Source organism: Vombatus ursinus, unplaced genomic scaffold (assembly GCF_900497805.2).
Source record: "Vombatus ursinus unplaced genomic scaffold, bare-nosed wombat genome assembly UNPS02014884.1, whole genome shotgun sequence".
Lineage (NCBI taxonomy): Eukaryota > Metazoa > Chordata > Mammalia > Diprotodontia > Vombatidae > Vombatus > Vombatus ursinus.
This window is the reverse complement of record NW_020954662.1, coordinates 603,773-673,839: the sequence shown is the minus strand read 5'-3', so window position 1 is coordinate 673,839 and position 70,067 is coordinate 603,773. Positions and strand designations below refer to the sequence as shown.

General features: G+C 45.4%; 4 protein-coding genes across 5 annotated transcripts in view; 1 reads left to right on the top strand and 3 right to left on the bottom strand.

Moving 5' to 3' along the window:
* The window catches only part of LOC114028518 (aflatoxin B1 aldehyde reductase member 2-like), a 9,759-nt gene extending 8,954 nt beyond the window's left edge, over nucleotides 1-805 (bottom strand). Inside the window, exon 1 of the mRNA XM_027842788.1 lies at nucleotides 574-805. Coding sequence (XP_027698589.1) covers nucleotides 574-784 — 211 coding nt within the window. The 5' untranslated portion in view covers nucleotides 785-805. The remainder of the gene's footprint in view (nucleotides 1-573) is intronic.
* Nucleotides 806-10,108: 9,303 nt separating this feature from the next.
* On the bottom strand, nucleotides 10,109-24,504 carry LOC114028515 (aflatoxin B1 aldehyde reductase member 3-like). The gene is made up of 7 exons (XM_027842784.1): nucleotides 24,205-24,504; nucleotides 20,440-20,627; nucleotides 19,902-20,006; nucleotides 19,386-19,482; nucleotides 15,169-15,268; nucleotides 13,674-13,803; nucleotides 10,109-10,537 (listed from the first exon to the last, which is right to left on the bottom strand). The coding sequence occupies exons 1-7, from the start codon at nucleotides 24,419-24,421 to the stop codon at nucleotides 10,376-10,378; spliced, it is 999 nt and encodes a 332-aa protein (XP_027698585.1). The 5' UTR covers nucleotides 24,422-24,504; the 3' UTR covers nucleotides 10,109-10,375.
* A 264-nt stretch (nucleotides 24,505-24,768) lies between these two features.
* LOC114028511 (lysosomal amino acid transporter 1 homolog) lies at nucleotides 24,769-42,717 on the top strand. Of its 2 annotated transcripts, XM_027842775.1 has the most exons (9): nucleotides 24,785-24,846; nucleotides 28,040-28,133; nucleotides 35,073-35,267; nucleotides 37,685-37,814; nucleotides 38,610-38,697; nucleotides 39,279-39,421; nucleotides 39,939-40,031; nucleotides 40,609-40,794; nucleotides 42,134-42,717. In XM_027842775.1, exons 3-9 carry the CDS (start codon nucleotides 35,092-35,094, stop codon nucleotides 42,212-42,214), a joined length of 897 nt encoding a protein of 298 aa, XP_027698576.1. In that variant the 5' UTR covers nucleotides 24,785-24,846; nucleotides 28,040-28,133; nucleotides 35,073-35,091; the 3' UTR covers nucleotides 42,215-42,717. The 2 variants fall into 2 exon arrangements, with proteins under 2 accessions (XP_027698575.1, XP_027698576.1); XM_027842774.1 differs by lacking the exon at nucleotides 28,040-28,133 and having other exon boundaries at nucleotides 24,769-24,846.
* Nucleotides 42,718-63,836: 21,119 nt separating this feature from the next.
* The window catches only part of LOC114028473 (F-actin-capping protein subunit beta), a 165,400-nt gene continuing 159,169 nt past the window's right edge, over nucleotides 63,837-70,067 (bottom strand). Inside the window, exons 7-9 of the mRNA XM_027842707.1 lie at nucleotides 68,934-68,999; nucleotides 67,791-67,867; nucleotides 63,837-64,080 (exon numbers count right to left, since the gene is read on the bottom strand). Coding sequence (XP_027698508.1) covers nucleotides 63,993-64,080; nucleotides 67,791-67,867; nucleotides 68,934-68,999 — 231 coding nt within the window. The 3' untranslated portion in view covers nucleotides 63,837-63,992. The remainder of the gene's footprint in view (nucleotides 64,081-67,790; nucleotides 67,868-68,933; nucleotides 69,000-70,067) is intronic.

Below are 70,067 nucleotides of genomic sequence, written 5' to 3'. Positions count from 1 at the left end.
TCGGGGCCGACCGTCGTGGCGCTGGGGACACCTTGGGAGCAGGGGTCCTTTAAAAGAGCCAGGTAGGCGCCAGGGGAAGTCAGAGTGTTTGGGGACCAGCTGATTGTGATGAAGCCAAAGGTTACTGAGGAGAGGCGGAGAGGTCAGAGATTAATTACACTGTTCAGGTGAGGCGACAGCACGTTTTAGAGATTAGGATGCATGGCCTCCAGATGCACTGTCCAGGTGGAAGCTGGGGTTGTAAAGGTGTCAGGGAACCCAAAAAACAATGTTTTGGCGGGGTAGAGGCTGCAGGGGCGGGCATAGAGAACCCAGATCAAGGGGACTGAGGATGCAAGTACCAGAGGAGGAGTTCAGGACTGTACCGGCCTTGGAGCCCAGTGGCAGCACTCAAAGGTGCACTCCTCTGACTGCGACATCAAGGAGAGTCGAGGCTGTACGGACTCAGGACCCATCTGCCATGTCTGGGGGTGGGGTGGATTGAAGTTGCACGACGCTGGGAGGCACGGACCCCGGGGTCTGGGCAGGGGCTGGTGCACAGGGTCGGGGCAGGCAGGGCACTGGCCGGCTTACCTCCTTTGCTGCCGTCTTTTAGCCCCAGGTCCATGCTGCCCAAGAAACTCTCAGACTGGCCTTCGCCATAATAGTGGGCCGTGTCCACCTCGCGGTAGCCGCGGTCCAGGAAGGCCTGCATGGAGGCTTTGCTGGCTGCCAGGTCCATGCGCCAGCCCATCTCCATGGCGCCCAGCACGGTGGCCGGCAGAGTTCGAGCGGCCGAGGACATCGCGGCGGCTGCGTTACAAGAGCAGAGCAGACACTTGTGCACTCGAGGATCTGGGCAGGAGGAACTTTTTATGCGCGCTGCCCGCGCACGCGGGCCCCGGTCCCGTGACGTCACTCAGGAGGTGGGTAGGGAAGGGGGAGAGCGGAGAGAGCCATCTGTCTAGGTTCGTGTGCGAAGTGCGCTGCGCCACTGAGGGAGGTGGAAGCCCTGCATCCTCCCGGACCAGGTTTGGGTGCTCTTTGGGTCCGCGCGGTCCCGACGGACGGCAGCGGGACTGGCCGGTGCGTACCGCCCCGCTCCCACCCCGGACCCTTCTCCAGTATCCCGGAATCTGGAGCTGAAGCAACCTTAAGGGAACCTCTAGTCCAACACTCTCCTTTTTCAGATGAGGAAACTGAGGCTCAGGGACAGAAAGGCGTTTACCCGGGGTCTCCCTGAGCTCGGATTCCAGCCTAGGACTCTTTTATCCCGGTCCCACTCTGGAGTTCCAGCCCCCTGAGCAGGGAGGGCCGAGAAAGGACTGAAGCTTCCAGGCTGGGTTTTCATTATCCCCCTGGAAGGGACCCAGTAATCTGGCAGGGGTGGGAGAGCAGTCCTGAGGACGGAGGAGTCCTGAGCCTCGTGTCCCGTGACCCCCATTCTGCCCCTCCCTTCCATCACCCAAGCAGGGAATTAGTGAAGGTGCCTATAACAATCAGCGGAGGGAGGGATGTAATGGGAAATATAGGTGGTGTAGCAATACCTCCTATCAATCAGAAACCCGGAAAACCATGCCATTAAATCTTTTAAAAAGATTATGAACTTCAGACATCAACTAACGTGATCATATCTACATAAAAGAATAGAAAAGATTAGTATGTGTGAAACCACAAATTTCAATTACGTCAGGCTTATTTTTTCAAATATAGAATAAATTTAACAGGATAATTCCAATCCTGTTCTGTTTATATCCATTTCCATCTGCTTTCTTCTCTGTATACTGTAAATGCTGCATTATTTAGGGGAACCACTATTACTCCCTTCTCCTTCACTCATAACTTTTTCTCTCCCTCCCCCCAAAAATCTAAACAACATTCCCACTGCACCCTTCAACAATAAATATAGTCCAGGAAAAAAAAAAGATCCATCCATTGGCCTTGTCAGAAAATGTATGCCTCCTACTCTTCTGAAGTCCATCACTTCTCTATCAGAAGGTGGGAAGCATTCTCTGTCAGAGTGCTGGAATGGTGGCTGGTCATTGACTTGGTCAGAGTTCTTAAGTCCTTCAAAGTTGTTTCCCTTTACAATGTTGTCTTCGTATATATTATTTTCCTGGTTCTGCTTGCTTCAGTTTGTGTCAGTTCATTGATACAAATTTCCAGATTTCTCTGAATCTAACCCTTTCCTTTTTCCTTAGGAACAATAATATTCCATTACATTCATATATGATATTATGTTCGGCCATTCCCTTTACTAAAACAAAAAGTTACATCGTAAACATTTTTCCACATATGGGTCCTTTCCTTTTGTCTTTGATCATTTTGGGGTACAAGGTATTCACAGTTAAGTGGCTTTTGGGGTATAATTCCAAACTGCTTTCCAGAATAGTTGAAGCAATTCCCAGCTACAATAATAGTATATTAGTGTGCCTCTCTTCCCATAACTCCTCCAACAATTGTCCTTTTTTTGTCCCAATCTGATAAGTGTGAGATGGTATGACAGAGTTGTTTTAATTTGCATTTCTCTAATTTTTAGTGATTTAGAGCATTTTTGTCTTCATATGTTTATTGATAGCTTTGATTTCTTCTTCTGAAAACTGCCTAGTCATAGCTTTTGACCATTTGCCAATTGGAGAATGACTCATAATCTTCTCAGTTTAGCTCAGTTCTCCATATATTTGAGAAATGAGATTTTTATCAGCAAAACTTGCTGTTATTTTTCTCCCAGTTGTGTGCTTTCCTTTTAATTTTGGTTTTATGGTTTTGTTTATGCAAATCCTTTTTAATTTAATATAATCGAAATTGTCCTTTTCATTTCTAAGTTTTTACTTTATTTTTATTTATTTATTTTTAGCTTTCAACATTCACTTTTGTAAGATTTTGAGTTCTAAATTTTTCTCCCTTCCTTCCCTCCTGGCTCCCCAAAATGGCATGCAATCTGATATAGGCTATACTTATACAATTATATTAAACATATTTCCACATCAGTCATGTTGTGAAAGAAATATCAGAACAAAAGGGAAAAACCACAAGAAAGAAAAAACAAACAAAAAAAGAGAAAGTAGTACGCTTTGATTTGCATTTAGACTTTACAATTCTCTCTCTGATGTGGATAGAGTTTTCCATTGTGAGTCTTTTGGAATTGTCTTAGATCATTACATTGCTGAGAGGAGCTAAGTGTAATAAAGTCAATCGTCATACGATGTTGCTGTTACTATGTACAATGTTCTCTTGGTTCTGCTTACTTCCCTCAGCATTAGTTCATGTAAGTCTTGCCTGGTTTTTCTGAAATCAGCCTGTTCACTATTTTTTATGGAATAATAATATTCCATTACATTCATATACCACAAATTGTTCAGCTATTCCCCAGTGGATGGGTATACCCTCAATTTCCAATTCTTTGCCACGATAAAAAGAGCTTTTATAAATATTTTTGTACATATGAGTCCCCTTGCTTTTTCTTTGTTCTCTTTGTGATATAGACCTAGTAGTAGTATTGCTGAGTCAAAGTGTGTGCACAGTTTTATAGTCCTTTGGGCATAGTTTCAAATTGTTTTCCAGAATGGTTGGATCAGTTCCCAACTCCACCAAAAGGCATTAGTGTACCTATTTTGCCACAGCCCCTCCAACATGTGTCATTTTCCTTTTCTGTCACGGTTAGCTAATCTGATATGTGTGAGGTGGTATGTCAGAGTTGTTTTAATTTCCATTTCTCTAATTTTTAGTGATTTAGAGCATTTGACCATTTAACAATTGGAAAATTACTTATAATCCAGTTTAGCTCAGTTCTCTATATGTTTGAGAAATGAGATTTTTATCAGCAAAATTTTCTGTAACTTTTCTCCCAATTTTGTGCTTTCCTTTTAATTTTGGTTTCATTGCTTTTGTTTGTGGAAAAACTTTTTAATTTAATATAATCAAAATTCTCTTTTTTATGTCCTGTGAGTCTCTCTCTCCACAGTTTGGTCAAGAACTCTTTCCCTATCCATGATTGTATGAAAAGAATCTCCTTCTTTGTTTCTCTAATTTGTTTGTGGTATGGTATGATATGATATCTATAGTGTTGTTACAGGTTGTGTATCAAACAAGCATTTCTACATAGCATTGGTCCCATCAAGTTGCCATCTAGATGAGGCTTGACTGAAGGGTGATTCTTTATTTCAGGTACCATTGGACCTTATGGTCTTTCCTTGACTCTCAGGACAGCAGTGGTAGACTGGCTCTAAAACCTGGCATAGACTCCAGCTTGTAGACTCCAGATTCCTGGAGCCTTGGTCTCCTGACCTTTCCATACCCACAAGGTCAGAGCCTCTAGATTCATCTCCTTCACCTAAAACAGAATAAATACTGAGACAAAGCACCAAGGTCCATTTTCATGGGGACAGATATTGGCCTTGGAGGGAAGGGCCCAGAGCCTTTCCTCTTAGAACTTTGTCTCTTACCAGTCACTGTCTGTGAAGGAATCACAGTATGAGCAGAGGACCACCAAAAAGGAATGGCTGAAGCCAATTCAGGCCTTTTGAAGAACATTTTGATAGTGCTTTGAAATTTGCCAAGTACTTTACCTAAACATTATCTCCTTTGGTCCGTCCAACAACTCCAACATTATTATGTTATAATAATGTAATATTATTAATGCCATTTTACAGATGAGGAAACTGGTACTCAGAGAATTTAGGTGACATGCTTACGATCACACAGCTCCTATGTGTCTGAGGCAGAAATGCTGCAAAATACCTTACACTATGCCACACATCACAGAAGGTTAAAACATTTATCCAAGAGATGGAGATAAGCATTCTTCAATGACCTGGAAACTCACCTGATTTAAATCCCCAGTGAAAATCTATGGGTTATCTATCAACAAAGCTAGACTTGGAAAAAAAAAAAGTACTGTCCATCAAAAGTATGCTTACTATACAATGTGATAAAAGTATAGTTTCAAGATGAAAAATTAGTGTCAAAAGTCTTGTAAGCTCCAAGTTTAATCATGGAGAACAAGTGTTTGCAGCAAAAGAGGGACATAATACATATTTAAAATTTTCAAAGGTGTAAAAAATCTTTAAGTTTATTGTATGTCAACACATTTAAGTATTTTTCTTTATCTCAGTTGATTTGCACATCACTAGTAGTCCTGTGTCCATTTGTAGGTAACTATAGTATATGGTGTGATATGCTGATTTAAATTGCATTTCTGCGAACCTGCTTTCCAGTTTTCCCTGCAGTTTTGTCAAATAGCAAGTCCTTATTCCAGTCGTTTGGATACTTGGGTTTAACAATTTATCATTACTATGTTCATCTAAGTTTTATTCATGTAATATATTTCACTGATGAATTTTCTATTTCTTTCTAGCCAGTACCAATTAATTTTTTGATTATTGCTTTATAAAACAGTTTGTCTTCTGGAAATGCTATTTCTTCCTCATCCCTGCTTTTTCTAACTTCCTAGATATGAATGTAATATGATTTTTTTCCTTCAAATGAGTGTTGTTATTATTTTTTATCATTTTATAAATTAACCCATTGATTGGGATGGCACTGAATAAATTAACTTGATAATATTGTCATTTTTATTATATTGGCAGGCTGATCCACTGTATTTCTGTAAAGAATGGTTTGTTGTTATATTTTTATAATTCTCTTTCTTCCTTGGTAGGTGGACTTCTGAATATTTTTTAAATTCTGTAACCAAATAGAATGGAATCACTCTGTCTCTTTCTTATGGGTTTCGTTGATAATATACAGGAAATCTGATTATTTATGTGGATTCATTTTAGGTCCTGCTACTTTTTTGAAGTTACTATTTCAGTGAACTTTTTTTAGTTCAATCTCTAGGATTTTCTAAGTGAAACATCATATAATCTGCAGAAATCAATAACTTTAGTTCTTCTTTGTCTATGCTTATTCCCTCAATTTATTTTCATATATCATTGCTATAACTGTCACAGCCGGTATGATATAAAACATCATGGAAACAATGGACATCTTTGCTTTATTTCTTATTTTACTGGAAAGGATTCTAGTATTTCTTCATTGCTGATGAGAAGTTTAAAATTGATCTGTTCTAATTTATTTATTGACACTATTTACAAGTAATTGATTTTGTCCTGTAACTGTTTAAATCACATTTCTTTGTCTGTGAACTTGGTTAAGAATTCAACTGGCCTGCAGTAGGTTAAGATGAAAAAATCCAGCTCTCCCACTCAAGGAATTTAACTGGTTTTAGAGAATATGTGTGAACAGAAAAGGAGTTTGGACCTGATATCTTTAATTCACCCAGCTATCCTTCAAGGATGTCTGGTTTCCTGTGCAAAAAGTCTGAGCCACTATCTCACACCTGCCCTCAGACAATGAGCACCTCTTAGTCTCATGAGAGAACGGGGGTGGGGGGGGGGGGGGGGGTGTCATCACTAGCTCCCATTACCAAACTTCCAACCAATCTTGTTCCCTGAGCGCCATCTCTGTAACCAATCCTGTTGTCTTTAATCCCATGATGTCATCTACCCTGTTCTGTTCTTTGTTCTGTCCTCCCCAAAACCTATATAAGGGGAACTGTCCTTTACTGGGGTCTTTGTCATTAATAGAGGCAATACATTGACCCCATTTATTGACAGGTGGCATGCCCCTGCTAATAAATGTTATCTTGCTCAGAGATCTGCTTCAGTTTGCCCTTTTGTTAAATTCCAATCACAACACTGATAATCTTTGCTCTTGGTTTTAGATAACTACTATTTATAAGAAATAGTACATGTCTTTTATTCCTATGCTTTTTAATTTTTTTAACATCAAGTGGTATTATTTTGTCAAAAGCTTTTTCTGCATCTTGGTAATCATGTGATTTTAATTTTTTTCTTATTAATATTATCTATCATGTTTTTAGTTTTCTTAATATCAAGCCTGCATAAATGCTGTAAATCCAATAGGATCATGTTATATAATGTTTTAAATATGTTGCTGTAGACTCTTTGTTAGCACTTTATTGAATATTTTTGAATCAGTATCTGTTGAAGACATTGGTCTATAGTTGGTTTTTTCCTGTTTTTTCTCTCCCTGGTTTGGGCATCAGGACCATATTTGTCTCATGGAAGGAGTTTGGTAGGATCCTTTTTCTCCCTGTTTTTGCAAATAGTTGATACAATATTGGAATTCATTATTCTTTTAATGTTTCATTGAATTCACTTTGAAAACCATCTAGTCCTGGAGATCTTTCCTTTGGAATTTACTTTTTGATTTATTCAATTTCCTTTTTCTGAGATTGAGTAATTTGAATTTTCTGTTTCTTAGTCTGTTAATTTAGTTGTTATATATTTTTGTAAATATTCATCCATTTCATTTATCTGTTGACATATTAATGAGCAAAAAATGTTTTGATGCTTTCTTTTATTTCTCCTTTTTCATTTTTGATAGTAGCACTGATTTTTTTTAGCAATCACTTATCTATATTTATTAATTTTTTGCTAAACAAATCCCTCACTTTATTTAACAATTCAATAGTTTTTTTTAAAAAAAAATTTTGTTTCTCTTCAGTTTTCAGAATTTAATTGGCCTTCTCTAGGTTTTTGTTTTTATTGTTGCATGGCCAGTTTATGGATGTGTTCTTTTTTTTGTTGATAGAAGTGTTTCTAGATATCCCCTAAATATCTTGTTTGGCTACAACTCAAAGTTTTATTATGCTTTTTCATTATTGACATTTTGTCAAATTATGAAATTATCTTTTTTGTTCTGTAGAAGTAAATTATTTGGTCTCCATTTCAGTTTGATTTCTTACTTTAAAGTCCATGACTGTCTATGCATTTATTGTATTGTGGTCAGTGAGGGCTATATTCAATATTTTCCATTCTATTTTTTCCCCAATTACACATGAAGGCAATTTTTAACATTCCTTTTTCTTTTTTTCAAATATTGAGTTCCACAGTAACAGCAACATTGTGCAATGATCCACTGTGATAGACATAATTCTTCTCAGAAATACAGTGATCCAAGACAATTCCATGAGACTCGTGACAGAAAATGCTATCCACATCAAGAGAAACAACTAGGGAGTCTGAATGCAGATCAAAGCATACTATTTTCACTTTTTTTGTTTGTGGTTTTTCTCTTTGGTTCTGTTTCTTCTTTCATAACTTGACTAATGTGGCAATATGTTTACATGATTGTACATGTATAACCTATCAGATAGCTTGCTGTCTTGGGGAGGGGGAGTGCAAGGGAGGGAGAAAAAATTTGGAACTGAAAAATCTCATAAAAACGAATGTAGAAAACTATCTTTACATGTAATTCGAAAAAACAAAATACTATTCCAAAAAACTTTTTGAGTTCCAAATTTTCTCCTTTCCTTCCTTCCCTCCCCCCTCTAAGACAGGAAGCAATTTGACATAGGTTATACATGTGCAAACACAATCCACTTTTTTAAAGGTGCTATGAATAGGTGAGAAAGCATATTGCTTTCTATTTCCAGTACATAAATCATTCAAGAAATGCATCTAAGAAATTTTGGTGTGTTGTCTCATCACTGTCATTATCTTGCATAATTATTGTTTCTATGATTTGTTCTCTGAGCTATTTGTTATTTAGGATTCATTATTGTCCCAATTTTGCCTCAGTGTTTTTTGGTTGTGCTTCCTCAGTTGATTACTATGTTTATTGTATTATGGTCTGTAAATGTTTTTAGTATTATATCTATTTGAAATTTCTTTCTTACTTTCTTGTAAAAAAAATGCCATCTAGTGCTCAGAAATAGTGGTTCCATTTAGGAAATGTTATAAATCTTTTAGCTATAATTTGTTCATTTTATACATTATTTTTTCTTTTATTTATATTTCTTAGATTTGCACAGCTCAGAAAGGAACATCAAAGTCTCCTACTATTACTGTTATTATTAGTATCTTTTTAAAAATTCAATTAATTTTTCCTTTATGAATTTAGATGGTATGTGACTTAGTGCATATAAATTTAATATGGATAGTGGTTTGATGTCTATGTTTCCTTTAAATATAATTTAATGTCCTTGTTTGACTGTAATGATATTGTGAATATTTACTTTTGCTTTGTGGAATAGCATAATTCCAGCATTTGCTTTTTTGCTTCACCTGATGCATACTCTGTTTTGTTCCATCTTCTCATTTAGCTCCTATACAAGTCTTTGGTTTTCATTTGTTTCTGGTCAATAACAGAGTTTTGGGAAGGAAGGGTTTTCTTTTATTGTCCAGTCTGCCACCCTCTTTCTTTTTATTGGAATATTTAGTCCATTCACACTTAAAAGTTATGAGTTAGGTTTATGGTTTCTTCTATTTGTGTCTTTAGAACTGATATGTTTGTTTTAAAGATTTATGATTCTTTCCTCTTTTAAGTTAGTATTTTGTCCCCAGAATTGGTGGAATGTATATTCTACTCTAAGAATTGTTCATAATGATGGCATCTCAGTTCTGGACAGAACAACAACAATAAATGACACAAGGTCTGTCAATCCACCAATAAGCATTTATTAAGCCCCTGCTATGTACAAGGCTTGTGATAGGTGTTGACAGAGCACTGGTTCAGTAGTAGGAGTACCTGAGTTAAAATCTCACTTCCGATGTTTATTTGGGATGATTACTTTACATCTGCAGGCCTTGGCTTCCTCATTAGAAAAGTAGGGAGTTTGGATGCTTCTGAGGTCCCTTCCAGCTGTAAAGATATGATCCTGTGAAACCCCAAAGTGAGACAGTTCCTGCCCTCAAGGAGCTTATATTCTACCAGAAATGCAAGTTGAACAAAGCCCTTTATGAACATCAGCTGTTATCACTGCCATTTTTCTGTAGCATGTTAAGGGTTGTATGTTATATATAAATTGGTATTTATTCCTCTTCTGAGCAAGATAATACCTAGAGTATCCCCATTCAACAGATGAGGACATTGAGCCCCAGGGAGCTGAATAATAATTACTAATTTATAGAGCATTTTACAGGGTGTGCAGGTATGCATCTGGGGGAGCCTTGAATAAGTTGTGAAGCTACCTGAATCAGACCAATTCCTTGACTACATAGGGAAATCCTCATCTCAAGTTCTTAGACACCATCCCACCAAGGACCCAACCAACCCCAGGCCCCAGAAGAGCCCTGCTCATAATTCACTCCAGGACACTCTCTTGTGCAAAACTTGCTTTTATTCCAACAGGACAGGACAGAGCTGGTCTTGGCCCTCACCCTTCTCAACAGTAGGAGCAACAGGGCAGGCAGCCAGAGGTCTCACATCCAGGAAGGAGGCTAGAAAACCATGGATTCAGAGAACAGGGACAATTTGGAAGACAGAGCTCAGGCTACAGCAGGTTAAGGCAAAGGCTGGCTGATGGGGCCGAGAGCATGGGGATAGCCAGCATCAGTGAGGGGGCCTCTCTCCACCACCATGGCTGGAGCTAGCGGAAATAGTTGGGACATTTGTGGGTGACGAGGTTCCAGGCTTCGTCAAAGGCCTTCACCACCCCAGGCTCCAGAGGGCCCTCCTCTGCTGCTGCCAGGTTCTGCTGCAGCTGTTCCAGGCTGGTCATGCCCAGGATAATGGCATCTCCACAGGCACCCTGTCAGGAGAGGAGGGAGAAAGCAACTATGTGTGCAGGTTGCATATCCTTATGACTGGAAGAGTCACAAAGGCAAGGAACGTCTTACTGTTAGTATCTCCTCCAGACACAAAAGTCTATCATCTCATTAGCACCAATATTCTCCCATTGCTGCTCTGGGGTTACTAATGGTAGACCACAATCTATGAAGACCCTCCCCCCCTCCCCCCCGCCATTGCTGGCCTTTCCCCCTTTCCCCCCACCCCACCCACGGTAAGACACAAGGTGGGCATAAGTAGGCTTCAGCATGTAACCAAGGAGGCTTGTGCTCAAGATGATCTGACCTTATTTTCCAGACATACATCTCATTATTCCACACTTCCCACCAAACTGGATGGTTTTGTATTTCCCAACCTGATTTTCATCTCTCATCCCTCTTGCCTTTGCTTGGTCATGTAGCATGTCTGGAATAGTCTCCCTTCCACCTCCTAGCATCATCAGCTTCCTTCCAGGCTCAGCACCAATACTGCCTCCTCCTGAAAGCCTGCCCTGCTCTTCTTAACTGTTACTGCTTTCTCATGCTCACATGATCATGAGGTTACTCATCTATGCATCCTACCCTTCATTAGATGCAACTCCTGGAAGGCAGGGAATATTGTTCCCTTGTGTGTCTGAATTCTTAGGGCCTCAAGCAGTGCCTGGCATGCAGCAGGTGCCCTATCGATGCTCGCTGAATAGAACTCAAAAGTACAGCCATACAAGGAGATGGTAGAGCAACCAGTGAGTAGCAACAACCAGACAATCCCAGTGGGCCCCCCTCCATGCCCAGGGACTATTTTGCAAACCCAGAAGGAGGCAGTTTCCAGCCCATAGTGGGTGAGTCTTCTTTGTAACTTGGACAGCAAGAAATGAACCCAAAAAATGAACCAGAAGGGGAGGGAATTCACCAGGGAACATGGCAGCTCCAAAGCCATCCCCAAACATCTCCCCCAACACCACACACTTCACCTTGTTCCTACCGTAGTGGGTAGTGTCCAGAATCACACACAAACAGCTACAAAGGACCTCAGAGACCATGAAGCCCGTCCTCCTCCCTCCGTACAAGTGAACTGAGTTTGAGAGAGCTGAAGTGATTTGCCACAGGCCAGAGATGTGGAGGAGGTGGAGCCAGGGTCCGCACTGAGGTTCTCTGCACGGAAACTCAACACACTTTCTACTCTCATTTAACCTCCAAACGATGCTCGGACTGAATCATCATTTGCTGACTGCCTGCTATGTGCATGACAGTGGGTTCTGTGCTGAGGGCATGATGGCATGGTGGCACCTGGACCCCATAAAAAACCCTAAGATCATGTCTCTGGAAGCCTCCCAATTTCACAGCAGGCTCCTGCCCTGTGAGAAAATTTTCTCTTGTTGCTGAACACATTCTCTTATCAGAACAGACACAGGGGTGCCTGGCCCAAGGATTTTTGTCCCTGGCTGGCCCAAGGACTGTCCCTTGTGCCAGATCCCCAAGGTCAACGCCTCTGGCAGCTAAACCAAAAAAACTCTTTTCTCCCTCAATGCCTGATATCAACAAAGTTATCTCTGCAGACTGCCTGCATCTTCCCATCCATAGATTATAGGCGCCTGCTCCCAAAGACACCTGGACCCCTGATATATCCCTTGAAGTCCCTAGATTACCTAATTAGCATCCTTGTCCCTTTCCCATATAAGCCCCAGCACCATCCTCACTAGCTCATAGGTTCCCTAAGGACTCTTTCCCGCTTCTATTGGCATCAATAAACTTTTTGCCACTTGACTCAGAGAAGGCTTGGGTATGTGAATGCACTGCAGGAGACACCTCTTCGGTATTCTCAGCGTCCCAGCAAACCTTTCAGGAACACAGAAGGCTTACAGACCCAGTATCCCTCTTTACAGGTTTATAATCTAGTTGGATCAGAACTATAATATTATCTCACATTTATAGAGCACCTTAAGGTCTTCACAGCACTTTACCCATGGTATCTCATCTGATATGGCAACAACGCTAGGAGGTAGGGGATATTATTATCCTCATTTTAGAGAAGAGGAAACCAAGGCAGACAGAGGTGTAGTGACTTGCCCAGGGTCACACTGCTAATAAGTCTGAGGTTGGATTTAAACTCAAGTCTTCCCAACTCCCAGTCCAATGCCCTATCCTTTGTGCCAATCTAGCTGCCTCTCAGATTTATCATCAAAGCCTAAGATGGAAATGTCTAAAGTTTTGGAAGGAAAGCAATGGGGGCCAGAGGAAGAGGGACACTCCTCTGCTCTGGCCCAGAAACAGGAAAGTTAGGTCAAGGAAGGCTTTCTCTTTGCCTTGTGCCACAGAGAGCCCTGGGCTCTCCAAGTCAGCACCAGCGAGATGAACAACCTCAGACAACTCCTACCTAGCTAGAAAGGCTGCGTCCTAGGCCTGATATGGGCCTTGGACACAAGCCTTCCTGACTGTGAGGCCAGCTCTCTATCCACTCTGACCAGCCACTGTCATGGGTCATTATGGTTGAAGGAAGGTATAGATAAATAGAAAAAAATCAAAGGCATGTGGGAAGACTCTAAGGTGATTTTCAGAAGCAGTTCCATGGCCCAGAGGATAAAGTACTTGGTCTGAACTCAGGAAGACCTTATACTTAGAAGCTGTGTGACCCTGGACAAGTCACTTCACTGCTGCCTGCCTCAGTTTCCCCAAAGGTCAAATGAGGATAAGAATAGCACCAAACTCCCAGGGTTATTACAAATGAGAGAATATTTGAACAGTGCCCAGCACAGCATCTGGCACACAGTAGGTGCCTTATAAATGTTTGATTCCTTCCCCTTCAGAATGAAGAAAACTGAACCAGTAGGTCGAGAGAGAGCTTTTGTGTACAAAGTGTAAATTACAAAAGAATCCCTTATCCAAGTAGGAGTTTCAGGAAGTATGCTTTGTAGTGTCATTAACCAGTTGTGTTCAAACAATATTTATCCAATTTTGCTAAAAAGCCCATTGGATCAAGGGCCAGAAAAAGTGAACAGAGACATTTCTATGAAGGAAAGGACATGTCCTCGAAATAATGCCAAAGCTGAGAATGGGCCCAACCTCCTAAAGGGCTCAAGACCCCTGGGGACGGGTGGGTTCCTGGGGCCCCTGGGGCATTACCTGGAGCTGGGAGTGATGGTACATCCACCTGAGGGCTGCTGAGGTCATACTGGGAGGGTTGGCCCCATAACATGCCACCAGGGCTTTCTTCACAAGATCAATGGCTTTAAAGTGATGTTTCTTCCAGTAGCTGTGTTGAATGGGCAGAGAGGGAAGTTCAGTGGTCAGTGCCCCCCAGGCTGGCCTCAGCAGGGCCTGTGTGGGGGCTCACCTTGGCAGAGAACCCAGGCTCCCAATCACAGGAGCCCTGACAGAGTTAGGCAGCCCAGGCCAAGTTACAGTCCTGGCTCCACCAGCCACTACTTGCTGGGTGACCACAGGTACTGTCCACTGCAAACCTCCAAGTGGGGCTGCACCTCCCCAGTGAGGATCCCAAAGCACCCAAAGTGACCTTTGTTTATGCTCAGCTACCACCCCATGAACGATTCATGAGTGCGAGACGGAGGCCGTGGGCACACGTTATCTGAGCCCTTCATTCCTCTGGGGTCACGTATTCCCATAATCACCCATCTCATCCCATGTGGCACTCTACGAGGGCCCATTTTAGGACTGGCTGCCACATTCTGGGAAGGACACTGAGAGAGTCCAGAGGAAGGTGAGGCCCCTCCAGGCCATGGCAGACACTCAAAGAAGGGTTTAGGGAACTGGGGCTGCTTGGTCTAAACTTGGGGGCAGTTGGGAAGGCAGAAGGGCACCTGTCATACATGTGAGGGCCTGTCCTGTGGACGGTTCCAAATAGGTCAATTTTGTCTCAGTGTCAGGAAACCCTTCCTCATAATGAGAGGGGCCCAAAAGGGTAAGGGGCTGCTTGAGCTTCTCAGGGATGGTTTCAAGGGGGCTCTTGTTCATGTTCGAGTTGGACCAGATGCTCTCAAAGGTCCTTCTAACTCTGAGATATGAGATGGTTTTCTGAGAGGTGGGCCAAAGGCTCATACCCATTTTACAGATGGGGAAAGGAAGACTCAGAGATGATGCCTCATCCAAGGTCCTAGAGCTACTTAATGATGAAAACAGACCTAGATTTCCAGGTCAGCATTTTTTTTTCACCATCTGATAAGCAAGTCATCTCTAAGGCAAGATGTGAAGTTCTGATTAAGCACTAGGGACTCCTAATTCCAGGCTCAATTCCTGCAATTCTGGCCATGAAGGTGAGCTCAGAGAGGCAAGAGAGATCTCAAGGGGAGATTGGTATGGCAGAATGAACAATGCATTTGGAGCCAGAAGACTCAGGCTCACATGTGAGGGCTAGCTGCCAACTAGCTCTGTGACAGTCAGTCTCTTCATCTCTCTGTGCCTCAGTTTCTCAATATGTAAAAAGAGGGAGGTGACTTCTAAATTCTTCTCCCTACTACAATCCTATAACCAATCGCACAGAAGCCAGGACCACCGGAGTCAGGACAGTTTAAGATGGTCAAAACCCACAGGAAAGAGGACTCAAGGATCTGGGAGGGATCAGAACATTCTCCCATCTCTGACCCACTCACATGCAGCTCACCGATTCCGGTAGATCTCAGATAAATTCCTCCCAAAGAATCGACCTATTGGCTGATTTTCATCCTCATCTTCATAGTTGTATTTGCCAGTCAGGAGACCACCTGTGGAAAGGACAGATAGGGCTAAGGATACCCACATGGACTTAGAGCTCAGTAAAAGGAAAAAGGCTACATGAGGCTGGGGTCTCACTTTTCAACTTGACAACAATCCAGAAAGAAGCAGAATGAATGAAAAAGCACGTACTAAACATTATTAAACTATTGCAAAGTAGTCAAAGCTAAGTGCTATAAGTGCAGATAAAAAGGCAAAAAAAAAAAAAAAAGTCCCTGCCCAACTGTTTACATTCCTACATGGGAAGATGATACTTGTAACTCTTGAGAACTGTATATTATGACATTTAGAAGGAGTATATATAGACAGAAGGTGTGGGTATCAATTGACTTTGATGGGATGATAAAAAATCTAATTAAGTGGTGAAAAGGAATTGTACTGGGAGAAGAAGAAGAAAAGAAGAGGTAGAAAAGGGTAAATTACATCACATTAAGAGGTGCAAAGGCCTATTAGAATAGAGGGAAAGAAGGGAAGGAGATGAGCATTGTTTGGACCTTACTTTCATCAGATTTGGCTCAAAGAGGGAATAATATACTCAATTAGGTGTAGAAATGTAACTTACCTTATATAGGAAGAAGGAGGGGAAAAGAGAAAGAAAAGGGAGGGTGCTGATAGAGGGGAGGGCAGATTGAGGGAGGTGGTGGTCAAAAGCAAAATTCTAATGAGGAGGGAAAGGGAGAAAGAGAAAAAATCATAAATAGGAGGGAAAATAGGATGGAGAGAAAGACACAGATAGTAATCATAACTGTGCATGTGAATTGGATGAATTCTCCCGTAAAATGGAATTGGATAGTAGAGTAGATTAAAAACCATAATCCTATAATATGTTGCTTACAAGAAACACATTTGAAGCAGAGGGATACACATAGAGTAAAGTAAAGGTAAAAGACTGGATTAGAATATATTATGCTTCAGCTGAAGTAAAAAAAAAGCAGGATGAGCAATCCTGATCTCAGACAAAGCAAATGCAAAAGGAGATCTAATTAAAAGAGATAAGGAAGAAAACTACATCCTCCTAAAAGGTACTATATACAATGAAGTAATATCATCACTAAACATATAAAGCAAGTGGTATAGCAACCAAATTCTTAGAGTAGAAGTTAAGGAAGTTACAGGAAGAAATAGACAACAAAATTATACTAGTGGGAGACCTCAACCTTCCCCTCTCAGAACTAGATGAATCTAACCATAAAATAAACAAGAAGTTAAGGAGATGAATAGAATTTTAGAAAAGTTAGATAGGGTAGACCTCTGGAGAAAACTGAATGGAGATAGAAGGGAATATACCTATTTCTCAGCAGTACATGGCACCTACATGAAAACTGACCATGCATTAAGGCATAAAAACCTCATAAACCAATGAAGAAAGGCAGAAATATTAAATGCATCCTTTTCAGATCATGATGCAATTAAAATTACATGTAATAAAGGGTCATGGAAAGACAGACTAAAAATGAATTGGAAACTAAATAATCTAATCCTAAAGAATCAGTGGGTCAAACAACAAATCATAGAAACAATCAGTAACTTCATCCAAGAGAATGGCAATAATGAGACAACATACCAAAACTTATGAGATGCAGCAAAAGCTGTTCTTAGGGGAAGTTTTATATCTCTAAATGCTTACATGAATAAAATAGAGAAAGAGGAGATCAATGAATTAGGCATGCAACTAAAAAAGCTAGAAAAAGAACAAATTAAAAATCTCCAATTAAATATGAAATTAGAAATTCTGAAAACCAAAGGAGAAGAGATTAATAAAGTTGAAATTAAGAAAACTATTGAACTAATAAATAAAAGTAAGAGCTGGTTTTATGAAAAAAGAAAAATCAATAAAAAAGATAAACCTTTGGTCAATTTGATTAAAAAAAAAAAAGACGAAAACTAAATTACCAGCATCAAAAATGAAAAGGGTGAGGGGCAGCAAGGTGGCACAGTGGATACAGCACTGGCCCTGAAGTCAGGAGGACCTGAGTTCAAATCTGGCCTCAGATCAAACACTTGACACTTACTAGCTGTGTGACCCTGGGCAAGTCACTTAACCCCAATTGCCTAAAAAAAAAAAAAATGAAAAGGGTGAATTTACCACCAAAGAAGAGGAAATCAAAACCATAATTAGGATCTATTTTGCCCAACTATATGCCAATAAAGTGGACAATCTTAATGAAATGGATGAATATTTACAAAAATATAAATTGCCCAGATCAATAGAAGAGGAAATAAAATACTTAACCCCATTTCAGAAAAAGAAATTGAACAAGCCATCGATGAAATCCCTAAGAAAAAATCTCCAGGGCGATATGGATTCACAAGTGAATTCTATCAAAAATTTAAAGAACAACTAATTCTATACAAACTATCTGGGAAAAATAAGTGAAGAAGGAGTCCTACCAAATTCTTTTTATGATACAAATATGGTGCTGATACCTAAATTGGGAAGAGCCAAAACAGAGAAAAAAAATTATAGACCAATTTCCCTAATGAATATAGATGCAAAAATTTTAAATAAAATATTAGCTAAGTGATTACAGCAGCTTATCTCGAGGAATATACACTATGACCAGGTAAGATTTATACCAGGAATGCAGGGCTGGTTCATTGTTAGGAAAACTATCAGCATAATTGACCATATCAGCAACAAAACAGAAGTCATATAATTATCTCAATAGATGCAGAAAAAGCATTTGACAAAATACAACATTCATTCCTATTAAAAACACTAAATAAGGTCTGTATCCCAAAGAGATCATAAAAATAGGAAAAGGACTCACATGTACAAAAATACTTATGGCAGCTCTTTCTGTGGTGGCAAAGAATTGGAAACTGAGGGGATGCCCATCAATTGGGGAATGTCTGAACAAGTTGTATTATATGAATGTAACGGAATATTATTGTGCTATAAAAAATGATGAGCAAGTGGACTTCATAAAAACCTGGAAAGACATGAACTGATGCACACTGAAATGAGCAGAACCAGGAGAACACTGTACATAGTAATAGCTACATTGTGCAATGGCTGACTTTGTTGGACTTAGCTCTTCTCAGCAATGCAAAGATTTAAGACAACTCCAAATCTCATGATGGAAAATGCTATCCACATCCAGAGAAAGTACTATGGAGTCTCAGTGCAGATGGAAGCATACTATTTTCTCTTTTCTTTTGTTGTTTTGTTTTATTTCTTCTTTCTCATGGTTCCTCCCATTAGTTCTAATTCTTCTATACATCATGACTAATGTGAACATATGCTTAATATGAATGTATAAGTAAAGCCTATATCAGATTGCACACCATTTTGGGTAGGGAGAAGGAGAGGGCAGGGGAGAAAATTTAAAACTCAAAATCATAGGGAAGTGAATGTTGAAAACTAAAAATAAATTAATTAATTTAATTTTTTAAAAAGTCCCTGCTCTCAAAAAGTTTACTTTCTAACCAGAGAAACAACATGAAAGACCAGGCCTGGAAGAAGCATTTGGGTGGCAAAAGTGAATAAGAGGCTGAGTGGGGTAACAGGGGACGTCAAACCCGCCCTGGGATGATGGCCAGGGTTCATTGGTTCATAATTCCGGAACTGGGGGTGGAGTGGGGCTGAACTGGGAGGGCAGGAAGAGGAGAAAGCTAGTTCTTCTAGGGCAAAGGGGCAAAACCAGAATGAAATGTAATGAGGGAATATTTAACAAAATAAATAAAAATATAAGAAAACTACTATGTGGCCCACAAGGTTACTCATGTGTGAATTATTGTCTCCTGTTTCTAATTGATCCCACTGAGACCCCCCCACCATCCTTGGACACTGTCTCTCTCTTCCTCCACCTTCTTCAAGTTAAGCTTAGAATAGAGACTTAGTAGGTATAAGGGAAGCCACAATAAATTCAGATTTCTGGAGCAATCTTTATCTTTAAAAAAATGAGGTAACTCTATGAGGTAGTTAGTATAAATATTATTTCCCCCATTTGGCCAGAGAGGCTGAGAGAGGGTGCAATTTGCCCATGGACACACAGCTAGCAAGTATCAAAGCCCAGATTTGAACCCAGATCTCTTGACTTCATGTCTTCATTCTACTATCCTACCCCACAGACTCTGGGGTCCCTCCCCCCTCTTTCCTCATACCAGCCAAAGGATTGAAGGCATAGAACCGCAGTCCAAAGCAACGCAGGCAGGGGAACAGCTCCGTCTCCACTTGCCTGGTGATGGCATTGTACATGCCCTGTGAGGGAGGGAGGACAGCACAGATGAGGAGGCTCAGGGAAGGGAGAACCCCCCAAACCAGTCCAGGTCAGGAGAGGTCACCAGGTTGGCACATTGGCTGGAGGTCTAGTCCAACTCATTCACTTTACAGATGAGGTAACTGAAGCCCAGAGATGGCATTAGGTAGGAAGTGGCAGAGTCAGGATTTGAACCTAGGTCTTCTATCTCCAAAGCCAGCGCTCTTTCTGCCCCAAAGCACTGGGAGTCAGAGCCCAAGTCCCAGCTGGGCCATTTACTAGCAGTATCACATGGGGGCAGTCCCTCCCTCCTTTGACCTTGAGGGTAGAAAGGTTCCCTGCCCATGGGGCCGTTGAACCTAATGACCAAGAACGGCCTGCAGGATGTCCAGCAGCATCCCGGGCTCAGACAGCTGCTCACCTGGTATACCGTGGGGAGGACCCAGCCATTGTTCTTGCAGAGGGTGCAGATTTCAGCTACTTCCCAGGAGGAGTAGTTGGAGAGGCCCAGCTCTACAAACTTACCCTGCAGGGGAGAAAGAGAGAAAGAAGGAGTGGAGGGGGAGGGGGAGGGGGAGGGGGAGAGAGAAAGAAGGGAGGGAGGGAGGAAGGTAGGAAGGAGGGGGAGGAGAGAGAGGGATGGAGAGAGAGGAGGGGAGAAAGGGAAAAAGGGAGGAAGAGGGGAGAGGAAGAAGGAAAGGGTGAGAGAAAGGGAGAGGGAGGGAGATGGAGAAGGGAGGAAGAGGGGGGAAAGAGAGGGACGGAGGGAGAGAGGTAGGAAAGATAATCAGAATGTCTTTGTGAGTAGGGACTGTTTCATTATCTCCAGCTCTAGCACAATGCCTGGCACATGGTTAGTAATCTTGAATGAATGACTGATTGATTGATTCACTAAGGTCTCTCCAGATCTGACATTCTGTACCGTAATTAGTCCCCTCTTTACCATCCTCTGCTCTCACCTCCTTGTGCAGCTCATTGCAGGCCTGCAGCGTCTCCTCTACTGGGGTGTTATGGTCTGGCATATGCAGGTAGAAGAGATCTATTCTGGGGCACTGCAGCCGCTTCAGGGAGGTCTCCAACTGGGACCGGACACTGTTGGCCCCGAGGGTCTTCCCATCCAAAGGATTGGCCTTGGTAGCAATTTTCACTTGGGGAGAAAGAAGGTGGGAGGAGTGGCTGAGATTCAATTCAATTCAAGCAACAGACAGAAAATTCTACAATATAATATTTGCAAGTGCTTAACAGTCCCTGGCTCATAGTATGCACTTAATAAATTCCTGTTTGCTTCCTTCCTTCATGGACCCCTATGTCAATCTGGCAAAGCCCATGGACCCATTCTCAGAATAATGTTTTTAAATAATTGAAATTAATATCACATTTCTGTGAGAAGGTGGTGAAAAGAAAGATGAGGTTTTTGTTTTTTTTTTGTCCAATGTCACAGATCGTCTGAAAGCTATCCCAGAACCCCAGGGTTAAGAACCCCCGATCCAGCTCACATGTCTTATCTTACCTTGGATAATACCAAAATCTACCAAGGAAAAATGATTTATCCAGGTCACCTGAACATGGGCTTTCCTGAAAGGAAGAGAGAGTGGGGGTGTGTGTGTGTGTGTGTGTGTGTGTGTGTGTGTGTGTGTGTGTGTGTGTGTGTGTGTGTGTGTGTGTGTGCCTGGCATAGAGGAAAGAATTCTGGATTTGAAGTCGAGAGAGAGCTCAGCTGCAAATCCTGGCTGGGCCACTGACAACCTGTGCAGCCTCTGGCAAGTCACTTACTCACTGTGGGTCTCAATTTCCTCATCTGTCAAATAAGGGATTTTATTGCTCAGTAGCTCTGTGACCTTGGGCAAGTCACTTCACTGAATCTGTTTCCTAGCCCCTAGAAGGAGCAGGCTGGTTGGGTCAAATGATCTCTAATCTCAAATGCTACATCTGGTGTTCCTATGAATGAGGGGGAGGGGATCTGGAGACAAGGGAGTCAGGAGAAGAGGACAAAAGTCAAGTTTAAGTCCAATCAATAAGGTGTCATTTTAAATTTACTTGTCACACCTGTTACTGAGCTCCCAGACTTAAGTCACCTGCCTAGTGTGACACAAAGCATTATTAAGTACCTACTGTGTGCCAGATGCTTTACAGATATTGCCTGATTTGATCCTCACAACCACCCTAGAAGGTAGGTGCTATTGTTATCTCCATTTAACAGTTGAGGAAACTGAGGCAAGCAGAGGCTAAGTGACTTGCCTAGGGTTATAAACTAGTAAATGCTGAGGCTGGATTCCAACTCAGGTCTTCCTGATTCTTAGCTGCCCATGGAAGGCAGTCCAATCACTTAGGTGGTTTCCTCTACTTAGTTGGTTTCCTCTACTTAGTTTCATACTCTATCCTTCCTCTCTTAGCTGCCAGGAAAAAGATTGGGTCCTAGGGCAGCTAGGTGGTGCAGTGGATAGAGCACTGGCCCTGAAGTCAGGAGGACCTGAGTTCAAATTCGGTCTCAAACCAAACACTTGACACTTACTAGCTGTGTGACTCTGGGCAAGTCACTTAACCCCAATTGACCCCCCCCAAAAAAAAGTACACACACATGTAATTTATGGGGCAGACAGGTGGGGCAGTGGGTAGAGCACCAGTCCTGAAGTCAGGAGGACCTGAATTTAAATCCGACCTTAGACCAAACACTTAACACTTACTAGCTGTGTGACCCTGGGCAAGTCACTTAACCCCAAATGCCTAAAAAAACCAACCAAACAAACAAACAAAAAGAAAAAGATTGGGTTCTGCTAGGAACTTTGTTTTCAGCTACAACTACAATTTGGGGGATAGGACCCAGCCTAAGTGGTGGGCGGGGGTGGGGAAAGAGGTGGTGGAGAGGAATGGTGGTTAAAGGGCCCTGATTAGCAAGAAGCTGGAAAGATAATTCAGGGATCATGGGAACACAAGTGTAGAGCTGGAAGGCCTCTAGACATTTAGTCCAAACCTGTCGCTTTTCAGGTAAGGGGAAAATCTTTTTGGGTCTCAGTTTCCTCATCTGTAAAATGAGAGAGTTGTGATGTGATGACCTCTAAGGTTCCTTGCTTCTCTCAATTGATGATTCTATACCCAGAGAGTTCAAGTACTTTCTTAAGGTCACAATGAAAGTTCAGAGCTCGGATCTGAGAGCGTACAGATGTATAATGTGTGTGCCCAGTCGTTTCAGTCCTGTCTGAGCCTTCATGACCTCATTTGAGGTTTTCTTGGCAAAGATACTGGAGTGATTTGCCATTTCCTTCTCCAGCTTATTTGACAGATAGGGAAACTGAGGTAAACAGGGTGAAGTGACTTGCCTCGGGTCACACAGCTGCTAGTAAGTGTCTGAGGCCAGATCTGACTCAGGTTTTCCCGACTCCAGGCCTGGTACTCTACCCACTGCACCACCTGGCTGCCCTGAATTGTAATACTGAATCCCCAAACCCTCCTTCCTCCTGGACACCAAGATGAAATAAGTAATGCTCAAATGGGACAATGTGGAAGAAAGAAGCCCTGGGCTGCCAGTCCTGTCCCAACTCTGCAGTTCATTCACTGTGTGTGTTGCCTTAGAGAAGTCATTTCCATTTCTGGGCCTCAGTTTCCCTCTCTGTAAAATAGGGAGTTGAGATAAAAGTGATCTCTAAGCCCATTCAGTCCTGACATTCCACTTTCTAAGGTTTATTTGAGTTCTAACAATCTGGGTTCTAAGGTTTCTTCCAGCTCTTACATTCTATAAATTTGAGAAAGCAGCAGATCACCTACTCAGGGAGGCAGTCTGGGGTGAGATCAGGCACTGAAGGACTAAGGCCATAAATGGGGCTCATTCACTTTGCTGAAGTGTGGCAAGGGAAGACTCTACCTGAGTCTCTCCTCCAGCCCCAATGGAGGCTCTAAGTAGCATCACAACCTTGAGACAGAACAGACCTATTCCCTCTCTCCACCCCACCTCTCAAACTCCTTGGTCTCTGAGTAGTGCCAGATAAAATTGAAAAAGTCCTCTCCCTGACTTGCAGGAAACCACGTGCAAAGCTTCACCCAAGGTCAACAACGTGTCCTCCCTTTCCTTAGGCAGGAGCTTTAACTCAGCCTGGCAGGCTTCGAAGGAAGTATTCGGGGGCATGCTTGGGGGCAGGGAGCCCATAGGAAGGCTACTAGCCAAAGAGTGAGTAACTATGATGAGAATCTAGTTACTGCTCGGGCCGACCGTCATGGGGCTGGGGACACCTTGGGAACAAGCGTCCTTTAAAAGACGCCAGGTAGGCGCCAGGGGAAGTCAGAGTGTTTGGGAACCTGCTGATTGAGGGAGGCAAGGGTTAACTCTGGAGAGGCAGTAAGGCCAGAGATTAATTACACTGTTCAGGCGAGGAGGCAGCCTCTTTCGGAGATTAGAATGCACGCCTTTGGACCCACTGGCCAGGTGAAAGCTAGGGATGCAAAGGTGTCAGGGGACCCAAAACAAAATGTTTTGGCGGGGCTGCAGGGGAGGGCACTGAGAACCCAGATCAAGAGGACTGAGGATGCAAGGCCCAGATGAGGAGTTCTGGCCTGTACCGGCCTCGGAGCCGGGTCAAGCGTCCAAAGGTGCACTCCTCAGACTGCGGCATCAAGGAGAGTCGAGGCTGCACGACGTCAGGACCCACTTGCCACGTCTGGGGTGGGTGGGATTCAAGTTGCATCTCACTCGGTGGCATAGACCCTGGAGGGCTGGGCAGAGGCTGGCTTACCTCCTTTGCTGCCGTCCTTTAGCCCCAGGTCCATGCTGCCCAAGAAACTCTCAGACTGGCCTTCGCCATAATAGTGGGCCGTGTCCACCTCGCGGTAGCCGCGGTCCAGGAAAGTCTGAATGGCGGCCTCGCTGGATGCCTGGTCCATGCGCCAGCCCATCTCCATCGCGCCCAGCACGGTGGCCGGACGGTCCTGATTCCGAGCTGTCCAGGACATCGCGGCGGCTGCGCTAGGAGAGCAGAGCAGACACTTGCGCCAGGAGGGCAGAGCAGTCACTTGTGCGCTCGAGGCTCTGGGCAGGAGGATCTTTATGCGCGCTGCCAGCACATTGGAGGCGCCGGCCCCGCCCCGTGACGTCACGCAGGAGGCTGGTAAGGAGAGGGGAGGGCGGAGCGGTCGCGGATCCCAGGGACTGTCTATAAAGAGCCGGACAGAGGAGAATGCGGAGGCGGAGGAGGAGGAGAAAACGGAGGAGGAGGTACGGAGCGACGGCACCTCCCGGAGGGCGGAGCGGAGGGACGGCTGCAGTCAGGTGACCGGAGCCCGCTGGACTGCAAGAGCCGGGCCGGGCTGCGAGAGGCTGGGCTGCGACGGGCCGGGCTGCGAGAGCCCAAGCTGCTGCGGTCGGAGCCGTCTAAGCGGTACGTTGGGGGGAGTGAGGCGGCTGGTTCAGGGCGGGGCGGCCCCGGACGCCCGGGAACCCCCCAGTCTGCTCCCCCACCTTCCCAGGGCTTCACTTACTCTTCTTTCGGAGGAGGCATTGTAAGCGCTTTGAGATCCGGGGCTTGCAGCTAGCCCTGGAGGGGTAGGTAGGATGATGGCCTGAGTCCTCGAATACCCGGGCTTGATGCTCTTCGGACCCCCCTGGTCCCGGGAAGAAAACAGGCAACAACCCCCACCTCCCACCCCCGCGCCCCGAGACCCTTCACTGGCCTCCCGGCATGTGGACTTGAAAGCAACCTGAAGGGAGTCTCTGGTCCAACATTCTTCTTTTTTCAGATGAGGAAACTGAGGTCCAGGGACAGAAAGGGATCTGCCTGGAGTCTCCCTGAGCTAGGATTCCAACTTAGGTCTTGTTTATGCCTGTCTCAGCCTGGAGGCACAGCCTCCTGGGCAGGGAAGGACTGAAACTTCCAGGCTAGGTTATCATTTATCCCCCCGGAAGGGACCCAGTAATCCGGCAGGGGTGGGAGGGCAGTCCTGGGGACCCAGAAGTCCTGGGCCTCTTGTCACCCCACCCCCATTTCCCCGTCCCTTCCATCAGCCAAGCAGGGTATTAATGAGCGTGCCTAAGCTGTCTGGTAAGGATGTGCTGGCACATTTCCAGATGTATTGTAAACATCAAGTCACATAAGGAAGTCAGCCTCTTACCTTGAATTTTTAAGCAGCAGAATCCAGGAGTGTGAGAAAGCCTGATAATCAGTCAACATTTATTAAGCACCTACTGTGTGCCAGGCACTGTGCTGATTCAACGAACTACAAAAAGAGGCAAAAGACAGCCCCTGCCCTCAAGGAGCTTACACTCTAATGGGGAGAGATAAAAACATGTGAACATTATCTATGTTCGATTGTATTTTTACTTATTTTGTTAAATATTTCCCAATTTCATTTTAATCTGTTGGGCAATACTCAAGAGTGTTGTGTGCAGGCCATGTGTGCAGACACCTCAAATATCTATAATAAATGAGGTATACTCCATCCCTTGCCTTTTCTAAAGGCTAGACAGGGATTTTAAGGTTAGACTCCTCCAAACTGCAGCCCAGGCCCATTGTGTATAGGGCTGATCCAGGATTTTGGCATTGGATCTGGGCTTTCTAAACCCTCAGTGACTTTGTTCAGGCATCATCCTGGTGAGGGTCTAGACAGTGCTGAGCATTGTGGGGGGTGTGTGTGTGTGTGTGTGTGCAGTTGAGTATTGGTACTGAGGGATCACCATGGCTACCTAGTTATTGGGGGACAGGTGCACAGTAATGGAGCTGGACTCTCACAGTTGAGGGAATAGTCTCTGGACTGTGCTGAGATCTCCAAAAAGACCACCACCAACTCTGTGGGAATGTAAACTATGGAGGAAAAGTTTGAGTGAAAAATATAAATGAAAGTCATTTTATTAGGTCCTGGTTTTATTAGATCCTTGCTGTTCCATAAACAAAGTCCTCCATCTCCCTATCTCTGGGCATTTTCTCTGGCTGTCGCTCGTGCCTGGAATGTTCTCCCTCCTTGTCTCATCTGTTACCCTCCCTGACTTCCTTCAAGGCCCCACTAAAATCCCTCTTTTACAGGAATTTCTTTCCTGTCCTCTCTTAGTTCAAATGCCTTTACTCTCCCAAGTATTTCCTATTTAATCTGTATATAGCTTGTTTTTACATATTTGTTTGCTTGTCATAGACCCCCCCCCCATATTGTTTGCTCTTTGAAGGCAGGAGACTGTCTTTTGCCTTTTTTTGTATCTTCAGAGCTTAGCACAGTGTCTGGCACATAGTAGGCACTTAATAAATGTTTATTGACTGACATACTTACAGAGTGCACAGCCCTGAGGATACAAATGTGAGGAGATAACCTGCCCTCTAGGGGCTGCCCTTCTAATGGAGGAGACCATACCAATTGAGAAGTGGAGGGCCAGGGAGGGCTGTTTTATTTGGAAGTCGTTGCAGAAGGTACAACTAGGTGGGGAAGTGGATAGTGAGCCAGGAGGACTCATTTTCTAGAGTTCAAATCTGACCTCAGACACTTACTAGTTATGTGACTCTGGGCAAGTCACTTAACCCTGTTTGCCTCAGTTTCCTTATCTGTCAAATGAGCTGCAGAAGGAAATGGCAAACCACTGTAGTATCTTTGCCAAGAAAACCCATAGTGGGGTCATGAAAAGTCAGACGGGACTGAACAAGGAGAGAGTGAGGGCCAAGGAGGCAGGAGCATAGATGGATAAAAGGATGTATGTGAGAGGTTCCTGAGAGTAAAGTCAAATGAATTAATATATATGTATATATATATACATATATATATATATATATAAAGTGTATTACAAACGGTAAAGTGCTATATACATGCTCGATTCTGTTATTAAGATAAATCGTGAATGGAGCTAGGCTTAAGTACAGTGGGTCACTGAGGCAATCACAATTCCATTGCAGAAGGGCCTCTAGGGAGTTCCAGGCATAAAAGGGGTAAGTCCTCCGAGGCTTGTTTTCTGGTTCAGTCTACTGAAGAAGACATTTCCCTGAAGGAGATGTTTCTGATACTGCTTGGAATGAGATGCCTGATAATACAGAACCTTCTTAAATTCCCCGGAGAAGTATTGGAGAGAGGATTGGAGTTTCAGGTTTCAGACTAGTACACTTGGAAGGGACTGCACATCTTTTAATTGAGGGGAGAATATAGTGAATGTCCACTCTAGGAGAAGCTCCTCAGCTACAAAACGAGGTGGGGAAGAGTGGGGGTTTTGAGTTCGATGACCTCTGAACTCCTATTCTGTATTTTTATGAACTTCCAAGGTAAAAAGCAGAGTTTCTAAGGTTCACTGCTGTCTCCTACCAGTTTGGGAAGAGGCTAACAAGAACCTCTAAGGAAAACCCCATCTTACCTTTTACTCAGAAACCAGCCTTTTGGTGTGCCCTGGAAGCTGAATTATGCTCTGAACTGGCCCAGAGGCCTTTAGAGTCTCCATAGTGTTCAGAGAAAGGAGAATGAGGCAGGAGAGGAAAAAAAGCAGTGGTCCGAGGCTTGATAATCTGCCTAGAGCCAGAAGGATCCTGGGGGAGGAGAGGACACACCCCACCCCCTCTTTGAGGAACAGGCATTTATTAAGAGCCTAATTGTTTTTGTTTTATTTTTTAGTGTTTAACACTTTTTAATGTGGCTGGAGCTTCAAGATGTAGCTTCTCTGATGCGAATGCTTTAAAGAGTGACATACACAAGGATCCCATGCAAGGTGTTTTTTTTTTTATTTATTTTTTGTTGCATTTTGAGTTCTAAGTTGTTTCCCTCCCTCCCTCCCAACCCAACATTAGAGAAGGCCAACATTTTATATATATGCATGTATGTGTGTTTATGAGAGAGAGAGAGAGAGAGGTAAAGGTGGAGGAGGAGGAGGAGAGAGAACCATACAATATACATTTCCATATATCAGTTCTTTCTCTGGAGGTGGATAGCATTTTCCTTTGTAGCTGATCATGTTTCTCAGAATAGCTTAGCCGTTCACAGTTACTCTTTGAACAATATTGCCGTTACTATATTCGACGTTCTCTTGGTTCTGCTCATTTCTGCTTTATTTCATGCAAGTCTTTCCACGTTTTTATAAAACCAACCTGTTTATCATTTTTTATATCACAGTAGTATTCCATTACATTCATATACCACAGCTTTTTCAGTCATTCCCCAGTTGATGGGCATCACCGCAGTTTTTCCAGTTCTTTGCCACCTTAAAGAGAGCTGCAATAAATATTAGAACATATAGATTCTTTTCCGTTTTCTCTGATCACTGTATATACATCACATCACCTGATTTGACCCTCGAGATGATCTGTGAGGTTGATGCTATCATTAATTTTCTCCCATTTCACAGATGGGGAACCTGAGGTTAAGAACTTTTTCCTTTTTTGGTTTTTTGATTTATTTTTATTTTTTCTCATTCTAATGTAGTATTTTATTTCCCCCAATTACATGTAAAAACAGTTTTCTACATTCATTTTAAAAATTAAGTTCCAAATTCTCTACCTCCCTCCCCACCCCTCTCATTGAGAAGGCAAGCAATTTGATACAGGTTATACGTGTGTAGTCATGCAAAACATATTTTCATACTAGTCATGTTGTAAAAACAAAAAACTAGACCAAAATTAAAAACCCAAGAAAAATAAAGAAAGTAAAAAAAGTATGTTTTGGTCTGTATTCATACTCCATCAATTCTTTCTATGGGAATGGATAGCATTTTTCATTATAAGTCCTTCAGAGTTGTCTTGATCATCTTACAATATTGTTGTTACTGTGTACAATGTTCTCTTGGTTCCACTCATTTCACTTTGCATCATTTCATGTAAGTCTCTAGGTTTTTCTGAGAGCATCTAGCTCATCATTTCTTAAAGCACAATATATCTTTTTTTGATCATGGCTTTCAGGAAGTCCAGTAATTTTAAAATTATCTCTCCTGGATTTTTTTTCCAGGTCAGTTGTTTTTTCTAATGAGATATTTCACATTATCTTCTATTTTTTTTTTCATTCTTTTGGTCTTGTTTTATTGTTTCTTGATTTCTCATAGAATCATTAGCTTCTACTTGCTCAATTATAATTTTTTAAAATTAATTTATTTTTAGTTTTCAACATTCACTTCCACAAAATTTTGAGTTCCAAATTTTCTCCCCATCTCATCCCTCTCCCCACCCCAAAATGGCATGCATTCTGAATACCTCTTCCCCTAGTCTGCCTTCCCTTCTATCTCTCCCTCCTTCTCTTATCCCCTTCTCCTTCTACTTTACTGTAGGGCAGGATAGATTTCTGTACCCCATCTTGTATATCTTATTTCCTAGTTGCATGTGAAAACAATTTTTTTTCACATTTGTTTTTAAAACTTTGGGTTTCAAATTTTCTCTGTTTCTTCTTCCCCACCTACCCTCATTGAGAAGGCAAGGAATTTGATACAGGTTTTATGTGTGTAGTCATGCAGAACACCTATTTCCCTTCATCCTGTCCCGCCCCCTGTTTATTCTATTCTCTCTTTTGACTCTGTCCCTCCTTAGAAGTGTTTGCTTCTGATTACCTCCTCCCCCAATCTGCCCTCTCCTCTATCATCCCCCTGTTCTCTTCTCCCCTTCCACCCAACTCCTGTTTTCCTGTAGGGTAAGATAGATTTCCATACCCAATTGAGTGTGTGTGTTATTTTCCCTCCTTAAGCCAAATCCGATGAGAATAAGATTCACTCATTCTCTCTCACCTTCCCTCCCCCCCATCCCCTCCACTGAAAAAGCCTTTTCTTGTCTATTTTGTGTGAGATAATTTACCCCATTCTACCTCTCCTTTTCTCCTTCTCCCAGTATAATCCTCTCTCACCCCTTAATTTTATTCTCCAGGTAGCACCCATTCATCTTCAACTCATCCTGTGCCTTCTATTTATCCATCTGTTTATCTGTCTATCTGTCTGTCTATCTATCTATCTATCTATCTATCTATCTATACATACATATAATTTTTTCTCTCCAACTGCCCTAATACTGATGAAAGTCTCATGAGTTACAAATATCATCTTTCCATGCAGGAATGTAAACGGCTCAACCTTAGTAAGTCCCTTATGATTTCTCTTTCCTGTTTACCTCTTCATGTTTCTCTTGAGTCTTATATTTGAAAGTCAGATTTTCTGTTCAGCTCTGGTCTTTTCAGCAAGAATGCTTGAAAGTCCTCTATTTCACTGAATGTCCATTTTTTCCCCGAAGGATTATACTCAGTTTTTCTGGGTAGGTGATTCTTGGCTGTAATCCTATCTCCTTTGCCCTACGAAATATCATATTTCAAGTCTTCTGATCTCTTAATGTAGAAGCTGCTAAATCCTGTGCTATCCTGATTGTGTTTCCACAATACTTGAATTGTTTCTTTCTCTCTGTTTGCAATATTTTCTCCTTGACCTGGGAACTCTGGAATTTGGCTAAAATATTCCTAGGAGTTTCCTTGGGGATCTCTTTCAGGAGGTGATCAGTGGATTCTTTCCATTTCTGTTTTGCCCTCTGGTTCTAGAATATCAGGGCAGTTTTCCTTGACAATTTCTTGAAAGATGATGTCTAGGCTTTTTTTTTTTTTTGATCATGGCTTTCAGATAGTCCAATAATTTTAAAATTATCTCTCCTGGATCTATTTTCCAGGTCAGTTGTTTTTCCAATGAGATATTTCACATTGTCTTCCATTTTTTCATTCTTTTGGTTTTGTTTTACAATGTCTTTGATTTCTCACTAGCTTCCAATTGCTCCATTCTAATTTTTAAGGAAGTATTTTCTTCAGTGAGCTTTTGGACTTCCTTTTCCATTTGGCCAATTCTGCTTTTTGAGGGATTCTTCTCCTCATTGGCTTTTTGGACCTCTTTTGCCATTTGGGTTAGGCTATCTTTTAAGGTGTTATTTTCTTCAGTATTTTTTTGGGTCTCCTTTAGCAAGCTATTGACTATTTTTTCATGATTTTCTTGCATCACTCTCATTTCTCTTCCCAGTTTTTCCTCTGCTTCTCTTACTTGCTTCTCAAAATTCTTTTTGAGCTCTTCCAAAAATGGCCTGGGACTGATTCATATTTTTCTTGGAGGCTTTGGATGTAGGGGCTTGGACTTTGTTGTCTTCTTCTGGTTGTACATTTTGATCTTCTTTGTTACCAAAAAAAGATTCTGTGGTCTGACTTTTTTTGCACCTTTGTTTGCTCATGTTCCCAGCCAATTATGTGAGTTATAAACTCTTTGTTAAAGTAGGGGTCTGCTTCCAATGTGGAGAATGTACTGTCCCAAGCTTCGGGGGTTTTGTGCAGCTGTTTTCAGAGATATTTCTAGGGACCTGTAAGTTTTCAGTTCTCCCAAGGTGGTATGATCAAGGGCAAGGTGTTTACTCCTTTCCTGGCCTTTGCTCTGGTCTATGAGTGACCACAAGCACTCTTTTCTGCCTTGGAACTGTGATGAGGATTCCTGTTCCACTGAGGCTGCAAACTCTGGTGTGCTGGTGCTCCTCCTTGCCCTGGGATTGCTGCCCAGGACTGCAGTCTGGGTCAGAGTATGGGCAAAGCAACAGAGTCCTGCCTCAGTGTAAAGAGACCCCTGTAATCTCCTTCTGACCAGTTGTTCAACCCTCTTACTGTCTGTGGGCTAAGACCTCTGGAAACATCCACTGCCGCTGCTGATTTAGTTACTCCCAAGCCTTACTCCTGGTTTGCTTGAGGCTGGTTTGTGCTGGTGCTGGTGCTGCTGCTGGTGCTGGTGCTGCTGCTGGTGCGGCGTGCACTGGACTGTGCTCCTCTCTCACCCTGGTGTGACAGACATTTCCTGTCGAACTTCTAAGTTGTCTTGAGCTGGAAAATTGCTTCACCCTGGCATTTTGTGGGTTCTGCTGTTACAGAATTTGTTTTAGGGTGTTATTTAAAGGTCTTTGGAGGGGTTTTGGGGAGAGCTTAGTCGAGTCCCTGCTTTTTCTCTGCCATCATGGCTCTGCCCCTAGGTTAAGAGCTTTTAAATGACTTGCCCTGGTAAATTGTGTCAGAGAGGGCTTGGAAGGACCCAGTTCTTGCTGCCCGCAAAGTCCAGCACTCTATCCGTGAGGTCACACTGTCTCGGTTTCTGAACTATGAGCATTTATTGTGGTCATGTTATGTTTTTCATAATGTTATAAAAAATGACAATGGAAATGGAAAAGATATCTGTAGAAGTCCAGGTTCAAGGCTGGGTGCTCTCTGTGATTGTCTTTGCTGAGGATCTCAGGCCCTTCTCCAAATGTCAGCTCCATGGGAATGGAAAGAAGACTGAATCTTTCCTACCTCTTTGGTGCCTGATCCCTCCCAGGGCAAGGCTGTGTAACAATCAGAGGCCCTCTAGACAGGACAGGCACTAGAACTGACTCATCCATAGCTCTTTGAGATTCACTGCAATGGATTCAGAAGCAGAGAGCGTGGGTTCAAATTCAGGCTCTGCTGCTTGCCTGTGTCAGCCTAGAAAGGCCATTTCCTTTGTCTGGGCTTCAGTTCCTTCATCTGTAAAGTGAAGGGGTTGATTTGAAGGCCTTGAGAAGTCTGCTCAATGCACTGTCCAACCACAATTCCTGAGGCCCCAGAGAGAAGTCTGCTGCCCACCTCCTCATGGAGAGGGGGTGGATGGAGGGGGCTGATTGAGTCATACTTTTGGACTTGGCCAATTTGGGAATTTGTTTTGTAGACTTTGAATGTTCATTACACGGGTTTTCTTTTCACTTTTTTTTTGTTTGTTTTCCATTTGGGGAGATAAAATAGATTTTTGTTCATTGAAACAAATTATTTTTTTTTAAAATGAGGGGATTGGACTAGCTGATTTGTGGGATCTGTCCCTGTTCCAATGATTATAGATTTGGCTCTGGAAGAGGCCTCAGACATCTTCTAGCTCAATCCCGTCATCTTAGAGACTCCCCAGCCACCCACCACCCCTTGACTCCTTGCATAGCTGAAAGGCAGCTTCCAATGATTGGAGCATTGTAGCTGCCCTGAGCTCCTAAGAAACTCCTCACAAGAAGTTGGGGACAAAGAGGAAGCTGCTTCAGGGTTTCTTTCACAACCAGACACAGTCACATGACCCCAGCTTCAGCAGTTTCCTAGGGTCACTAATGACTGAGACCTTGGATGTCCCTGTGGAAGGAGTATGTGCAAACATTGAGAAATGCTGTAAACCTCCCCTGACTCTCCCAGGTGAAGGAGGAGGAAGAGCCCATGGGAGAGCTGGGGCTAAGGGGAAATAGACCTCGTGGCTCTGGAGGGCATGGGGTATCCAGACAGCTCGGGCTGGGAGGACAACTGAAGGATCCGCCTTTGCAGGGCAGTGAATGACAGTGGCTTTTGGACCACACTGAGGATTTCATGGCTTGGGGAATGCACCCCACTGATACAGATTAACGTAGAGTCTTACTCTAAGACTGAGACCACAAGACACTAAGTAACTTGTCTAGAGTCACCCAGCCTACATGTCAGAGGAGGGATTTGAACCCAAGGCTCTCTGTTCACTCTGCTTCTCAGTAATAAAAGAAGTCACACCTAAATAGGGGCTTATTTGTATATTTGATCTCCTCTGTTAGAATGGAAGCTCCCTGAGGGTAAAGGAGGTTTGATTTTTGTCTGCTTAGGGCTATGTGGTTTTTTGTCTTTTTTGTATCCCTAGCACTTGGCACTGTGCCTGACACATTGTGAGCTTTAGGCTTGGTGATGTGACCACACTTGACTTTGTATCCCAGCACCAAGCCTTGTGCTGGCATGCAAAAGCAGATTAAGTTAACTGTTTACAAATCATTTGATCCTCTACTTTGTGGGGGAGATGTTCTCATTATCCCCCTTTTAAAGATGAGGATATTGAGGCCTAAGGAAATTGTGCTAAGGGTCAGCACAGATGGCAAGTGGCCTGAGCCAGGCTTTGATTCCAAACCTATCATCCTTACACTGCTAAGTAGGAAGGTGAGTTACAACTTGTTCCTTAGGTCTGTATCCAGGACTGATTATCTCTTTCTTCCATCCTGACTGGGTTAGCCATGGTGTCTGTTTAATCTGATTATTCTTGAGAGGGCTCGGGCACTAGGGGTTGATTAGAGAGCAGATGAGGTCAAGATTGGGATTTAGAGAAGTGGCCCTCTTCATCTGCCCCTAACCCTAACCCCCAGAAGCCTTGGAGGGCCTGGTTCCAGGCTCTGGTGCCTTCTTGCCCTAACCTGGAAGTCCTTTCAGTCATAATCATAATCATAATTACACCTGGTATTCATATAGCACTTTATGGTTTGCAAAGCTTTTCACATATGTTATTCACTTGATGCTCACACTAACCCTATAAAGTAGGTGTTAAAATCCTCATTTTACAGGAAACTTTGGTGTAATTACAATAATAACAACAGCAACATTTATAAAGTGCTGTGTGCCAGGCACTATGCTAAGCAATTGGTAATTATTATCCCATTTTATCCTCATGACAACCCTGGGAGGTATGGGCTGTTATTAAATCCATTTTGCAGATGTGGAAACTAAGGCAAACAGAGCTTAAGTGACATGCCCAGGGTCACACCCCTAAGTAAGAATCTGAGGCTGGATTGCAGTGTAGGCTTTCTTGACTCCAGCACTGTGATCTACCTAGTTGCCTATAATATCGATATAGCACTTTAAGATTTATATATGTTTACTCCTTTGATCCTTTCAGAATCTTCTCCACCCCCACCATGGTCTGGAAGAACTTTGGCTCCAACGTGCTTGCCGCAGAGAACTTCTCCAGTTGTCCCAATGGCTCCCCTTGGATCTGGGATCTGTTCAACGAGTGTGCCCAGGATGGGTGGGACCTAGCCAGCGTGATCCTGGGCCTGACTTCAATAGTCTGTTTTATTGCGGCTGCCTTCCCGTAAGTCGAGTTGGGGACCAGTTAGCCAGTGCGGCCAGCAGTGACCGTCAGCCTCTCTTGTGCTGAGGACATACAGACTCTTAATCTGGGGAAGAGAAGGGGGCCTTAGCCGAGAGAAGAGAAAACGCCTTGTGGGGTTTGGGAGGGAGGGAGGAAGGACAGAAGGGCCTCTGGCTGCCTTCTGCAAATATATGAAGGCCTGTCAAGTGGAGAAGGGTCAGTCCTGAAGAAACAGAACTGGGATGCAGTGGGGGAGGTGGGGTACAGAGAGGCAGAATTAGGCCTGGTGTCAGTGACCAACCATTGGATTCAGTCTGCAGTAGAATGAGCTGCTTGGGGAGCTAGTGAAGCCCTCCATCCCAGCACACGGTGAGCAGGATGCCCACTCGTGAGGAATGCTGTAGACAGAATTCTTGGTTAGGGCCAGCTTGGGGGAGATACGCTTCTAGTGCTAAGATTCTGTGATGCTGTGACCTCCTCCCTCTCCCTGCCTCAGCCTCCCCCTCCCCGTCAGCATCAACCTCAGCCTGAGCGTTGAAATGGTACCTGCGCTCTCTCACCTGTCACTCAGCATCTCTGAGCTACTGTGGCCTCTGCCTGCCCTTGCCTGATCATGTCTGAAGTCGAGCCTGGAAGGAGAATGGCAAAAGACTTCTTCATCTTAGCCCTCTGACATTCACTATTTCCATCCTGAATGAATGAATGAAAAAGTTAGTCAAAAAGTATCTATTAAACATTTACTGCGTGCCAGGAAGCTTGCGGAACTCTGGGAATCTGGTGGAGAGATAGAGGCTCTTTGGATTCTTCCTGATATTTCTGATGACATTTATCACCCTCTTCATCATCATCATCATCATCATCATCATTATTATTATCATTGGAGGCATTGGTGTTAAGTGACTTGCCCAGGGGCACACAGCTAGAGAGTATCTGAGGCTGGATTTGACTTCAGGGCCTAGGGCCAGTGCTATATCCACTGTACCACCTAGCAGCCCTGTTATGACATTTAAAGGTAGACTGGGGCCAGGTTGTGAAGGGCTTTAAATTCCAAACAGAAGAGTTTTGTTTTGATCCTAGAGGCAAATAGGAAGCCATTGAAACTTCTTGAGTGGGGGAGTGACCTTCTCTGCATCTCTAGCCTCACTTCCTTTGTTTTAAACAGTTAACAAAAGATTTACTTAGCCATGGTAGGAGGAGGGTGTTCAGATCTGGGAAAGGATGCTCATGTAAGACAAAGCCTTGCTTCATATGAGCTCAGCTTTTTTCACTGAGGTGATCTAGGGTCTGAAGGCTAGGAAGGGGCTCCAGCCCCTTGGGTCTGGGCTGCTTTATGTTCAGATGACCAGGATGCTATGCCTCAGCCTTAGTCCTCTGAGCCAGTCAAATCTCCAAGACGATTGTGATATATTTTAAGGACAAATTAGCCTAACTTGTATGGGGGGGAACATCGTACCCACCTCACTCCACCCTGTGATGGTGAAGTCTTCCAGGTCTTTTACATGAGGGGTGTCAAACTCTAAGAGAAATAGGGGCCACTAAACCATACACGCACAGCGACTTAGATAATCACGTAGTAATATTATCTACATTTTGTTGCATTTTTGTTTGTCTTGTTCAGTATTTCCCAGTTACCTTTGAATCTGGCTTAGGCTGCACTTGAGGGTGTTATAGGCCCTGGGGCTGCATGTTTGACTCCTCTGCTCTCAAGAACCTTCTGCTACCTGATGACTTTAGGACCATTACTGGACAGCCCCGACCTCCCTTCTCCATTCCTTTTTATATCCGGTCAGTTACCGGGACTTGAATCTGCTTCTGGGGCCCCCCTTCATCCACTCCTTCCTCCCTGTCCCTGTGGCTCCCACTCTAAGTCTGGGCCCTCACTCCCACTGGACTAATGTAATGCTCATCCCACAGGTATTCCCCTTATAATCTGTTCTTTATGCATTCGTTGGAATGGTCTTTCTTCCATAGAGAGGCAGTGTGTCACTGTGGAAATCAAGTGCCAGGCTTTAAGTCAGAGGATCTGGCTTCAAATCTCAGTTCTTCTTATTTGGGTGACCATAGGCTGCTTCCTTTACTTCCCCATCTGCAAAATGGGTGGGGGGGAGGTTGTGCACAGGTTGGACCAGACAGCCTGTGAGAGCCCTTCTGACTTGTCCTGAGTCACGTCCCCTATCTAAACCTCAGTTTCCTCATCTGTAAATGAGAGGTTAGACTGGAGACCCTTTGAGGTCCCCCCCAGCTCTCGATCAATGAATCTGTGAACCCAGGTATGGCTAGCACCTCTGAACCTCTTTATTAAAGCAGAGTCAGCTCTGACGTCACTGCGGTACGCGGGAAGGTTTGGGATCAGAAGATACTGGGTGAGGGAGGAGCAGTTCTCGAGTGAAGGTGATGGCCTTCTCTCTCTTCCACAGCCAGTACATCAAGGCCTGCAGGACAGGCAACATGGACCAGGCCATCTCCGTTTGGTTCCTGATGGGTTGGCTAGGCGGAGACTCCTGTAACCTCATTGGCTCTTTCCTCGCCAGTCAGCTACCTCTGCAGGTATCCCTTCATCTTTGGTCCTGAGATGACCTGGCAGCATGGGCAGGGATGAAATGTCCCTGGGTCCAGCCTTGTAGGGTGGGGGCATGGGGGAGGGGAGCCTGGGGTAAGAGCCCAGGGCTGGGAGGTCTGCCAAGGCCAATGATGACCTATGTGGGCCCCGATTTCCTCTTCTGGTTGTGCCAGTCTTTAAAGTCTAGGTCTTGAGGTGGAAAGTGCCAGGAATTCAGAGAGTTGGTGAAGACTTAAGTTCAGGTCCTTCTCTGGATACTTAATAGCTGTGTCCACCTTCTCAGGCCTCCCTTGTGTAAAACTTTGAGGCTTAGAAAGTCCTTTACTCACAACCACCCTGTGAAGGAGGTGGTGTAAATATTATTGTCTGCATTTTACAGATGAGTAAAGGGAGGTCCAGAGAGGGCAAGCAACTTACCCAGGGCCCCTTGGCAGAGTTCGGACTCAAACCTAGGCATCCTGATTCCAAGTGGATACCGAGGCAAATCATAGTTCCTTTCTTAATGTCAGGTGGGAAAAACCCATCTCTCTGCTGCCATCTTGGGGATCAGTCTGTACAAACTTAGCCAGGTTGGTCTCTGTACAATAGATGTACAGCTTGGCACTAGGCCCATGGTCCAAGCCTTCCCCATGTGCCCAGGCTTCCATTCCACCAACCTTCCCTTTGAGAGCCCAACATCATCCTTCCCCCCTTCCCCTCTCCCTGTGAGGGTGTCACTGAGGCTCAGAAACCTATCTGTGCCTTATAAATGAGAGTTAGTTGATGTCTTGGGTTTTTTGCAGACCTACACTGCCATCTACTATGTGCTGGCTGACCTCCTAATGATATCTCTCTACTTCTACTACAAGTTCAGAAACCGGCGCTCCTTAAGTGAGTGGTGGGTGGGGGAAGTGGGGACTGTTCTGCCATTTGAGGCCCCGACAGTGACTGGGAGGGAGAGAACCACACGGCCCATTCTCTGGGTCTAAAGGAGAAATTTCAAAGGCCCTCTCTGTGGTTTTGAGGTCTTCTATCTCCTAAGATAGGGAACTCTTGAGAAATCTACTTATTATAGATCTAGAGATCTACTTGTTGTAGATCTAATCCTCCAGGACCATCTGGGGCCCTCGCCTGGGGCTTCCTTTCCTGTTCCTTTCTTTTTTCTTTTTCTTTCTTGATTTTGATGTTCTCTGTGGGATTTGCTCTCTGATATAAGCCCCTCTCCCTGGCCTTGCTCTGTTCTGCCCAACACCACCCAGTTTCTTGATGAGATGAAACTCTCCCCCAACTCTTTTTTTTAAGTCTGCAGAATTTCAGTTTAAACACTCCCCAGCCTATCTTTTTTCAGTCTCCCAAATTTCCACTCAGAGGCGTGTCCCTTTGAAGTCCCGCTGCTCCCACCCACGTTCTCATCGAGCAGGTCGGAGGGACGAGGCCCAAATCTCTAATCCCCAGTCTTGTCTTGTGTGCAGTATCAGCCCCCATCAACGCAGTCTTCCTGTTCATCTCCTTTGGGGCAGTGTCAGCCAGCCCCCTCCTCCTGCAGCTCAGTCCCTCATCCCCACAGGAGGTCTTCCGGAGCAGGACGCTCCTGAATATAGAGCCCGCTGATAAAGTAAGTCCCAAGTGACGGGAGGGAGGTTAAGGGGAAATGACCTTTGATGGGGGAAGGGTTGGAGGGGTGGTGGGCACTCTGAGCCCAGGCAGTGTCTCTGGTCCACAATGAGCCGTGGAGCAGTGGGACTCCCTAAAAAGAGGTAGGTCAGTCAGGGGGCCCCCCCAACACCCAGAATGACTCCAGTCTGCCAAAAATAAAGCTTTACACTTGGAGTCAGATCCCAGCTCAAACTCACTTGTTGGGGAAATTACAGAATCGTAGACATAGGGCTGGCGGAGGTCTCGGAGAATATCTTGCCCGAGATCTGGAGGCGCAGATGACATGGTTCAAATCCTGGCTTCGTCACTTACTAGCCCTGTGACTCGGGCGAGTCTGGTGACCTCCCTGGGCTTTGGGGTAGATCTGGGGGCCTCTGAATTCCAGCCCCAGAGCTGGGATCTGATGAAATGTGAGTTTTTATTTGGGAATGTTAGGCCTCCTAACGTCTGGTTCTGTCTCCTTCCCTCTGCCCCAGCCCTTCACCAAGCAGGAGATCGTTGGCTTCACCATCGGCTCCATTTCCAGCGTGCTGTACTTGACGTCTCGTCTGCCCCAGATCTACACCAACGTAAGTGCCGTTGTGGGGAAGGGCCTTGCTGCCCCGGGACGCCACCTCTTGCCTTCTGTGTCCATCTGCGTGCTCTCCTTGTCCTCCAAAGCGCCCTTCCGTCTGCCGCTGGCTGTCTGGTCAGCTGTCTAGGCTGTCTTGCCAGGGGCGTGCTCCACTCCCAGGGAAGGGTGATCGTCAGAATCAGGTGGGGCCTCTTCACCGCCAGAGTGAGTCTGGGTCTACAAGGTGATAGCGTCCTCCCCCAGAACGGCCTTGACGTCTTCATGGCCTCAGAGACAGATGCTGGAGACCGGTTGGGACTGACTTGGGGAAGGACCGAGCTCTGGGGCCTGGGCCCAGTGGACTGGCTTCTTCCCAGTCTGTGCAGAGGGGCTCTAGTGGAGGTGGAAAGGGAGCCTGCTCTGGGGGCTGAGAGATTGGGAATCAGGTTCCTGGGCCCCACAGTCACTGAAAGCATCGGTTCCTTGCTGGATCTGTGGCTGCCCTTGGTTTAACTAGTGGGGAGACCCTTCCTCAGAGGGCACGAAGCCAGTTGGGTGGGCCCGGGCTTAGCTGGCCCCTTCTGCTCTTCCAGTTCCGGAGGAAGTCCACCCAGGGTATCTCCTACTCCCTCTTTGCCTTGGTGATCTTGGGCAACATGATGTACGGGCTGAGCGTGCTCCTGAAGAACCCCGAGGCCGGGCAGACCGAGAGCAGCTTCCTGCTCCACCACCTCCCCTGGCTCATCGGCAGCCTGGGCGTGCTGCTGCTGGACGTCATCGTATCCTTGAGCGTTAGCCGCTAGAGGCAGACGGGGTGGGGACCCTGGGGCCACGCGTGGGGGCGGCTGTTTGGTTCTGCTGAGAAGAGGCTAGCCACGACCATCATTCCCGCTGAGCCTCAGTTTCCCTTCTGTAAAATGGGGACGATAACGTGGACTGGCCTCCACGCAGGGCTGGTGTGAGCCAAGTGCTCTGTAAGCTATAAAACAACATGGAAATGTGAGCTCCTGAAAGGCAGTGTGGTATAGTGGGTGATGAGCAGCTGGCCCTGGGAGGCAGAGGGCCTTGAGTTCAAATCCCACATCTGACACATGCTGGCTGTGTGACCCTGGGCCGGGGATTTCACCTCTCAGAGCCCCCAGGAAACTTTCTAAGACTCTAAGCTACAGAGAAGGTGCCAGCCTGCCCTACAAAAAGGGAGTCTGTGCTATGCCAGTTTTAGATGGAGCATGAGACAGGCATGGGGAGAGGGAGCTGGCATGTGGAGCCGGTGCTTTAGGGAGCAAGCTAACCTCCATCTCATTTGCATAAATCATTACTGATCCAGGTAGCCTGTATCAAGTGCTAGGGGAGGGAAAGGGATCTTCTGACATGTATGGGCTGTGTAATCCAGGGCAAGTGGAGTTCAGCCTCTCTGGCCTCTTTCGGAGCACCTAACAGTAGAATGGAAGCTTCTTGAGGACAGGCACAGTTTTTGCCTTTCTCTGTGTCTTCAGCACTTAGCATGGAAGCTGGCTAAATGCCTTTTGACTCGCTAAGCCCTTGGCTGGTTGGGATTCTGGTGGGGGACGGGACAGGAAAGGCAACCAGTGAAATCACAGACTCTTCAACCTTCTCGTGTGAGTCTTTACAGAGTGCCCAGGCTTGTGCTGGGCCCTGTACAGGATGCTGCCCCCAAATTTACCTTCTTTTATGGAAGCAGAGGGGTATAAACCTCTGTGAAGTAAATACAGAGTGATTTTGGGGGGGAGGGAGAGAAGTACCATTCCCTGGGGAGGTGGATGAAAAGTTAAGCAACAGTCCCTCCCTTAGAGAGTTTGCAGTCAAATAGAGGACTGGGACATAGAAATAACTATAATGCTCATTGTTTCGTGATCACTGTATTTAGAGAGAGGTGTCAGTGAGGTGTTCTCTGAGGTTGTGGGGGGAATCTGGAAGGTTTTCCTGGAGGAGGTGATCTTTGACTTTTGCTGCAAAGGCTATTCAGGAGAAGAGGGGGGGAGGGGAGAAGCAGGGGACATTCCAGGATCTGAAGCTCCCAAGGTGGGGGATGGGGCGGAGCGCAGCCGGGAGCCAGGTGGGCCCTGCCCTGTGGCTATCCTTGACTTTGTCCTCCAGATCTCCATTCAGTTCCTCATCTATAGAAAGCAGCCCTCCTCCGCTGAGAGAGAGCCCCTGCTGGGCCAGGATCCCAGCTGATCGTGTGCCAAGGCCAAGACCAGGATGGCCAAAGGACCAGGCAGACACCGGGGCAAGGGGAGGAGCGTGGAAGGGAGATGGTGGTGCTGCCCACCCCTGGTCGGAATGGGTTTAGGTGCTAAGGAGGGAGCCAGGGCCAGCAGGGCAGAGGGGAGCCCTGAAACTCTCCTGTCTCTGGCTGTCGTCCTGCCTGAGACTTCTTCCAGCCTCTGTGAGTCTGCTCCCTTCCTTCTGTGAGCCAGGACTTGCCTTCCCAAGGACCAGACCCCACTGGCCCCCCAGCTTAGATCTTGGGCTCCCAGGCAGAGCAGCATGGGCAGGGATTTGGGGTCAGATCACCAGGATGTATCCCCTCGGGCCCTCCCTCGGCTGGGTTACACTCTCCCCAACCCCTGACCTCCCCAGGGGCTGGCCTCTGGTCCCCACAACTCAGCTAGCAGTTTCTCCTTCCCCTGTGTTTTACCCAGCACCAAATTTGCTAGTAAAATCCATCCAAATGGACAGCCCTTTGTTTGTATTTCTTATTCCAGCTGAGGTGGGGGGCATTTTGTCCCGAACCCTCTGTATGTCCCCTGCTGCTCTTGGGGGAAGAGAAAAAGCAAAGCTCTTCGGGCAGACTCTGGGATTGAAGTACCAGAACTCATGGGCAGGAGCTCAGTGGACTGCCAGCATGCAGGTGGCCAGCATGGCCGGGCTCCTGCAGATCGCCTCCTGTGAGCATCGTTTGTGGGTGTCATACCTGGAGGAGGAGGACTGGTCTGGGGAAAAGGGATTAGACTCTTTCTGTTTTGCCCTGAATAAGGGCCTTTCAGGCTATTTGAGGAATAAGGGATGCTTAGCTTTGGTGGAGAGAATAATTAGTAATAATAATAATAATAATAATAATAATAGCAATAGCTAACATTTCTGTAGTGCTTACTACAGGCCAGGCACTGATTTTACAAAGTACTTTACAGTAGTTTGAGAAGATTGAGCTGCCATGGGTCTGAAGGCCTGTCCTGTGGAAGACAGATTAGACTGGTTTGCTTGGCCCTGGAGGGTAAAATCCTGGAAGAAGCAGCAGATGAGAATTGCAGACAGGCAGAGAGATGGTGGTTGGACCCTGGGGAAAACATCCTGCCAATGACAACCATCCGTGATTGGAATGTGCTGCCTCAGGGGTCAGGGGCTCCCCCTCCCCAGAGAGCCTCCAGGAGAGGGAGGTTGGATAACCTTTATTCCCAGGAGGGGAGGTTGGGGTTCCTGCTCTCGATGGGCTGGACTGGGTGACCTCAGAGGCCAGTCCCCTCCAACTCAGATTCTGTAATGCCCCACTGGGGATCAGTGCTCTCCAGGGCCCTCCATCCACATCCTCCCTGAGACCCCAGGAAGCTTTAAGTGTGCTCAACAGAGAGATAAACAGGTCCTGGGCTCCATCAACCCCCAGTGGTCTGGGCAACAGGCCAGCTTGTCCCCAGCTTAGCTGGGCAGCTGGAAGTCACAGGGCTGTGTCCTGGGAGAGGGTTGAGACTTGTTCTCCTTGGCCCCAGAGGTCATCAGATCCAACCCCACCCCTCACTTCACAGATGAAATTGCAAAGAAGCAAACTGAGACATGCCCTTTAAAAAAAAAAAATTCTTCCTTGTGAGGAAATTCCCTCTATTTGGCTTCTTAACCTTAGGGTATTGCCTGGAGGGTTGAGGTATAGCTAATACGGAATTGTTACCCAATTTTTGGATTAGGACCCTGAGGCTCATAGAGATGAAGTATCCTGGGTCATGCTGGTCTGTGGGCTTCAATAAGCATCCACGGCAACATTAGAACTCTGATCTTTCTGGCTCCAAGCCCAGCCCTGTGGCTGCCCTCAAATGAATTGGGCTGCTAGACGTTTGAAGGGCTGTACAGAACAGGGATTAGTGGGGTTCCTCTCCCTGGAGGTCTTCAAGCAAAGGCCAGATGGGCCACCGCTTTCCAAGGGTTTTTTAGAGATAATTCCTGTTTGAGCACAGGTTAGACTCAATTGCCTTTGGGGTCTCCCCTCAGTTCTGATGACTCTTCTGCCCTCAGTAGGAAAGCTTAGGATCCTCTGTGGGATAAAGCAACATTTGTTCACAATGCTTGAGTTTTGCACTCCTTGGAGCTTGGAAAGTATCAATTAATCAAAAGTATTTACTAAACAGGGTCACCAGGCCTGGGTAGGCAAAGACAAAAATGAGACAATCCCTGCCTTCAAGGAGCTTATATTCCATTGTGGGGAAAAACTTCTATAGATAAATGCAGGATATGTACCAAAAAACAAACAAACAAAAGGCAGTGTGATATCCTGGTTAGAAGGCTGGCCTTTGAGCCAGGACAGCCTGGGTTCCAGTCTCACCTCCATCACCTCCTGGTTGTGTGGCCTGGGTCAAGAGACTTAAACACTCAGGGCTATAGCCAGCTCTCTGACTGTAGAGACTGAAGGGTGTATTGGCAAAGAGGCCAGTCCTCTCTGTCCTTATACCAAGAGGTGTAAGTGATAGCATTTGGGAATGAGGTCGCTGACAACTGGAATCAGAAAAGCTACCAAAGGAGGTGGCGCTAGAGCTGAGCCAGAGAATGTAGTGGGCAGACTCAGAGGATCCGGATCCGAGTTCTAACTCGTTAGCTGGCTGACCTTGGGAAAGTCACTTTGCTGCTATGGGCTTCAGTTTATTCCACTGTCAGCTGGCTGGGATTCCCTTCAAGCCCCAAGTCCTGTGACCTAGGTTATAAAAGCATTATCTCTGCAAGATAGGAAGGATGTCCACAAGATTTCATCTAAATTTGTAGATACGGCATAGACACCATCTGAGGTCTGGCTCCTCTCTGGAGCAGAGCCAAGGGTAGTCGGTGCCTCTTTGGCGAGTTTGGGGAGTGCCAGGCAGGCCCCAAGAGTTCAGTGAGGCTGGGCACTCTTTTCTCCAGTCTCTGAAAGGAGTATCTAGTAGAATTATATCTATCCCTTACCTATCTCGGGTCTAGAGAGGTAGGCCTGGAGTTGGAAGGAAATCTGCTTCGCTAGTTGAATTTTTTTTTTTTTGAGGCAGTTGAGGTTAAGTGACTTGTCCAGAGTCACACCGCTAGTAAGTATCTCAACTCAGGTCCTCCTGACTCCAGGGTCAATGCTCTACCACTATGCCCCTATCCCTAGTGGTTTTTTTTAAAGGGGATGGTGGCCTTTAGCTCCCACTCACCAATTAGCCCTTTCCTGACAAACACTAATTACACAAAAGACTATCACAAGTAGCAAGTAAAACCCACTTATTCGAGCAAAATGGCAAACAAACAGAAGTTATACGTATTAGAAGATAGCAAGGCATACACCAAAATAAATGAGCTTTTCATCAGGGAGGGAGAGGGCCCAATCTCGCTGGGGAGGTCCATGTGTAGCAGGCTCTAAGGAAGCAATCCTGAAATCAGGGCTAGACAGAAGAGGCGGCTTCCCTCACACACCTGCAGCTTCTGTCTCTGTGTGTCTCTCCCAGAGAGCATCTAGACCAACTTGGTAAGTGTCCTGGGCGCGTACAAAGCAGCTATGTCACTCTCAGGCTCCATAACATCTCCCCCATATGCCCATCACACAAAATGCCCCAGGCTCCCTTGGAAGCCTGGTTACAGACTGGCCGTTCAAAAGAAAAATATTAGGGACGGCTAGGTGGCGCAGTAGATAGAACTCTGGCCTTGGAGTCAGGAGGACCTGAGTTCAAATCCAGCCTCTGACACTTGAAACTTACTAGCTGTGTGACCCTGGGCAAGTCACTTAACCCCGATTACCTTACCCCCCCCCAAAAAATATTAGTTTTGCTAATCTGCTTTCTTCCCCATCTCCCCGCCTCCAATTACTTGTTACTGGGGGAGGCGCTGAGAGAGAAAAGAGGAAGAGGGATATTTGGAAATGAAGGTAATGTAAAAATAAGAGAAAAAATTCGCTCTCTCTGGCCCCAGAGCACAGAACTTAGAGCTTTGGGTGGAAGTGACCACCTGGCAAACTGAGGCTTGATATCAAGAAAGACTTAAATGACAGTGAAAGTTATCATGGAGGGAGAGGGGGTGGGCTCTCCCTCCCTCACTGGAGGACTCCATGCAAAGGCTAGATGACCACTTGTGGGGGATCTTTTGTAGGGGATGAAGGGCTGGATGGGGAACCAGGAAGGATGGGCTTCAAATATCACATCGGGCAAGTACTAGCTGAGTGGTCCCGGGCAAGTCATTTAATCTCTCCCCTCCTTGATTTTCTCATCTGTAAAATGGGAATAAAAGCATCTATCTCACAAGACTCTTATGGGGCCTGAATTAGATATGTAAAGAACATTGCAAACTTTAAAGCACACATACACACATGTATTTATAACACATGCATACATGCATCTATTACATCTCTACACGCATACATACATGTACACATATGTATACATATTTGTTTATACACACATATGTGTATGTATGTATGCATGTTGTGGATAGAGCACTGAACCTGGAGTCAGGAAGACCTGAGTTCAAATCCAGCCTAAAAAACTTAGTAGCTGTGTGATTCTGGGCAAGTGATTTAACAAGTGTCTGCCTCAGTTTCCTCCTCTGTAAAATGAGCATAACAATAGCACCTTCCTTCCAGGGTTTTTGCGAGGACAAAAATGAGATTATACTTGTGAAAGTGTCTTACCAACCCAAAGTGCTGTGTAAATGTTGGCCTGCTACATACTCTGTGTAAATGCTTGTTATCATTGTTGGAGTGGAGCCTTGATCAGGTGCGGGTTGGAGTAGGTGGACCTGAGGTCCCGTAAAACCGTGAGATTCTGGGATTCCCCGAGCAGGCGACCTCGAAATCCTGGGATCTTAGGACGTTCTGTTCCCTCTGGGGAAGAGAGCCCGACCTGCCTATCTGCTGATCCAGGAAGGGGCAAGCCCCATTCCGTGGGTGTGCGGGCTAGGCCACTAGAGGGCGCCACAGGCCCGGGTAAGCCAAGCCCTGGACACCCGGGCTGGGATCTGTGGGTCCCTCCCCGCGGCGAGCGCTCCAAGCTTGGTTTCCCACACGTGCAAAGGCTCTTCACAGAATTAAGAGCCGGGGGGGGGGGGGGCACCGGGGCGTGCCTGTAAGCCGACACTCCCCCTCCCCAGTTTGAGAAGGGCAGGAACTCCCGCTACTCGGAGCCCGGTGACCCCGAGCGAGTCATAATGGGCAGAGCCGCTCGGAGGTCATCTGGTCCAGGCACGCTCATTTTGTAGCTGAGTAAACCGAGTCTCAGAGACGTGAACTGACTTAGGGTACTGGAGCTGCACGGGACCTCAGACGCCATCCGGTCCGTTTTTACAGATGAGGAAACCGAGTCTCAGAAGTAATGTGGCTGTGATCACACAGTGGCAGAGGGAGGATTTGAACCCAGGACCACAGATTTTAAAGCTGGCATTTTTTCTGCTGTGCATTCTCTGAGCCTCATTTTCCTCATCTGTAAAACGAAGGGGCCGGATTAAATGAGCTCTCAAAACACTTTCAGCTCTAGATCCGTGATCTTGAGTAAAGTAATTTCTTTGCCCAGGGATCTCCTCCACTCCAAGTGGCAGAGCTTCTCCCACCCAGTCCCATCCCTTCTTCCCCCAGGCCGGGGCCAGGGGTGTGGAGAAGAGGCGTGGGTTAGAGGGGCAGCCTTGGGTGGGGGGCAGGCACTGAATTTGACCTGGGTTTGAATCCTCACTCAGCTCCTGTGACCTTTGGCAAGTTCCATCCCTTCTCAAGGCCTCAATTAACTCACCTGTCAGATGAAGAGGTTGGGCTTAGATCATTCCCAGAGTCCCTTCCAGCTGTCAGTGGGAACAGTCATTTATTAAGTGCCTACTATGTGTCAGGGACTGCGTTAAGCGCTTTTCAGATATTATTTCATTTAATCCTCCCAACAACTCTGTAAGTATTCCCATTTTACAGTGGAGGAAACTGAGGCAGACAAAGGTTGTTAAGTGACTTGTCCAGGGTCATACGGCTAGGAAATATCTGAGACTAGAGTTGAACTCGGGTCCTCCTGACTCCAGGGCCAGTGCGCTATGCATTGTGCCACCGAGCTGCCCACCCCTATGCCCCTTCTTTTTAAGATGTTTCCTCTCAGGCAGGGCTGCAGTGGAAAGAAATCTCTACTTGAGGAAGACTTTGTGGTTTGGCGGGTGGGAAGTAGAATTTGCTCGAGAGGAAGGACTAAAGCTTCCCCCAGGAAGAAGGGGGGTGGTGGCCCTTTACACCTGCACTGGCTGCCCACTGAGTCACAGCCTCACTGATTCCTTAACAACCCCACCTGGTGGGAGTCCAGCTGCCCAAAGCCCTCCAGCCTCCACAGGGCCAGCCTGGGTCTGGTGCCCACCACACAAGTGACCTCTGGCCGGTCACTCCCCCTTTCTAGGTCTCGGTTTCCTCACCTGTAAAATAATAGCACCCACCTCCCAGGGTTGTCATAAAGAGCTTGGCAAACCTTTTACGACCAGTCTCTCTGATAAGGGCCTCACTTCTAAAATATATAGAGAATTCAGTCAAATCTATAAGAATACAAGTCATTCCCCAATTGATAAATGGTCAAAGGATATGAATAGGCAGCTTTTAGAGGAAGAAATTAAAGCTATCTATAGTCATATGAAAAAATGCTCTAAATCAATTGATTAGCGAAATGCAAATCAAAACAACTCTGAGGTACCACATCACACCTATCAGATTGGCCAAGATGACAAAACAGGAAAATGATAAATGATGGAGATGTGGGAAAATTGGAACACTAATGCATTGTTGGTGGAGTTGTGAAATGATCCAGCCATTTTGGAAAGCAATTTGGAACTATGCCCAAAGAACTATAAAAATGTGCATACCCTTTGACCCAGCAATAGCACTTCTAGCATTGGGGAATGGCTGAACAGGTTGTGGTATATGAATGTAATGGAATACTGTTGTGCTATAAGAAATGATGAGCAGGTGGACTTCAGAAAAACCTGGAAAGACTTGTATGGTCTGATGCTGAGTGAAGTGAGCAGAACCAGGAGAACATTGTACACAGTAACAGCCACGTTGTGTGATGACTATTGTTGATAGACTTAGCTCTTCTCAGCAATGCAAGGATCTAAGACATCTCCAAAGACCTCATGATGGAAAATGCTATCCATAAAGAAGAAAGAACTATGGAGTTTGAATGCAGATTGAAGCATACTATTTGCTCTTTTTTTTCTTCTGTTGTGTTTTATTTCCTCTTTCTGGTGGTTCCTCCTATTGGTTCTAATTCTTCCTTACAACATGACTAATGTTAAAAATATATTTAATAGGAATGTGTATGTATAGCCTATATCATATGTAAAACTCAAAAGTTTATAGAAGTGATTCTTGATAATTCAAAATAAATTAATAAATATGCTGAGTACAGAGAGAAAAAAGAAAAAAAAGAGCTTTGCAAACCTTGAGGCACCATATAAATGGCCCCTATTACTTGTGTACCTCAGTGCCTGGCACTATGTTGTTGTTATTCAGTTGTTCGGGTGTGTCCAACTTAATGGGACCCCGTGGAATAATTTTTCCATGGTGTTTTCTTGGTTAAAGATACTAAAGTGGGCTGCCATTTCCTTCTCCCGTGGGTCACCTTTTTTTTTTTCTTTGTCCGAGCTCTCCACTATGCCCAGTCTGTATAGGGTAACCCTCCACAGCATAGCTCATAGTATCATTGAGCTATACAAGGCCCTCCGCCACGACATGGCAGTGATCCAAACAGGGGTTGAGTGACTTGCCCATATTCACACGGCTAGTAAATGTCTGAGGCTGGATTTGAACTCAGGTCTTCCTGTCTCCAGGACCAGCAGTCTAACACACTGTGCCACCCAGCTGCCCGCCTGGCACCTAATAAATGCTGACAAACTAACTGCTCCAGGCACTCACTACCCTCTTTCCCAAGCATTTCTCATCTCCATATACTCCAAACCAAACTGCTTTTTCTAAGATTCCGTTACAGGAGAATATGCACACTGAAAAATAAAACAAAGGAAAAGATTTAGGAGAGGGTCTGCAAGCAATGTTCTCATTTCAAGCATCACAATCTCAGAGCAGCAGGGGCCCTAAAAGGCCAGCTGGTCCCACCCCAGACGGACCACAGATCCAGTGGGACACCTTGACCTAAGGATTTAAAAACCCCAAGTTTCCCTGTAAGTAGAAAAGTCAGAATTCAAACCTGGGTCTTCTGACTCTGACCTCACTGCTCTTTTCACTGTGCCATCCACAGTTGCTGAGGTAGGTTGTCCCTCCTCTATGGTATTTAGTTTCTCCCACTGGAAGCATCAGGATAAGCCACAAGGCCACAGAATCTTGGTTTGAAGGAAGTCCTATTTGCTCATTTTCAGGTAAGAAATCCTCTGACTCTACATCCCACTGTGCCTCTGTTTTTCTTTCTGTCTTCCCTTCCCTGGCTCTCTTAGCCTGCCATGAGATGGTTGGATCAGGCACCTCTGAAGAGAGGCTAGGCCCACCTGACCCTGTCCATTTCCTCATCAGCCCTGGGGGGCAGAGACTGGGAGGTGCGTGCTGGAATGGTAAACCAGTAACTTCCCCCCCAACAAGAATAGTCTCTGGGCGACACATCAGCTCAATGTTCTATCTGGTTATTTATTTTAACCTGGAACTTTCTGAAGCTCCAGCTAAGACAACAGCCCCTTCCGTTCTGGCCGGAGGGCTCCCAACATTGAGGCAGAGGGAATTCAAGGCGTCCTTCCCCTCTTCCTCCCCCCTGACCTAGTTTTTCATCTGAGCTGAAATGGCAAGACCCTCGAGGCCTCTGAGTAAACATTCGGGCCCAAGTCTCTAACCAGCCACAGATGCCCAAGTCTTGAATTGGTTAGATTAGGGAAGCTCCGTCCTGATGCAGGCCAGGAGGGAGAGTCCAGATAAGCCTTTTCCCAAACAGCTCTTAAAGTCAGACTTCCTATTTAACTGCTTTGCCTTTCAGGACACTCAGTAGTAGGGCAGTAGCAGGGTCTTTCTCACGGCCCAGTAGTTAGCAACAGAACCAGTGGGAGAATTATCCCATGAGAACTATGCTAGAAAAGTGATCAAACTATTTATACCCTTTGACCCAGCTATCCTAATATAAGGCCTATATCCCAAGGAGGTCAAAGACAGAGGAAAAATTCCCATATATACTAAAATATGCATAGCAGCTCTCCTTGAGAATAGGAATTATTATTTTATTTTTGTTTTAACAGTGCCTGGTACTGTGCTTGGTACTTAGTTGGTGCTTAAAAAATGCTTGTTGATTTATTGATTAGTTTATAGTAGCAACCCCCCCTAAAAAAAAAAAAAACCAAACCAACCATAAAACCTAGAAATGAACTGCTTATCCATCCATTGGAGAATGGCTGAAAAATTGTGATATATGAATGTAATGAAATATCATGCTGTAAGAAACATCAGATACAAAGAATTCACAGAAACATAGGAAGACATGTATGAACTGATGCAGAGTGAAGTAAGCAAAACCAAGAGAAAAGCATATATAGTGACCGCAATAATAGAAAACAACTTTGAAAGATACCAGAACTCAGATCAATGCAATGACCAGAGGCTCGATCATGAAATAGATCTCCTTTGTCTTAGTAGGGAAAAAAATGAATGATTTTGAAAAACCATTTAAGCATTTATTAGTGCCTAACACTTGTAAGTTATGAGATTACAGGTAGAAGAGCAGGATGGTCCTTACTCTCAAGGACCCTACATTCTAATTGGGAAGGACAGTCCTGCTTAGGGTTTGGTGGCAAGGGGTATAGAAAGGCCCAGGGGTCTTTGGGGTGCATGGACAGGTTGTGCAGCGATGGTATATGGGGCTGTGGAGGCTATGACAGTAGGGTGGATAGTAGGACCTGGTAAACTAGACGGTGGATGGTAAGGCCCAGTGGTTCTGAGATCACAGGGGCAGAGCAGATGGTTGGTACTTTCCCTCTATGGATTATCTCAATTAACCATTTATATGACATACTTTTACATAGTTGTCTCTATGTTGTCTCCTCCATTAGACTGTGAACCCCTTCAGAGGAGGGCCTGTCTTTTGCCTTTCTTATCCCTAGCGCTGAGCACAAAGTCTGACACAGTAGGCGGATTAATGAAAGCCTATTGACTGACTGGTGACTTTCTGCTCATCAAAGAAGTGTGATTGGCCATTTCTGCCCCACAACCCGGGAGCCAGAGCAGTCTGGGCCCATGACTGTTGGGAAGGGTAGTGTGGGCCCAAAAGTTGAAATGGAGAAGGAGCTTTGGACTGCCTGTTGGGGGGATGGGGATGGGGATGGAGGGTCATTATCTAGGCAGGAGGGGGAAAGGAGGAGTTTTGAGAGGTAGGTGGGAGGAAGGGGAGATTCTGGTAAGATGCAGGCAGGGAGTGTTCTAGGATCAGGGGACAGATCCCTACCTCCTGCTTCACTGGGTCCTCAGGTGTCTGGTGGGATCTGAATAGACAACAGGTATGGAATGGGGCATGTTTTATCACTCACGGACAATAGATCAGTTCCCTTAACCATACTCCTTTGTCACAAGGAGGGATGTATGTTGGGAAATAACAGCAATGAAAAAAAGTATCCTGTGGGCATCTGGTTACGCTGAATGTAGACATGGGGGGGGGCTGGGTTCAAATCCCAATCTTTTTGACCTTGGGAAAGTCCCATGCCTTCTTTGGGGCCTCAGTGTCTTCTGAAAAAGGAGCATGTTGGGTGGAGAGGCCCCCTAATTCCCTTTCTGATTCTCAGTCCTAAGATTCTCCTCCTCCTGCCTGTCTGCCTGAGCATTGCCCAGGCAAGATGGTCAAATGAAGGTGTATTCCAAGTGTGTTGAAATTTTCCTCAGTGCCTCCAGAACCACAAGCCTAGAGCAAAACCACCATGGAGCCCCACTTCCCAACAGCTGTCTATTGGAAAACCTGGCTCACCCCGGCCCCCGCCTGGTTTCCCTGCAGCTGCATTGGGGCGAAAGCCTAGGTTGGAAATGGGCCACCTGCTTGCTCTGTCTCCGTGGTATGTACCTCTGAAAGGAGACCTTTAAAGAGCCCGACCCTTGGAAACCACATCTGGTGGGCCCCAGCCCTTTCCGGGAAAGCCCTCCTGGTTATTCCAGTCTCAGCTGGAGACACAGCAAAAACAGGGGCTCCAGGCAGAGCCCTCTATGCCTACAATTCCCCTACTGGAATGAAAATGGCACCCGGGCTCTCCCTTAGCCGTTATCTCCCTCATCTGACACATCCTCCACAACCACCACAGTAAGCTTCTTAAGGCACAGACACAACCATGTCACTTCCAGGCTAAGAACCCTCAAGAATTTCCTAGTGACCCTAGGATAAAATATGAACTCTTCAGCCTGGCATTTAAAGGTCTTCACAGTCTGACTCTAAGCCTACATTCCCAGCTTTCTTTTATTTTTAAATTTTTTTAAATTCTACTCAAAATTTATTATTTATTTTTAACATTAAAAAAATTGAGTTCCAAACTCTTTCCTTCCCTCCAGCCTCTCCCCCATTGAGAACACAAGCAATATGATGCCCATTATACATGTGAAATCATGCAAAACACATTTCCATATTAGCCATATTGAAAAAAAAAGCAAAAAATTAAATGAAAAAAATATACTTCAATCTGCACTCAGAGTTCATCAGTTCTCTCTCTGGAAGTGGATAGCATTTTTCATCATTAGTCCTTTGGAATTTTCTTTTTTTTACCCCACTTAGTAGTATTTTATTTTTTCCAATTACATGTAAAGATACATTCACTTTTATAAGATTTTGAGTTCCAAATTTTTCCCCTCCTCCCTCCCCAAGACAGCAAGCAATCATCCTTTGGAGTTATTTCTATTGATCAGAGTAGTTAAGTCTTTCATAGTTGATCATGGTTTCAATAATCCTGTTAGTGTGTACAATGTCCTCCTGGTTCTGTTCACTTCACTTTGCATCAGTTCATGTAAGTCTCCCCAGGTTTTTCTGAAACCATCTTGCTTAATAATATTCCATCACAATCCTATACCACAATTTGTTCAACCATTCCCCAGTTGATGGGCATCTCCTCAATTTCCAATTCTTTGCAACCACAAAAAGAGCTACTATAAACATTTTTGTATATATAGGTCCTTTTTCTTTTTTATTTCTTCAAATTTATTTATTTTTAGTTTTCAACATTCACTTCCACAAGATTTTGAGTTCCAAATTTTCTCCCCATCTCATCCCTCCCCCCACCCCAAGACAGCATGCATTCTGTATACCCCTTCCCCTAATCTGCCCTCCCTTCTATCTCTCCCCCCCTTCTCTTATCCCCTTCCCCTTCTATTTTACTGTAGGGCAGGATAGATTTCTATACCCCATTGCCTGTATTTCTTATTTCCCAGTTGCATTTGAAAACAGTTTTTTAACATTTGTTTTTTAAAACTTTGGGTTCCAAATTTTCTCCCTTTCTCCCTTCCCACCCACTCTCATTGAAAAGGCAGGCAACGTGATACAGGTTATACATATGTAGTCATGCAAAACACTTCCATAGTAGTCATGTTGTGAAAAACTATATATTTCCCTTCATCCTATCCTGCCCCCCATTTATTCTGTCCTCTCTTTTGATCCTGTCCCTCCTCAGAAGTGTTTGCTTCTGGTTACCCCCTCCCCCAATCTGCCCTCCCCTCTATCATCCCCCTGCTCTCTTGTCCCCTTCCCCCCCTATTTTCCTGTAGGATAAGATAGATTTCCATACCCAATTGAGTGTGTATGTTATTCCCTTCTTAAGCTAAATCCTATGAGAATAAGATTCACTCTTTCTCTCTCACCTTTCCCTGTTGCCCCTTCACTGTGAAAGCCTTTTCTTCTCTGTTTCATGTGAGATAATTTACCCCGTTCTACCTCTCCCTTTCTCCTTCTCCCAGTATAATCCTCTCTCACCCCTTAATTTTATTCTCCAGATATGACCCCTTCATCTTCAACTCACCCTGTGCCCTCTATCTATCTATCTATCTATCTATCTATCTATCTATCTATCTATCTATCTATCTATCTACATACATATAATTTTTTTCCCAACTACTCTAATACTGACAAAGGTCTCATGAGTTACAAATATCATCTTTCCATGCAGGAATGTAAACAGTTCAACCTTAATAAGTCTCTTATGATTTCTCTTTCCTGTTTACCTCTTCATGTTTCACTTGAGTCTTGTATTTGAAAGTCAAATTTTCTATTCAGCTCTGGTCTTTTCATCAAGAATGCTTGGAGGTCCCCTATTTCACTGAATGACCATTTTTTTTCCCCTGAAAGGGGTCCTTTTTCTTTTTCTTTGATCTCTTTGAGATATAGACCTAGTAGTTGTAATCCTGGGTCAAAGGGTATGTACAGTTTTATAGTCCTTTGGGTTTAGTTCTAAATTGCTCTACAGAATGGTTGGACCAGTTCACAACTCCAACAACAGTGCATTGGTGTCCCTGCTTTTCCACATCCTTTCCAGTATTTGTCATTTTCCTTTTCTGTCATGTTAGCTGACGTGATAGGTATGAGGTAGTACCTCAGAGTTGTTTTAATTTGAATTTATCTAAACAATTAACAAAAAAGAGCATTTTTTCACATGACCACAGAGCTTTGGTTTCTTCTTCTGAAAACTGCCTGTTTGTATCTTTTGATGATTTATTAATTGGGGAATGGCTCTTATTTTTATAACTTTGACTCAATTCCCTATATATTTGAGGAATGAGGCTTTTATCAGAGAAACTTGTAAAAATTGTTTCCTAGTGGCCTGCTTTTCTTCTAATTTTGGTTGCATTGCTTTTATTTGTGTAAAACCTTTTTAATTTCACATAATCAAAATTACTCAATATATTTTCCGTGATCCTTTCTATCTCTTGTTTGGTCATAAACTCATCCCTTATCCATAGATCTGGCAGCTAATTTTTTCCATGCTCCCCTAATTTGCTTATAGTATCTATTGCCAGCTTTCTTTCTTTTCCTTTTTTTTTAAGGCAATTGGGGTTAAGTGACTTGCCCAGGGTCGCACAGCTAGTTAAGTGTCAAGTGTTTGGTCTGAGGCCATATTTGAATTCAGGGCCAGTGCTCTATCCACTGCACCACCTAGCTGCCCTTATTGCCAGCTTTCTTAATCAGCAAGTATTTGGGAAGTGCCCACCATTGCAGGGAACTATGCTAGGCACCAGGGATACTAGTGTAAGTATATACTAGTATAAAGAATGAAGCAATCCATCCTTTTAAGGAGCTTACATTCTAATGTAACAAGTTCATATAATCATTCTGATAAACATTTACTAAGTTCCTACTATGTGACAGGCATGGTACTAAGTGAGCTGGGATTACAAAGAGGCAAAAGACAGTGCCTGCCCTCAAGGAGCTTACAATCTAATAAGGGAGACAACATGCAAACAAATATATACAAAATAAGCTATATAAAGGATGAACAGGAAATAATTAACAGAGGGAGGACACTGAGATTAAGAAGGGTTGGGGAAGGTTTCCTGTAGAAGGTGGGATTTTAGCTGGGATTTAAAGGAAGCCAAAGATGTCACTAGTAGTAGAGGAAGGAGAACATTCCAGGCATGAGGAGCATTCCAGGGGAAATGTCTGGAGTTGAGAAATGGAGTGTCTTGTTCACGGAACAGCCAGGAGGCCAGTATTACTGGATCACGAGTTTATGTGGGGAGTAAGGTGTAGAAAGACTGTCAAAGTAGGAAGGGGCTAAGTTTTGATGGGCTTTGAATGCCAAATAGAGCATTTTATATTTAATCCAGGAGGTCATAGGGAGTCACTGGAGTTTACTGAGTAGAGGTGTGACATGATCAGACCTGGGCTTTAGGAAAATTACTTTGGTTGCTGAATGGAGGGTGGATTAGAGTGGAGAGAGAGACTCAGGGCAGGTAACCCCCCCAGCAGCTATTGCAATAGTCCAGGTGTGAGGTAATGAGGGTCTGCACCAGGGTGGAGGCAGTGTCAGAAGAGAAAACGGATTATATTCGAGAGATGGTGCAAAAGTGAAATTGATAAGCCTTAGCAACAGCTTGGATATTGGGGGGGGGGTGAGAGAGATTGAGAGGAATCCAGGATGACTTCTAGGTTGGGAGTCTGAGGGACTGGGAGGATGGCCTTGCCCTTCACAGGAATAGGGAAGGTAGGAGGTGGTAGGGTTTAGGAGGAAAGATAATGAGTTCCATTTTGGACATGTTGAGTTTAAGATGTCTACTGGATATCCAGTTTGAGGTGTCTGAAAGGCAGTGGGATATGCAAGACTGGAAATCAGCAGAGGTATTGTGGCAGGAAAGGTAGATTAAGAATCATCATCATAGAGATGATCAATAAATCCATGGCTGATGAGATCACCAAGTGAGGCACTATAGAGGGAGAAGAGCAGAGGGTCCAGGACAGACCCCTAAGGGACACCTGTGGTTAGAGAGTGTGGTCTGGAGGAGAAGCCAGCAAAGCAGATAGAGAAGCAGGGATCAGACAGGTAGGAGGAGAAACAGGAGAGAGAGAGGTGTCTTGAAAACCTAAAGAGAAGAAAGTATCAGGGAAGAAAGAGGGATCAACAGTTCAGAGACTGCAGAGAGGTCCAAGATAATGAGGACTGAGAAAAGGGCATTGGATTTGTTGATGAAGAGATCATTAGCAACTTTGGAGAAGGTAATTTTTCTTTCCAGGCAATTGGAGTTAAGTGACTTGCCCAGGGTCACACAGCTGGTAGGTGCAAGTGTTTGGTCTGAGGCTGGAGAAGGTAATTTTGGTGGAATAAGGTCAGAAGCCAGTTTGTAAAGGGCCAAGAAGTGAGTGAGAGGAGAGAAAGTGGAGGCACCTATTGTAAATGGACTTTTCACATAATAATATAAATAATTATATAAACTAATAAATTGATAATATAAATACAAATAATATAGTCATCCTAAAGCTAAAAATTAATATATACAAAGAAGTACAAGGTAGTTTGGAAGGACAGCTAGGTTGCTCAGTGAATAGAGTACCTGGCCTGGAGTCAGGACAACTCATCTTCCGAATTCAAATCTGACCTCAGAAGCTTACTAGCTGTGTGACCCTTGGCAAGTTACTTAACTCTGCCTCAGTTTCCTCATCTGCAAAATAAGCTGGAGAAGGAAATGGCAAACAATTCCAGTATCTCTGCCAAGAAAACCCCAAATCAGGTCATGAAGAGTCTGACATGACTGAAAAATAACTGAACATCAACACCTTTGGGAGGGAGGGAGGGCCCCAGCAGGGATGCCTTTCTCCCCTTCCCACACTCTGTTCCAGCCAAACTGGCCCTACTTTCTGCTCCCTCTACATGACATTCCATTTCCCCTCCTTTGCACGTGCTGCTGTTCATGCTTGGGATGCACTCATTCCTTGTCTCTGACTCTCAGAATCCTCTGAATCCTTCAGGGTTCACATGGCATTTTCTCCACGGAAGACTTGTCTGAGAAGTGAAAATAAACCAAACAATGAAATCAGGAGCTCTGGCCTTGGAGCCAGGAAGACCTGAGTTCAAATTCACCCTCCAACACTTGATACTTACTGTGTGACCCTGAGCAAGTCACTTAACCCTTATTGCCTCACCAAAAAGCAATAAAAAAAATTTAAAAAAAGAATGAGCTCGGAAGCATCTGGCTACATTGGCTTTAGAATCTTAATGTCCATTATTGTTTGCGCCCATTCCCTCCTCGAAGCATCACATTGCATAACTCTTTGCACGCCCCATTTACAAAAGGTATTTCCCAAGGCTCCCAATTTGTTGTCATCCACTCTCTACAAAAACTGTCTTGCATTGATTTTGTATACATCTTGTGTTTTCTCGTTTGGGAACATGCTGTATTGTGTACCTCCTCCCCTAGAATGCAAGCTTCTCGAAGGCCAGGGCTGTCCCATTTTATGTCCAACACTTAGCATGGTGCCTGGTGTGTAGTAAGCACATTCACTGGATTGGGAATGGATTCGAATTGCCAGAGGGTATTTCATAGGTCGGATAAAGAGGCTTTTTACAAAGTGACCTGGATCTGAACAGATTGTTGCAAAGTACACACTAGAAGTTGTGAGGTCAACAAGCATTTATGAAGCTCCTACTATGTACCAGGCACTGTGCTAAGCACTGAGGATACAAAGAGAGGCAAAAACTAGTCCCTACTTTCAAGGAGCCCATGTTCCATTGGAGAGACAAAATGCAAACCACTAGGTACAAACAAGATAACAGAAGATAAATTGGAGACCGTTTCAAGTGGAATATTAAGGGGGACTGGGAAAGCCTTCTTGCAGAAGATGGGATTTTAGTTGGGACTTAAAGGAGGCCAGGAAAGCCAGGAGGCAGAGACAAGGGAGGTAATTCCTGGCAATGGGGATAGCCAAGGAAAATGAGGGATAGGGAGGCAGTAAGGTGTGAGAAGACTGGAAATGTAGGAGGCGGCTAGGTTGTGAAGGACTTTAAAAGTCAACTGGGGGATTTTATATTTGATCCTGGAGGTAATAGGGAGTCACTGGAATTCCCTGATTGGATATAGTTATATGGTCAGACCTGCAAATAAGGACTATCAATTTGACAGCTGAGTGAAGGACGGATTATAGAGGGAAGAGATGAGCCAGGGAGACCGACTGGGAGAATCTTTCAATAATCCAGATGTGAGGTAATAAGGGTCTCCTGCTCCAGAATGATGGCTGTGTCAGAGGAAAGAAGGGAACATATATTAAAGATGTTTTGGAGGGAGAATTGGCAAGTCCTTGGCAACAAATTGGATAAGGGGAATAAGAGAAAGGAATTCAGGACGACACCAAGGTTGTGAGCTCAGGTTGACTGGGAGGATGGTGGTGTCTTAAACAGTAATAAGGACGTTTGAAAGGGAGATGGTTTTTGGGGAAAGGTAGAACTCAGTTTTGGACAAGTTGAGCTTAAAGATGTCTACAGGAAAATTCAAGATGTTTAATAGGCAGTTGGAGATGTAAAACTGAGTCAGAAGAGGTTAGGGCTGGATAAATAGATCTGAGAATTACAGTTTTATAGCTCTGTTGCCTACTCCCTCCACTCCATTCTTGGCATGTGGCCCAACTATTCTTTCTTATGCACCACACCTTGGTGTGAGGGCTGCTTATCTGCCTTTGGTGTCCACCTGCCACCCAACTCTCAGCTGTGGCTCCAAGGAGCTGTATCATGGGCAGCAGCCACACCCCGGTAAACCCTGTCTCAGGGCAGACAGGCTAAACAAAGTTGAGGATGACAGACAGGCCTCAAACGCACTGGTGAGTTACAGGGATGTCCGTGAAAGCTTGTGAACACTTCCCCTGAGGAGTGGGAGGATGAGCACAATTTGCTGCAATGGCTATGGTAGTGGCTAAAGCAGGTGCTGTGGAGCACTTAGGGCTTGGTCAGACATAGAAGACGCCAACATCATCCACTGCATCCCGGGCCATCACAAGTCGTCTTGACTTTTGTCTTGCCACTGGACTTCGATGACTCTGGAAGAGAGTGAGGTTGAAGACTTTGTACGGCTCTGCCTCACTTAAATGCAACTCACTCACAAGTCAAGACATCACCCTGTGATGTCATTGGTCCTCTTTGAAGATGAAGGACAAACTCCTTTGCCTGAAACTCAGGGCCGTCCAATGTTTGCCCACGGCATCGCAGCGTGTTAGAACTGAAGGAGCCTTTAACATCCTGGATTCATCCTCTTCCTCATCCTTCATGAAATTGTTCCTCAAGGCACCTATCCTGGTCCCTCTTCTCTTTTTACACTTTCTCCTTTCCATTAATTCAGAACTCAAGAGCTCCCTTCTTTACGAAACCTTTGATTATATGCTACCTTATAAGTGGTAACTTTCCACTTCAAAGGTAAAACATTTGGCATCTACAACACTTTTCATGTGATATTATTATAATGAGGATAGCGTCTCAAATTCTTATTAGATGTGTAAGAATAATTGACATAAAACTTTGCAAAGATGTGTAACATCTCATTCGGTGGTGCAGTGAATATGGAGCTGGGCTTGGAGTCGGGAAGACCCAAGTTAGAATCTGCCTCAGACACTTAGTAACTGAATGATCCTGGGCAAATCAATGAACCCTTCAGCCTCATCTGTAAAATGGGGATAATAGCACCTATCTCAGAGGATTGTTGTGAGGATCAAATGAAGAGCTATGCCACATGTGGGGAGAATTGTGAGCTCTTTGAAGGCAGGGACTCTCTTTAGCCTCTTTTTCATATTCCTGAATCTTACTACAGTGCCCAGCACATAGTAGGTACTGAATAAATGCTAAATTGACTACTTTAAGATGAAGTAGGGTGGCACCAGATCACGTTGGAGACTGCTGGACAACATCTGGAGAGACTAGAGTTTGGCTGCATTAAGTGCTTTTGTAAACATTTAAAGTTCAACATTAGTTATTTCTAAAGTAGCCCCCCACTTACAGATGAAACTAAGTGCATACCTATAAATGGCAAGAGGCAGGATTTGAAACTCTCTCTCCTTTGCCCAGAACTTTCTACCACACCATAATCTGGTGCTACCCTACCTTATATCTCACACTCCCTTTCATACAAGGTACACTCCTACCAAGTCTACTCTGTGCCTTCCTCCTTCCATCTCTTTCCCTTAATACACTCCACATTTTCCCATCTCTGCGTTCAGTTTCCTATGCCTGGGATCTCCTCCCTCCCTCTCTTCAGATGTTGAAATCCTACCCATCATTGAAGGCACAGCTAAATGCCATTTATTTCAGAAAGGAAATAAGTACTTATTTATATAGCACCTACTATATGCCAGTCATTGTGCTAAGCACTTCTACAAATATTAACTCATTTGCTTCTCTGATCCCTTGTTAGCAACAATCTTTCCCCCTTGGTTCTTACATAGCACTGTTCTGAAATCTCTAATGTACTAATCATGTTATACTGCATATTACTCACGTTTATATTGCCCCTATTAGACTGTGTACACCATGAGAATAAAGGACCATGCTTTATCTCAACTTTGTATCTTCCTTAGGGTCAGTGAGCCTGAGAGAACAGTGCCCAAACAAAATGGCTTATTGGGGGTTCAAACTCAAAATAAATGGGGAGTTGGTAGAGCTCTCTTAGGTGTTATGAGTTCAAGCTAGCAGGAAGAGATGGTTGGCATCTGTGACTCCTTAAAGGAATTGTGATAGCTTAGGATCTGCTAGTGCTCTCTGAAAGTTTGTGGAAAGGGTAACCTCCTGGAGACAGGTGTTTTAAAGGGAGGAGAAAGAAGTCTGTCGACTAGAGGCCAGTAAGCTTAACTTCAATTCCTAACACAATGCTCAAAATCTATTTTTAGAAGAATAGTTAGTGGGTATCTAGAAAGGGAAGATAAGATGGTAATCCTCAAGAGCTGGTCATGCCAGACTAACCTTACTTATTGCCTTTTTTGACAGGGTTACTAGGCCCCTTAGTGAAAAACAGCTATAAGCCGTATCTAGATTTTAGCAGTTTAGATTTCATTGTGGAGAAGATGGAGAGGTGTGGGCTAGACAACAGAAAAGAGGACAAACTGGGGGTGTTGAAGACAGCAACAAAGCTCCTCTGTGGAGTGAGGGTGGAGTTTGCAGCAGCCAGAGCCCTGGATTAGAATTCCTGCTCTGTGACCTGATCTAAATGTCACCTCACTGGGCCTGTTATCTTCTGCAGGAAGGAGTCTGGATTAAATGAAGCTCTGAATCCTATGTTAAGTATGCCATGAGAGCAGAGAGAAAAGGAGTTGGTAAAGATCAATATTCCCGCCAGATCCATGCCCAACAAACTGCTGGGAAGGAGCCACTTCTGGCCCTGGACAAGCCCAGCCTGAGCTCCAGAACCCATCCTCAATGCCCATTCCATCCTACCACGCTGGTGCACAGAATTCTGAATAATCCACAAGCTAGAGAAAGACCAGGGAATAAATCAAGAAGGTAGATGTTTACTGCTTCCCAGCTTCTTTTTATTATTTTTTTTAGATGTTTTCTTTTTTTTTTCTTAAGTATGGAGGCTCAAGTATAAGATGTAGATTTATTTTTATTTAATTTTTTTTTCAGTTTAAGCTTTACAAAAAAAACCAAAATAAAACAAAAAAACCCTTTTTGCATTCCATAAAAATCGACAGAAAAGCGCCTGGATTCAGGCTAGATAGAAGAGCAGAACGGTAAAGCAGATTTCCCGCTCCCTACCCCCCACCCTTCCCCCGAAAATAGCGTCTCCTTGGGACTGGGGGTAAGTCTAGAGAACAACACTGAGGACCCACCTCAGCCTCCTCTCAGAGCTGCCTCCCCTCCCTCACAATCCCTCTTGGGTCCCCCCACCCCCACCCCAAACAACTCCCACACACACGTGGAATTGGACTTCCAGTTTTTCCTCTTTCACACACCACAGTATTTCATAAATTTTTTTTGTTTTACATTTTTTACACCATTGTAACAAAAAGGTGGGAGAGCAGGCCTGGACAGACAGATGGACTGTGTTTGATGCCTGTAAATGGACTGGGGGGGGGGGGGGGGGGGGGGGGGAAGGGGACACTGGGGGAAGAGAGAACAAAAAAAAAACCAACCCAAAAACAAATCAAAAACAAAAAACCCAACCCAACAACAACTCGTGGTCTCCATGGAAACCCAGAAGGAAGGTCTTGTAGGAAAATGTGGTGGAAAGTCGGTCTCAGACTGAGAAGGCTTATACAGCTTTATTCACGGGAGAGATGGCCAGCTCGGAAGCAGATTGTTATGTGACGTGGGGGGAGGGTGGCGGAGGCAGAGTTCTCTAAGAAAGGAATCTAGTGAGTGCACAGCGCGGCTTGTTAGCAGGAGGAATAGTTTAACTTTGCTGCTTCCTCTTCAAAGCCTCCACCAGATCGTTTTTAAGGGCTTCTTGCTTTGATTTGTCTGCAAAAGTCTGCACAGACCTGTAGGGAGGGAAGGAAAAAGAAAAACACACCCTGGATTAGGCGACACCTGGACCAGGAGGAGGAGGAGGAGGAGGAGGAGGGACAGACAGTCCCCTGGCATGGGTGGGGCGGAAGGGGAGGCCTGACTTCACCCTTTTCAGAGACATTCAATCTCGGGAGCCGAGGGCTGGCCTTCTCTACCTGTATAGCTCCTAGCTACACATACTCTTGGGAGAGAAGGCTCAGCACCCCCTTCCCCCATCATCAGCACCTTTCAGAGCTGAGGGGCAGGGTGCAGGCTCGGAGCACACCAGAATTAGGCAAAGGCAAGGCCTTTGGGAGTCCCAAGACATGGGGGTGGTGAAGGGGTAGTTTCTGGGTTCTTAACCTGAGGCCCAAGGCTCCCTAGATAGCTATCAGGGGGTCCATTCTGATTATGTGGGGAAGGGGGTTCACAGCCTCCACAGGCTGGCCGCCTGGGGGTCTGGTACGCACACAGGCAAGAAGCCCTGACGATGGGCGCCAGGACTCAGAGACAGCTATGCAGTCTGAGAACAAAAGCGCTTTAGTGGCGCCTGCCTTTGGTGGGCTGCATGAGCACAGAAGACTTGTCAAGGGAGGCTTTATGTCGTGAAGAAGCCCTGAAGCCCGTGCCCTCGCTGTGAAACACCAGGTCTGTGGCCATGCCAACACTCCCCACGGCTGCAGTAAAAGGAGCTGACCTGCACAGGTTCCCCAGAGCCCCAGTGGGTGAATCTGCCAGGCTTGCTTGCTTCCTTCCCTTTTGGATGTCTGCCTCGATTATGGCCGCTGCTGCTTTGGAAAAGAAGTTCCCTAGTCTTGCTTCTCCCCTAGCCTCTATGCCCTGTCACCTAAGTTAGCCTCAGAAAGGCTGAAATACAAAGGAAAAAGCACCAAGAGCATCCAGGGCCAGGTGAGCCCAAATGTGGCTGGCTCATGGTCCAATTCAATGAATGTCTGAGGAGTTGGGAGAACAGCTTAGGAGCAGAAGAGGGGACAACAGGCAATGCTGGTGACTGGCCAAGAGGGAAATACAGCTTAAACGACAGCCCCCACTGTTCCGACTCTAGTTCCGTTAGGAGGCCATGTTGACGGCACTCTCCAAGAGAATCCTGGAGCCCACGGGAGGCCAAAGAGGAGTAGGCCGCACTGCAGACAGGGAGAAACGCTAGGAGAGCAGGGGCTCCTGACCATCGTCCATCTGGTCTGCCTGCCCTGAGCGGACTCACTCCAGCCCTGCATGGGGGCACGCTAGGTTCTACATTGGCTGACCATGCAGACCTGCCTTTCTGGAGGGTTTCTGTTTACTACGGCGTTCCTTCTCTCTGGAGGTGCTGCCCGCATCGATGCAGTTATGTCTCCTGGCCATCAACAGCGAGCAAGAGTCTTTCGCTTTCTCTCAGGGAAGCATCATGAGGGGACATCTGTAACTCATCAGGAGTCTGTCCCTAATAAGTAAGGTGATTGGGGCTCCAAGAGTCACTGCTAAGGGCACTGGTGTCTTGCCTGCCCTGAGGCCAGGCAGAGAAATGGCATGGCATGGCATCTTTGCTGAGGTCAGCCAGTCCTGCTCCTCGAGGAGAAGGGCCACAAGGAAAGAGTCTCCTGGAAAGCTGGGCAGCAGCAGACTCCCTCAGGGAAGGGCAGCGTGACCTTCTTTTTTTGAGTGAAGGATCCAGAGGAAGGATGCAAGTAGGCCTGATTCTTGGCAATGCCTTTTTCTAAAACATCCCCGGCTTCCAGGGAAGTGTGTCAAGCGATGGGCTCTGATCCATCTATCCTAAGCCATCCTCAGTGAGGTGCTTCACTGCTCTGAGCCCGAGCTGTTCTCCCTCTTTTCAGTGGAAAGGTGTAACCTGCCAATTTCAGGGGGCTCCCAACTGGACCAAATGAGACCACAAGCCAAGACTTAAAACCTGGAGGGCCCAACCCCCTCCTCTTATGGATGGGGAGACGCGGGCCCCAAGAGCAGAAGTGAATGAATAAAGTCACAGCCCACTAAGCAGCAACACCAGAAGAGGACCCCGGATCTTCCAATTCCAGACCCAATGTTCTTTTGGCTCCATGACATGGAGCCAAATGGAGGCAGTGGGAGAAAGAATGTGGACAAACGGCCTCATCACTCAGGGGCTCCTGGCTCAAGAGCAATTAGTCCCTCTTAGAGCAACACTCAACTAAAAAGTGACCATGTTTCCACATCTCGACCTCTGACCAGAATGGAAATAATGGACCCATGGGCAGGTACATGCATGCACACCCCTGCTAGGTGTGTAGAGGCGCACAAGCCCACCCCTACTCACACTCACACTCACACTCACACTCACACACACACACACACACACACACACGAGTGCGCGCGCCCCCACCCCCCACACTTGAGAGCATCTAGTTGTTACAGGAGGTACATGACATGACAGGAGCCTGCAGGATTACGGTGCTTGTTTGTTAATCAGCCCCCGAGGATGTGGGAGGTTAGTGGCTGTACACAGGGACCACTTGGGTTTAGTGAGGAGCCTCCCTGCGCCTCTGCAGCAGGCAGGCGGGTACCTGGATCGGCTTAGTTATCGGGTTGGATGGAGATCTGGCGCTGAGTCAGCACTTGAGAAAGCTCCCTCTGCAACTGCTTAAACTTTTGGTTGTCAGGGATAGCGTCAATAGATCTACAGAGAGTAGTTTAGAAATAAGTGAAGCTAATGGGCCAAGAACAGGGACCCAGGGACAGGGGGTGGGAGAGGAGAGACACCTGCAGTGAGCAAAGGAAAAATGAAGGACAGAAACAAACTCACAAGTCAGAAAAACAAGGGGAGGAGAAAGAGAGGAGGGGAAACCCCAGCCCCAGCCCCTCCCCTAGGTGAGGGACTAGGGGTCGGGTCTGGAGTGAACAGCCCTGCTCTGGCTTTTCCCAGAGAGTTTCAACAGCATCAGGCAGGAAAAAAGGGGGGAGGGGAGAGGAAACTAAAGATACATTTCCTGGGTCCCCCTTGGAGATGTGCATGAGTCTGAGGCTGGCCACCTGCCTAGAGACAGGGTCCCAAGAGGGTGGGGGTGTCACAAGGGGTCTCTCACTCCATGGAACCTAGGCCACCACTGAGCATTTTGCCTGAGGACCAGGGAGTTCCCCTAACCACAGTGAGGTATAAGTCACTCTAACAGCAACAGGAGGGATGTGGTGTTGCCAAGACGCCAGGCAAAATCCCCCAGCTGGAAGGAATGGGGTTGGATTTCCCAGTTGGGGACTGGAAAATTCCAAGGGAGATAAATGGGTGAAGGGGGACTCAAGGGGAGATTTCTTTTTACATTTCAAATTATAAAGCAGTGATTTAGGTAAGTCTTGAGGGCATATTCAGAACCTCTGGCAACCCCATCCAAATCCTACCTACCCTGGTCAGTAATACCCAGGGAATCAAATATGAAAGTAATTTACATTTCTTAGTCACTAGCCTTCTTGTCGCCACTTAAAAGAGGCCATATGAATGTGGCTAGTGTTGATATGGTCTCACTATCTCTGCAAAGAGAGGACTTAGGGATGAGGCTTCATCAACACTTGTGGGCTTGCTCTGGCCGTCAGCCAGAGGGCCCATGCAGGCCCACTAACCGACCAGCCGACAGACAGCAAAGCCAGGGGGCAGATGGAGGGAGCTAAACAGGCCAGGGAGGACGGTCCCAACACCACTCAGGACTCAGAAAAAGATGGAGGAGTATATTACCTGAGCCCGTTGACAATGTCCTTTGTCTTCCCAAAGTAGATCTCATTCAGCGTACTTCTGATTTTATTTTCCATATCCTAAGAAGGGAAAGAGTCAGCTGGGAATCATGGTCGGCAGTCTGAAGATCCTCACCTACCCAGAGACTTTTCACCCCCACAATTCCATCCCTGTGTCTGTGACCGTCAGAGGGAGGTTCCTCCGAGCGCTGCAACCCCTGTGGGTCACCAAGGCTCAATTATAACTGGTGAAGCAGCACAGCCACTCAGAACACCGGGGTTGGAAGGGACCTCAGAATCCATTTATTTCAGCCAGGGTCCAGAAAGGGAAGGCTGGGTCTGCACATACACAGTCCACAGAGATTTGTTCAATGGAAATCTGGGGCCAGCTCTCCTCCTTTTGTTGCCACGGGGTCAGAAGGAGCAGGAAGAGCCCTGGTTTGGCCTGAGTCACTCTAGAGCAGTGACCAGCTTTGGTCCCCCAAAAGGTCATTCTTCTTAGTAACTCCAGGTTTCCACGTGCATTCGACAAACCAGGGACAGATCAGCTCATGGGGAAGTGGAAAGTGAGCCAGGCTCTGGGGAACCAGCTCCACACTGCTGCTATGAGGAAAAGGTGACTTTGTCATGTGTGGTCCAGCCCACATCCAACCAGATGGACAGGGAAGATTTTCCCAGAACTAAAAGGCAGAAAACCTCTTGGAGCTGCTATGCAGCTGGAGAAAGGGGAAAGAAGGCAGGCCAGGGCTCTAATCTCAGGCCTGCCATTCTGGCTAGGTTGCTTTCCCTGCCTAGTTTCCTCCTCTGTAAAATGAATGGGATGAATGTTATCATCTCTTTAAGGAGAGAGGAAGGAACAAGCACTTATTAAGCACCTACTATGGGCCAACACTGTGTCAAGCTCTTTTCAAATATCATCTCAAGATCCCTCCTAGCTCTGAAGTCTTTGGTTCTAGAGAAAGTCAAGTCAAAGGCCCCAGAGTGGCCAACAGGTTTTGGGGCTAACAATGGAATGAGAGATTTGGCCATGGGGACCACCCTGGACTAAAGCACCAAAAAACACTCGCTCAAATTGGCCATCCCAACCTCAGCTTCCCACTTGGAGAGTGCCCAAACCAACACAGCCCCGGGCCCTTCGAGTGCTTACCTCTACCAGGCGTCCGATGTTGGCTATGTGTGGGGAAGAGTCACACACGGTTTCGTCTTTCTCCATCTGTAAAAATACAGACAGGCTCCATGTAATTGAGAAGCATTACTGCAAAAGGGTATCCATCCAAATGGTCTGGTGTTGATCAAAATCCTGGGTTAAACGAAGAGAGAGCTAGTTTTGGAGTCAGAGGACCCAGGCTCAAAACCTCAGTCTACTACTTGTTACTTGTTGACTTTGGGCAAGTCACTAAAACTTTATGGATCTGTTTGTTTCCTCTGCAAAATGAGGGATTTGACTCAATGCCCTTCAAAGTCCCTTCTGACTAAAATCTACTACCTTCCCCCCTTCCCCAAAACACACCTTACAAACATTAGTTAATAAGAAACCTTAGGAGTTGGAGTTGGGGTGGGGCATAAGAGGAGAGGTAAAGCACAGGAGTGGGTTTTGTTTGGGGATGGGATGAGGCAGAGAAGTTGAAAATTTGTTTTCTCCTCTATGTAGAAGAGGGCCCCCCCCCACCCCCCACCTTCTGCAATATCACTAAGAAGACAGAGGAAGACTGGTGGAACAGGGAAGAAGGAAAGGAAGAAAGCCCATTTTTCGGAGATTACTACCTCAAAAGGATCCCCAGCCTCTAGGGGAGCCCCAACCTCCCAAAGCCTGACTGATTTGATGCTGAGGGCATTTGTTGAGTCTCTGGATCTGTGAGCCAGTCAGGTGTGGAAGGGGACTTCAAGAGATCCTCACTGTCAGTGAGCCTCTGGGGGGCAGGCTAACGTAACCCAGAGGGGTGATCCCGTAACTCAGCAGGGTAAAGAGGCATCAGATTCCTGGCCTCCAGGATTTCAGGGACATCAGACAGAGGGTCAAATGGAAGCCAGGTAGTGGACTGTACCCTCCAAGGCCAATGGGCAGTGCACCTTCACCCTGTTGGCACTGCCATCAGCAGGGACAGAGGAGGAATTTATTCTGTTGCCTCTCAGATGGGGAAACAGACAAAGAGAGAGTCTCGGGTCCAAGGTCATAAAATGAATGAGTGGAGCAGCTGAATTAGATCTCAAGAACCCTGGAACCAAAACTTCACAATGCCCAACATGGAAGCTGGAGAAGAAGAAAGAGTCCATGTGGGAA

Bases quoted from the DNA above. Each gene is read 5' to 3' on its own strand.
- LOC114028515 (XM_027842784.1), bottom strand. From the start codon at position 24,421: ATGTCCTGGACAGCTCGGAATCAGGACCGTCCGGCCACCGTGCTGGGC. The intron at 19,483-19,901 runs GTGAGCAGCTGT...CCTCCCTCACAG, and splicing joins TCCTCCCCACGGTATACCAG to GGCATGTACAATGCCATCAC. The intron at 13,804-15,168 runs GTGAGCTGCATG...CATTCAACACAG, and splicing joins TCTGAGATCTACCGGAATCG to CTACTGGAAGAAACATCACT.
- LOC114028511 (XM_027842774.1), top strand. From the start codon at position 35,092: ATGGTCTGGAAGAACTTTGGCTCCAACGTGCTTGCCGCAGAGAACTTC. The intron at 35,268-37,684 runs GTAAGTCGAGTT...TCTCTTCCACAG, and splicing joins TTTATTGCGGCTGCCTTCCC to CCAGTACATCAAGGCCTGCA. The intron at 37,815-38,609 runs GTATCCCTTCAT...GGTTTTTTGCAG, and splicing joins CCAGTCAGCTACCTCTGCAG to ACCTACACTGCCATCTACTA.